Source organism: Ruditapes philippinarum, unplaced genomic scaffold (genome assembly GCF_026571515.1).
Source record: "Ruditapes philippinarum isolate M1 unplaced genomic scaffold, ASM2657151v2 ctg1386_1_1_1_1, whole genome shotgun sequence".
Lineage (NCBI taxonomy): Eukaryota > Metazoa > Mollusca > Bivalvia > Venerida > Veneridae > Ruditapes > Ruditapes philippinarum.
This window is the reverse complement of record NW_026862840.1, coordinates 156,803-227,225: the sequence shown is the minus strand read 5'-3', so window position 1 is coordinate 227,225 and position 70,423 is coordinate 156,803. Positions and strand designations below refer to the sequence as shown.

Genomic DNA, 70,423 nt, shown 5'->3' with positions numbered 1-70,423 from the left:
CAGCCACCATAGAAATCAACTTTATTTCTCAACGGGAATGATTTGGAGTGCGGGTAACTGATGCCTGCACTCCAGTTAACTTACTGTGCATGTATATGTATACGATTTAACTGTGACACTTTTTCAATGGCGCAAGTCTTTTGTAGAACATGGTCATATATTAGGTTCATAAAAGAATAACAAGTAAAACAAAGATGGCAATTACAATAAAAATAACTATGAGAATGTTTAAAAGTAATATAATACTACTTTAATCATGATTTTAACATGAATTTACATCTTGCGACATTTAACGGTAGTGTTGCGACATTTAACGGTAAGGGAAATTCTTGCGACATTTAGCGTTAACATTGCGACATTTAACGGCAAACGATTTTGCGACATTTAGCGGCGGTTGCGACATTTAGCGTCAATGGTGCGACATTTAGCGGCAAGTGCGACATTTAGCGACGTTGCGACATTTAACGGCGCCACACAGTGTCTTGCCTTTTTTACCTTACATTAATAAGTCGTTAAAAAAATCCTTTCATTCTTTCCGTTTTAAAGGTGTCATTCGGTATTACATGCACCGCTTCCGTTTTCACTCGGAACACTCGACGTTTATTATTTATCCGAAAAGTTGAGATTTGTTCCGTTATCGGAATACCCCGCCTATTATCATTTAGTTACATTGTAAATGGCGGCGCCCGACTAGAACTGACACTGAAAATTTCATTGATAGTTATAGAATTCTATTTATTTTCTAATTGTTTTTTATTTGATTTTCTTTTAAATATACACGTGTAGTCTATAGCCGGGCAAGCCAAAGCCCGGACCCGCTTCGCGGGCCCGGTCTCTGACTTCCCCGTATTAATTTATTTATTTATTTATCAATTAATTTAATTTTAATTCTATCACTCCACGTGATTTTCTCACTAAAAACAAAGAAGGAAAAAAAACGGTGTTAAACTGCCAATAAACACTGGTAAGGGACTACTTGTATATGCGGCTTTTATGTTTTCACCCTCGATTTTATAGTTAATTTAAAGCAACAATAAAAAGCATTTTTATTTATATTTTCAGTTCTTATAATGTTTTCTTTTCATACAATACCGAAATAATATCTCACATACACTAACGCCACATATTTGATCCATATCAGTTAATAAATATTTTGACAAAACGGCGCCAATCCGTAAGCAGCGTAGTGACGTCATCGTAAGTAAACAAGCTGACGTTATTTCATACATACACGAATGATAAATGGGGCACTGATGTAAACACAATACGAGGTAAATTTTTATTGTTGAAAACTTGATAAAATAACGTTTTTTCTTATTATTTATTTTGTTTAATATTTCTATATCTTTGCAACAGTAGGGTGCGAAAATCGAACAGCGTTATACGAAAATCGGCACCGGAAGTTATTTCCGCTTGAAAAAATAACGGCCTTCGTGGTCAATTCCTACGCATTAAAACTGCAAACCGGTGTTAAATAGCCGATATACACCTCTCAGACCGATGTTATTTCTTAATTAATTTATTTATTTATATTTATTTATTTATTTACTCCGTGCACACACAAATGTTATTACGCGCGTACGCGGTATAACGTGGCGACGCAATAGCTAAATGTATACGTGCGCTATTCTTGCATAACATCATATGTCTAATTCGGTAATTCTGCGTTTCGATTTAAGAAATAACATATCTGCTATTTAACACCGGTTTGGAGTTTTGATGCGTAGGAATTGACCACGAAGGCCGTAGGCCTGAGTGGTTAATTTTTTCGCATCGAAACGACAAAACCGGTGTTAAATAGCCGATATACACCTTTCAGGCCGATGTTATTTCGATTCTATCACGATAAAAAAGGAAGATTACTAATGTTATTTTTTCAAGCGGAAATAACTTCCGGTGCCGATTTTGGTATAACGCTGTTTGATTTTCGCACCCTACTGTTGCAAAGATATAGAAATTATTAAACAAAATAAATAATAAGAAAAAACGTTATTTTATCAAGTTTTCAACAATAAAAAACTTACGTCGTATTGTGTTTACATCAGTGCCCTATTTATCATTATTGTATGTATGAAATAACGTCAGCTTGTTTATGAATGAATTGATTACTTACGATGACGTCATTACGCTGCTTACGGATTGGCTCTGTTTTGTCAAAATATTTATTAACTGATGTGGATCAAATATGTGGCGTTAGTGTATGTGAGATATTATTTCGGTATTGTATGTAAATAAAACATTATAAGAACTGAAAATATAAATAAAAATGCTTTTTATTTAGGAAATAGATATCAATTCTGAGTGCATTATGCACGTTTTTCGTTCAAATGCTTTGTAATTAATCACTCAGGCCTATCGGCCTTCGTGATTATATTACTACGCATTTGAACTCAAACCGTGCATTATTCTACAACAATGCACGAAGAATTAATATCTATTTCCATTCTAACACGTCAAGACAAAATATAACTATTATTATAAAGTTGGACTTTATGTTTGGTGGTTTAATTCCTTCTTTGTCTATAGTGACAAAATCACGTGGAATGATAGAATAAGAAACCAGTGTCATCATCCTTTTCACGTGCTAAGACAGGTTATGCTTAGATAGGCCATCATTGCAGTAAGCTGTTTTTACTGGTGCCCCGAGTCACGCATATAAGAAAAAATGCATCAGCGGCGCGTGCTCGGGTAATGCTTGTTTTATTTTCGTTAAAGTATACCTGCATGTCTTGATTATGTTTTTAAGACACCAGTGCTAAAAGCGTATTCGTGAGTGCATATAAGCTTAAATCCTTCGTCAAAATCTTGTATTTTAAAATATATAGATTAATGTTATATATTGCTTAAACATATTCATTTGAAACGTAGCAACTTAGGCGATTCTTGAATGCTATCAGTCATCTATTCATTCATTCATACATTCCATTCATTCATTCATTCATTCATTCATTCATTCATATTTAAATCTCAATCATTTGTTTATAATTCTCAGGCCTTAACAAGAGGTAAATTTCCTTTACCCTGTCAGATTTCTTGTCGGAATATAGACAGTCCACAATGCAGTAAAAATGTTTGTTGAAATGAAAGATACAAATTTTTTTAAGCAAGTTTACAAGTTTATTTTTATTCAGACCAATGTGACAATACATACATGATAACAAATATGCCAACAAGTGGATGATACAAACATCATAAATACGAAGTACAAGCTTATCAGATGTTTTCATAAGTTTGGTAATTATGCAGTGAATAACTAAAAGCACAAGGCAGTCTGAAGGACAGCTAAATCCCCTTCCGCAGTGAACCTTTTACAGCCACGACCCTTGATGATATGCCATGCATATCATAAGCACAAAGTCTCATGATGGTGATTATTTGTGCCATGTTATTTAAAATCTTCCATAAAGTAAAAAAAGTTATGGAGAACATATAACCTTCAGAGCTGTGACTTGATTATTGTGCTCTGCCAATGGTGTCATAATGGTGATCATTTCTGCCAAGTTATCTTAACAAGGGGACCATGATGGCCCTGAAATCGCTCACCTGTATATAGGACCCTGGGCAAAGGCCAATTTTAAACCAGGGGCTTTTATTTGAAATTTAGTAGACACCAATAAGAAGATGTTTCATGATAACTATTTAAGCTGTAACTCTTTGGGGTTTTTATAAGAAGATTTTTTAACTTTTGACTATATACATATAGGGAAAAACAATGACACCCCCTCCTCCCTCGGCGGCCCGCCAATTTTAACCCCAGGGCTTTAATTTGAAAAAAAAAACTTGGTAGACACTCACTAGTAGATGTTTCATGCTTAGTATCTAAACTCTAGCTCTTTGGTTTTTTTTTTTTTAAGTTTTTACTATACATTGTACACATATAAGGAAATTCAATGACCCCTGGGGCGGGCCCAATTTTAACCCAAGGGCCCATTTGAACAAACTTGATAGACACCCATTAGAAAATGTTTCATGCTAAATATCTTAGCTCTAGCTCTTTGGGGTTTTAAAAGAAGATTTTTTAAGTTTTTACTATATACATAAAGGGAAAAACAATGATCCACTGGGGCGGGGCCAATTTTTACCCAAGAGCTTTTATTTAAACAAACTTGGTAGACACTGACTAGATGATGTATCATGCCAAATATTTAAGCTCTAGCTCTTTCGGTTTTCTAAAAGAAAGATATTTTAAGTTTTTTTTCTTTTGGTTGCCATGGCAACCAGAGTTCTGCTTGGAATTAAATTCTTTGAACAATTTTTAAAGTTGACTACCAAAGAAACATTCCTGTGAAGTTTGGATGAAATTGGCTAAGCGGTTTATGAGGAGATGTCATTTAAAGTAAAAGTTAGACTTTTTATTATGAAATGAAGAGTTTTTAACATTTGACCTTTAAGTGTGACCTTGACCTTGGGGGTAGCAACCCAATTATTGCGCTCTGCACATCGTCTCATTATGGTGATAACTTGTGCCAAGTTATTTAAAAAAAATCAGTAGTTTAAAAGTTATGGAGCGGACACGAAATGTAGACTTTTATTATGAAATGAAGAGCTTTTAACATTTGACCTTTAAGTGTGACCTTGACCTTGGGGGTAGCAACCCAATTATTGCGCTCTGCACATCGTCTCATTATGGTGATTACTTGTGCCAATTTATTTCAAAACATTTTCAGTGGTTTAAAAGTTATGGAGCGGACACAAAAGTGTTACGGACGGACAGACGGACGGACAGACGGGGCCATTCCTATCATCCCCTTTCCGCTATGCATTTAGTTCGAAGACCAAATTTAACATTATCTGTACATACTTTTCTTTCAAAGTACCAAAGATAAATAAAAACATAGGATAGTAACTGTTTGCATCTGTCTTTAAACAGCAGGAAATGATGAATGCCACATGTTGCATTAACAATGTTCATATATGTCAAATCATATATTATTTTTTACATATAAATCACATGATCTTAGTGTGATTTTTTAACCTTTTTCAATGTACATATATTCTGAAATTCTAATACCTAGGTCATATAATTATTAAACCGTCCGTCCGTGCCAACCTCCAATGGTTTATTTCCTTTATTCCGTCCAAAGTAAAAAAGAAGAATCTACATAAAACTTCTGTTTATATGCAGTGATTTTCATAACAGATAATATAATAAAAATATATTATTTACTGTTTAAAAAGCCATATACTGATCCAAGAAAATGCCGACAAGAATCTGTAACAGAGTTACCAATGCCCCCCGCCTTAGAGGAATTTTACATGAAACACCAAATTGTGCTTTTTCAAAGATTGAGGTATGAATCTGGACTTTCAGTGCAAAAGTATGATCAATTCTAAATCTGCACATGCCAGTAACAATGAATTCATTAAAGAAATATAATAAAATAACTCCTGTGTATGTGTCAACAGGAATACATTTGTATACTTGTTATCACTATTTCAAAGCCACACAAGAAGCACTGCAATGAGACGAAAATCAGGTTTTCAACCACCAAGTATTTATGTGACAGATATTAAGAATGAAATATGGCAGTGAAGAAAATATGATACTGTTATCTGTACCTACACAGAAAATTCGTTTCATTAGTTTAGTTTAAAATAAAAATATACTAGATACCTGAGTATCAATGCTAGGCTGTATTTTCATGTAAGCTACACACATGTCAAGTTAAGTATCAAAGGTCAAAGTGTACTGAAGTTATTGAGTAGAAGCTGAAAATTATATTGTAAACAAGTGACCTTGACCTTGCTCCCAAATATCTAAGTAGCAATCCCAAGCTGCATATTATTATAAGCTGCCCACACCGCAAGTTTGGTGTCAATAGGTCAAAACAAACTGAAGTTATTACGTGGAAACTTAACTTCTTTTTTTCTTTTTAAAGAAAAGTGACATTGACCTTGTTCACAGAGACCTGGGTAGCAATCCCAAGCTGCCTCTTGATATAAGCTACCCATACAACAAATTTGGTGTCAATAGGCCTAGGCAAACTAATGTTATTGAACAGAAACAGAATTTCTAATTTTAGCAACAGTGACCTTGACCTTGATCACAAACACCAGGGTAGCAATCCCAAGCTGCCTCTTGATATAGGCTACCCATATAACAAGTCAAGTGTCAATAGGCCTTAAAATCAAACTCATATATTGAGCAGAAACTGAATTTTTATTTTTAGCAACAGTGACCTTGACCTTGATTACAGTCACCTGGGTAGCGATTCCAAGCTGCGTCTTGATATAAGCTACCCATACACCAAGGTTGGTGTCAATACGCCTAAGCAAACTTGTAATTGAGCAGAAACTGAATTTCTATTTATAGCAACAGTGACTTTGACCTTGATCACAGACACCAGGATAGCAATCCCAAGCTGCATCTTGATATAGGCTACCCATACACCAAGTTTGGTGTTATTAGGCCTTAACAAACTAATGTTATTGAGCAGAAACTGAATTTCTATTTTTAATAACCCCGACCTTGACCTTGATCACAGACACCTGGGTAGAAATCCCAAGCTGCAATCTCATTAAAATCATATCCTAACTGTCGCTTCACTACTCTACGCTCGAAAAGTAACGGAGCGAAAACGATGATCTGATTTTAATGAGATTGGATCTTGACCTTGAGCAAAGTGACACAAAACTCCACCCAAACTTAAAATACCAACTGAGGTATGTTCAATATAGATATGGGACATAGGTAAAAAAAACAAAGGCTAAATAAGATTTTTTCTTAAATGGTGCCCTTGACTTTGTGACACTCAACACAGGACCATCCAAGGTAATGACCTTCCAACTATAAAAAATATCATCAATAAATAAAAGTTGTATAAACAAAAATTGAAATCTACTTCAGATACCCCTGAACTTTCACTGATCCTAAGGAAGAAGACCGAGCAAGCTATCTTCCTACCAAATATTAAAGACATCTATCAATAAATAAAGACTGTACGAACATAGCAATAAAAAAATCTAATTTTAGAAGTGCTGACATTGACCCAATTGACCGCTTACTCAATCCAAAGGAAGAAGACCATACAAATTGTTAACCTACCAAATATGAAAAACTCATATTAATAAATAAAAACGGTATGGGCAAAAGTGTAAAAATCCAGTTTTAGCAATGTTGACCCTGACCCAACTGACCTCTAACTCAATCAAAAGAAAGAAGACCACGCAAGTTATCATCCTACCTTATATGTAAAACACCAGTCATTGAATAAAGTTTGTATCAGCAAATTAGTGGAAATCTGTAATAAGCACTGTTGACCTTGACCCAATGACCCCTAACTCAATCCAAAGGAAGGAGACCATGCAAGTTATATTTTAATCAAATATAGAAGACATCTATCAATAAATAAAGGCTTTATTGGCAAACGTGTAAAAATCCATTTTTAACATTTGACCTTAGCCCAACTGACCCCAACTTAATCTAAAGGAAGAAGACTTCTCAATTTATGTTCTTAGCAAATATAAATGACACCTGCCAATAGAAAAAGGTTTTAAATGTAAAAGTGTTAAAATATATTTTGGCATTGGTAACTTTGACCCAAATGACCCCTAACTTAAAACGGAGGAAGAGGACCTCCTTAGGCTTGTCCAAATTAAACTTGGATTATTTACACCTGTAACCTTGACCCTAGTTATTGCTTTAAACTCATCAAAAAAAGCCATAGAACCATTGAATATATTCACCTTTCTAATATGAAAGTTATTATTTTTTTTAATTAAGTAATTAGGAGAAATTTAAGATAAATCCAACTTGCTGGCAAAGGCTGACAAATAAGGTCCTATTTTCAAAGTGGTAAGAAGGGAAATAACTTGGGAAAATGAATGACACATTTATATAACTTGATAATATCATGAAACTTTGTAAAGGTAAGTGCTGAAAATATGAAGCCATTATTATAGATAGAACTTCAGATATATCAAACTTGCCGTTTTAGGTTAACATGAATATCCATTTTCAGAATGCTTAAAAGGACAATAACTTGATAAAAAAAATGAAGCCATAGTTATGTAACTTGCCCGATCATGTATTTTGTATTGATTAGTAAGTGTGTAAATTGTGAAGCCATTGGTACAGGTAGAACTGAAAAAAAATCCAAATTGCCGTTTTAGGTTAGTTAACCTCATATGAACAGGCGGACGGACAGACAGACGTACGGTTAAATTACTATATGCCGCGGGGCAAAAAAAGGAATGAATAAGAAAATATCAATTTATAATTGTATCTATGGTTCACAATTTCTGACAATGTTATTATTACAGATCTTTTGTGATCTTTTAATAAAATACTGACTTTATATATACATATATTTTAAGAATTCAATTGTAGGATATAACATTCAATATTAAGTCTAAACAGCAAAAAAGTGTTTAAATTATGTTAGTTATAAAGTAAAAACCCGAAGCTTCATTTTTCTGATGCAAAATGAATTTCGGAAATTTGTAATGCATTTTATAATGCCGAAGCTGCACCTACGTTTTATAAAATGTCTAAACTGCTTTTGTTTGGCAAAAGAGAAGATATCACTTTTACATTGAGATCATACATTGAATAGTTACTATATAAGATGTTAATTAGCAACAAAAAGTTGTTTGTATTTTTCTGATTTATCATGAAAACCACTTTTCCTTCCTTTGAAAAGTTTACTTTTTGTACCTTTGGCATTAATATAGTGAGACACCATCGGTGTATAATGACAAATGACCCTGTGATATTAATAATATTTATTTTAAAAAATAATCATTATAATGATTTATACCTCATTTATTTGCATGATTTTCATATACAAGTTGAGATATCTTCCTTTCGCTCAGATTGAAAAACATACTATTGAAAAATACGAAACTGACTTATAAAATATTAAATAAAGTGAGCACAAGCAGCTCATTCAAGATTGATTAAGAAACATTTCTTTGACATTCTAAAGGTTATATAACATCGATCCGCGGTTAACAAAACTATATAGTACACAAATTTAAAAATAAAAAGAGTTCCTTTTTTATCATTGCAATCAATACTTTACTTTTAGTGTATTTTATCCAGAGGTCAGAGCCCGATAAATTTTATTACCGAGCATACTCATATATTTGCTTAAAAATGTATTCTTAAAAACTTGTTCACCTAAGTCGGTTTGTTGCTAATCCTATTGAACTATCTTTCTGCGTTTATAACAATACGCGTTTGAAGAAAGTCTTGCTCGTTACTATGAAATAAATGTATACTCGCGGCACGTACATTTCCATCTGAAATAATAAAAAAGTAGATTCTATTTAAAGCATCTGAAATATCTTCACTCATTAAACCAACTCATTATTTTAACATTTTCAAGTATCGTTTAGTATTTGAGTATTGTTTTGTATTTGGCTTAATTTCATTGTCATCATAATGTTATCTTGCTTTGCTCATAAAATTTATGGGTTTAGCTGGGTATCTAAAAAGAATAGAGCAAAGGGGAAATATGGCGCACAAAACTAGGGTCTTTGAATAAGCAGCTAGTACTAGGCCTAATTGCAGAAAATAACACATTTGCAACTTCTCGAAATTGATTTGAGCCTCGATATTACAGAGCTGAATTATTATAAGTCTGTGTCGATATTTATTGGGCCGAAATGATACGTACGACAATTTATGGTACGAGATATGCTTACATCAATTCATAAAACAATAAATTATTTATAAAAAAAGAATATTAACAACAATATCCTTATGCGGGTGCGAGAGATTTTCTTTGTATTATTTTTTTGTAATTTTTGAGTTAAAAATAGTTTATTTTTATTAATTCATTACTAAATTATTTTACAATGATGTAAGCATAAAATGCAAGTTTTTCTGCCACGTCGTGACAACTGACATATTTTGACATTTATTTGATATTTTTGTTTGATATAACTTTCATTTATGATATAGTTCTGTTCTGCTTCATTTTTTTGTACGTATAGTTTCATATGTTTGTTTACATCAGTACGTAAATCAGTTGTCAAGTGACTGACTGTGTTAGAACTGTCAATAAAAAGTTATGGAGGAAAAGTTATGACAGCTTTAGCGTTACCTAAGAACACAAAAACATAGTTATTTTCAGGGGAATTTTCATACCTAACCTTACACATGTATTAATTCAAAGTTTAATACTTTAACATTGTTGGTTTCAACAGTGTTCAAAAAAGCATTGTTTCAATAGTGTTCATAATAGTCCAATAGATTAGACGTTACAGGCTTGTTATAGTTTTATGTTGGTCAAGCCTTTACGTCTAATAGTTATTGCTCAAAAACGCGTAGCATTTTGAAAAATTAAAAAAATGTCTGTTGACTTGCCTTTCAAGCTTTATTCAAAAGCTTATCTTCTGTTCTTTCAATTGCATGGTCTATCATTAACAAAAACTTTAAAACAATGTACTTATCAATTAAAAATAAAATATAAATATCAGTCTATTTCGCTCATCGGCCATACTGGTTAAGTAAAGCGTTTTACAGATTGATTCCAATTTTTTGAACGGAAAAATATATTTGAACACACTGACGGTGCATGGTCAATTATTTCGTTGAAAAAATATTCCGTTAGAAACTTCTGGACTCATTTAAACGCTTGCATTTAAATTAGCCAATCAGATTTCGCGCACTGTATGGCGGCCATTTGTTTATCAGCTGTACAAAGAATTTAATTAAATGAGAGGATTTAATCATGACTTTTCGGTTGTGACAGTTCAATTATTTTGTTTAAAGGTATTTATTTTTTAGTTTTGTTCATAAATAGGTCAAAATTAATGTAAATACACGCTGTTTTAATTGTTTAAATTCATTAGATCTAAATCGATGTCTAATGTCAATTTTTTTGCTACACGATTTTGCAAAGATCTGTTAAGACCTAACGTAACATGGAAAATGAAAAATGTAAAATATCAGATTAATGAATGATAAATATGAAATAGGTTACGTATAGGTCTTATGATTAGGACTAGTGTTCATAAAAGAATAGCAAAATTTTTATATGATCAGGCAGAATGGGAAAATAATTAAGATAAAAAAAACTGAAAATGGTGTTGCAAATTAAGGTGATTCCAGATTGTCACCCAAAAATTTTAGGAGACATAATTACACATGTTTCCTAAAATTTTTGGGAGACATATTGTTTTTGCCTTTGCCGTCTGTCTGGCCGTCCGCTCTAACACAACAGTAATAATATGGCTAGAGTGACAATAGGTAACTCTTCTTTCTCTTTGATGTCATTCATTCCGTAATGCTTTTATGTGGCTATTTTCTTATGTGTGGCTAAAAAGAACAATAGAGTAGCCGCATTATTACTGGTTGTCCGTTCATCAGCATTAAGCTTGTCCAGCCTTCACAGGCAAACTAAAGGTTGGATTTCAACCAAATTTTACAGGAATGATCAGTACCATCCCTAGTTGTGCATATCACTGGCATGTTCGGCTTTGCTGCACAAAATGGCTGCCAGAGCTAAAATAAATAGAAAAATCCTGTCCGGCTAACACGGGTCAAACTGCTGGCGGCATTTCCACCAAAATTCACAGGAATTCAATGAAACTTCACATGAGTGACCATACATAGTTTTGAGAGACATATGTTTTTGTGACAAAAACCCTTCTAGTTAACAGTGCTCTCAGTCTGGGGATTAAAGATGTAAATTGTTCCAATTAACTTATTGACACTTCCATCTTGACATGTTCCCGAAGTGTCACAAAATTGATGATAACAGTTTGATAAACAAATTAATCATTTGTGACCTTTCACATCTGGGCCACTTAAGTAATTAAAACGGCGGCTTCTTGACTTTTAAGTGTTCTAGTTGTCGGATATTTTTATCTTACGTTGACGCCAGTAAAATTAAATTATAATAAAATTAAATTTTAAATTAAAATCAATTAAAGATTTTATGTGCCAGAATTGATATGTTGTCGCCTTTGGTGCCATTTGCGAACGACAGCGGTAAACCTGCAGGGCCAAAACACCATTTTTGGGGAAGGAGCCTCAGCCTTTTTCTTGGGGAAAATATGGGTGATTTTGTAAGGGTGTAACGGTTTACCGGTATACCGATATATTGCAATATATAAAAATAAATTTCGTACCGTGGTACGATTTTTGGAAAACCGGTATTTTACTATGATTTTGGCATACTTTGGGGAAAAGGGGTCTCAAATTTAACACAAACTTTTAACAAGTTCTTCAAAATAGAAAAGCAAAAAAGCACTGGGAAATACTAATAAGGCAATAAAAGACCTTAATTCATCACCAACATTTAATTTTGTTCTAAATTCTATGGGAAATTTCAAAAGCCTGGGGAATTTTGAGGACCAAACTGGGGAAAAAAAGAGAGTAGTTTGGTTGGGGAAGCAGCCTATATTCGGCCACTACAAAGAAGAATTTTTTGGCCCTGCCCTGATAGAGACAGACATGCCTATTTATGCTGTAGAAGATTTATTATATCATCTGTTAACAAAAGTAACTAGTTTTAAAGTCTGAGAAGTAAAAGCCTAGTTTTAAATTTTAAATGCTTAATTCAATTTTGACATTATTTAGCATAAATCTAATTTTTTATTGAAAGTTTGTTTGTTTTAATTTCAGTGTTCCTTTTACAAGATGCAGGATCTTAAACTAATGTCAGCACATGTATTAATCTAGATTGGCAAAATGTTGAATAAACCATCTCATACATTATGGCTGTGTTCAATGGCAAACTTCATCAATGCTGCCGACAGAGTTATCATGCCTATAGCCATTGTCCCCATGACAGATGAGTTTAATTGGGACATGCATGGTCAGGGATGGGTGCTCAGTTCTTTTGCTGTTGGATATATAAGCAGTCAGGTAACTACTGGATTGGGGGGAAAAACTTTGTCAGATTGGTTAGTCGATCTGTCTTAAGTTTAAAAGAAAGTTTAATATATGAAATATTATTGAAACTCAAAGGCAATTTAGCTGGTTCTGATTTGCTCTGGGGTTTTTTTTTCCATTGGATGGTTAAAATAAGCATCTAAATGCTTTTTGCATAATTATTTTATCTTTTGGGCTCAGATAATTTGGTTGGGAGTATATTGTAGGCGGTTTGTTCCTTTTTTTCATCCATCATTCCTTTGTTTTTTTTTCTTTTCATCACACGAAACATTTCTCTTAGAGCCCCTATTTATTAATTAATATCTTAAGACATTTGATAAAAAAACAATGCTATTTTTGCAGTGCAACCTTCTGTAGAACAATTACCTCTTTAAAACAACAGTATCATGTCTTGTTAAAGTAACAATTCATCGTAAATTTTACCTCTTTACAGCAACATCTAAATTCTTTGTCTCCTAAAACATGTACCATTAAAGAGGTTGCACTATATGTACCTTATAGATATGAGCCGCGTCACAACAAAACCAACATAATGCGTTTGCGACCAGCATCGATCCAGACCAGCCTGCCCATCCGCACAGTCTGATCAGGATCCATGCTGTTCGCTTACAAACCCTATTACATGTAGAGAAACTGATAGCGAACAGCATGGATCCTGATCAGACTGCACGGATGCGCAGGCTGGTCAGGATCCATGCTGTTTGCAAACACATAACATGGCTCATATGTTGTCTTCTGCTGTTTTAAGTTTCTCTGGTGAAGTTTTAAGGTCAATGGTGTCAAGGTCAATGAAGCTAAAAATATTTGTTTCCACATCTTTTTTGTTCTTTGACAATGTGTATATTTTGTCAGAAATGTTCCATAGGCATCCCTCTGTGACATCATTATACTTTCTTTTTGGTCAAGAAATCAAAAGTTAATTAAATTACTCATCGTGAAAAGTAGCAATCTAATTATATTTTCCTTTTCTTTATCACAGGAAAAAATATACTAAAATGACTTCAGTTACATTTTCCTTGCAGGTGATTGGTGCCAGTGCAACAAAAAAATATGGAGGGAAAAACGTTTTAACAATTTCAGTGTTACTTTGGTCCCTGTCAACATTTCTTGTGCCATTGTTTGCTCACTCAATATACTCTCTGACTTTGGCTCGAGTAATACTTGGTCTAGGAGAAGGATTAGGTAATTTCTTTCGTTATCCAAAAATGTGTTTACACTCAATTTTTCAGAAAGTTCCACACATAAGTTAGAAGATAATGTTTAGGTTCAACTGACGCCTAAAATGTTAAAAAAATATAATTGTCTAGTTTTCTTGCATGAAAAGTTTTCTTTAGCATGAAAAGAGTGCAAATTTTAGATCATTTGCTCAATAAGTTTTTACCAGAATAAACAATTTTATTGTGTTAAATTACTCTAGAACAGAAAGCCCTGAAACGCATTTAACTCAAATCATGCAAAAAGTCACGCTTATGTATCAATGTTCAATTGAATTGAGTTTTCTTTATAATCTGTTATTTTTCCATTTCATTGCCCCAGTTGAAGGTTGCAAGTTACTTTACATTTTATTTTATTAGGCTTTCGGACCTCAGTGGAGTTCTTTTAAAATTTGATGGTAATCAAAAATTGTAAATATACTGTTTAAATTGCTCTTTTTTCCAGGTTTACCAACAGTGTTTCATATATTTTCTCATGGCATTCCGAGTGAAGAACGATCAAGAGCGTTTGGTTATTTGGTGGCCTTTGGTTCCATTGGTCAGACTGTAGCATCTGTGGTAAGTTGAGATTATATTTTGGTGACCTTGCAAGATAATACACGGTTATTGTAACTGCATAAGCATATGATTAGACACTATAAAACAATCTGCCAAAGATATGAGTAAAGACAATCTTTATATTGAAAAAATACAATGCAATCGAACTAGAACACATAAATGATAAGATATGAATTGTAATGTTAGATAAGATTAGAATTGTTGAAAATCAAAACGTACTGTCAAACTAGTTAGGTGAGTGGTGGCTTAGTGGTTAAGGTGTCTGACTCTCAACCTAGAGATTATGGATTCGAGCCCTACTAGGGGTCACGGCCATGTTACTTCATATGACACCAGTACTGGTTAGTTCCAGGAAGCGGACTCGAAAGTGCAAGAATTAGTTGCAAGAATTAGTTTTTCAATCAATGTTAAAACCAAACTAGTATTACAGGCCACTTCCAAACAAAGAACACCCATCAAAAGAAAATCTATCTTGATACTCATTAATTCATACATGACAGGCATGACTTCTTATTAGTATTGTAAATTTTTTATCTGAAACACAAGAGAAGTTTTAATGGATTATACATCCATTTATTATTTAAAATAATGTATCTACATGTACCTGTGTCCTGTTGCAGTTTTCATGTATAAAAGTTAGAAAGACTGAAATTTGGCATAGAGTTATTGAGTGCATTAAAGATCCTGTATGTTGTAATTGAGGTTGTATACCACACTTAGGTGAAATTATATTATATATGTATATAATTATGCTGATAAAACAATTTTCAAACATCGAAGAGTATGTTAAATATGTCCTGCAAATATATGTACATATTATATGTAATCATTAAAATATATGCATTCATTTCTTATTGAAAAATTTGACTTCGACTTCATAGAAAATAAATTTTTCATTACCTCCCTTTATTTACATGAAATGTTAAATTCGGTAATATCTTTATAAATAATGCTTTTTGGAACATACAAATTGATAAATCTTAATTTGAGCATCATATTTATGATAAAAACCATAAAAAAATTTGTGTTACAAGATCTTTAAATGTTTGTATGAAACATAATGAAAGAAATAAAAAATTTAATGAACAAAAAAAAAATTTTTTTTCATTGATATCATTGAAAATATTAGATTAAGATTTGTTTTCATGTAAGATGCATGTTTATATTTGTAGATATGTCCTCATCTTAGTTGGAGATGGATGTTTTATTCATTTGGCTCTATTGGTTTTATTTGGGTGTTTTTCTGGTTGTATATTTATAAAGAGCCGAGGGGGTCCATTGATGAGGAATTTGTAGAGCCACCTAAAGTAAGTACTGTTTTTGTGTACATATCAATACGTTAATAGAAAGAGGGACTATATACATTGATATGACTGCATTTGCTGTCAATCTGATATGGAATTATTCCAGGATGAAAGCTAGACACAATTTTGAAATGAAAATACACCAATTAAACTTTTAAGTGTAGATACATTTAAGAAAATAAACAGACAATGCTAACAAATGTCTCAAATGGAATTATTACCACTTTTTATTTGTTTGACTTGAATGTTCTGTAGTATTATGAATGAAGAATTTTGAAGTTTGTATTTGAGGTTACAGTGCCTAGGTATAAATCCACGGTCAATAATAAATGTTCAAAAAATAATTAATATAGAAAATGTTATTTCTTTTACATATCCTAGGCAGCAATAAAGCATCGAATTTAATTACATCTCAATTTTTATATCGTTATTTTACATTACTGGCATCTAGTACTTACATGCTCTTGAAAATGCCCTAAACGAGCCAGAAATTCACTTTCAGGGGCAGATAACTAAGAAAAGTAGGAAAGTTACCCCCAGGGTTTTTTTCATCAATTTGTTTCAGTTATGATTCCCTTTAATCATGCTAAGTTTAACTTAAAGTTCCCTGCACTATAGTTAAGATATTCCTTCTTTGCCTTTGTAAAAAGTTACACTTCTGTATGTCTTTAACTGTTCGTAATACAAATATATATGAAATGTACAGTGAAAACAACGTCATGTGATGAATTCTTTTATTATTGTTTCAGGTAAATAATAACAATGTTAACTGGAGAGAATTCATCAGTCACTGGCCACTATGGTCTATTTATATTGCACATTTTTCCATGAATTGGTCTAACTACATCATCATGCATTGGTTACCGACGTACCTTACTCGGTCGCTGGGAGCCGGTAAAACACATATCATGTTAACTGCAGTGCCTTATCTAATGAATTCTTTAGTGGGAGTAGGTAAGTTGTGTCATTTTGTATAGGATGTACACTCAGAGGCACTTATAACCCAACACTGACATTTTTCTGTATAAATAGGTTATTTGTGAACGGATTTTGTTCAAATTTAGACTAAACAAAATTCAACATCATTCTTCCTACTTGGAATTATATTTACAATTCATCGATAAGAACATAGAAATAGAACCAAAACAAATAGGCTACTGTAAAATGAAAAATCACAGAATGACTGTAAAAATCATAACACAATGAACGGTCTCTGAATCCCATTAAATCTGTATGTTTACCAGTTCTTACACTTTGTATGTCCTCCCAATTGGCTATAACAAAGAACACAGCTCTGCCACACAGTTCCCTATTCCTAAATAAGGGCTTGCTAGTGTTTCAGCAAATTGCAAGAAGCTTTTGCCCGCTTTCTCACACACCTGTTCAATTCAGCCGACAAGTGTGATGTTTAGACCCGGCAACTTGGAATGCAGGAGTTGCTGGAACTCGAGGAAGCCCTAATTCAGGAATGGAGAATATTCCCCAAAACATCACTACGTCACAACCATGAGACAGGTTTTTACACTTTGCTATAGCCATGGGATGACACAGGAAGTATTAGAACTGGTTATTATACAGAATCAGTTGGACTTAGAGACTTTTCATTGTGTTACGATATTTACAGTCATTTTGTGATTTTTCATTTTGCAGTAACATATTTGTTTTGTTACTTTTCTATTTTCATGTTAATGAATTGGAAATAAAATTCTAGGAAATAAGTATGATATGTTGAATTTTGTATGCTCAAAAACTGAACAAAATCCGTTCACAAATAACCAAGTTATACCGAAAAAATGTAAGTGTCGGGTTATAAATGCCTCTGAGTGTAATACCATACTTGATCAATCTAACATCTAAAATAAATCATTCTGCTATGGTTTGATAAAATTCTATGTATTTACAACAAAGTTAAGGTTTTTGTTTTTTAAGAATGCCAACTACAACAAGCAGCCTTAAAATCATTTTGATGAAAAAAAGTGTGAGGTATTGTCATGACCTGTCGGCACCAGTAATGAATAATCTTTTATGATTAAGTCTTCAGTTACGGTCATTAACTTCAACACTAATAAAGCTATAACATTGAAACTTCATATGTGGATACACTTTGGCGAGTTTTACTTGTCAGGCTCATTTTGAAGTCAAAAGGTCAAAGGTTTTTGTGAGCTTTAAATAGGTAATCAATGTCAATTTTTCAGAAACTATTAAAGCTATTTACTTTAAAATAGTTAACTTGTTCCCTAAGCATCACGTGATGCAATATCTAAAAGGCAGATAGTCTTTAAGATTTTGGAATCTCATTTGTTGTTTTAAATTTGGTGCAAGTTTATGCCAGTCATGAGTTAAAGATAAGAAAATTTCTATATAACCCTCAGCCCTGGTTTGAATGTATTGGTGTAATATTGAAGCGTGAAAGCTTGTTTTAATAGATAAGTAATATTGTAATTTTCAGTTGCGGGACATTGGGCTGATTCTCTCATCACCACACAGAAGTGGACAGTATTATCTGTGCGACGGTTGATGACAAGTATTGGACTGATGGGTCCCGGAATATTTATTCTCTTCTTTAGTGCTGTCAATAATTTACCTTTAGCTGTGTTGTAAGTTAACCAAAAAATAAAAATTTGACCACGTCAGATTAAAACACAATCGTGTGCAGTCTATCAAAGTTCCTGCTTGTTTTCCGCTTACAAAACCTGTTTTTAAAGTACTGTATAACAGTATGGATCTTGTTCAGATTGCGATAGGTTTTGCGCAGGCTGGTCTGGATCCATGCTGGTCGCAAACCCACTATGTTGGTTTTGTCATGACATGGCTCATTTGTATCAACAGATTTGGAATACTTGACACAATAGAGTGACATGCTACGCAAAGTTTACTTAATCACATGTATGTACATGTATGTCAGTGTATACATACATAACCTGTTTCAGTCAAGTACTATAAGAGTTAATATAATTTTGTTCTGATTGTATAGGATGTAAGCCAAAATCTTGTCTCATTTACATTCATGAAGACTTAATCTTGTTTTTAACATCATCTATTCAAAGAAGTTTGCATCTGTATCACACTTTGGTTAAGTTTTTGCATGCAAATTGGTAACTCCAAAAACTATTGAAGAGAACTTCACACACTTCACACATATGAGAACATAATAGGAGGTCACTATAGAATTTTCAATGAATTTTCATAGGTACCCTTCAAAGTTTTAAATTTTGCATGGAGGGGCATTTAGGTCTTCCTAAAGCACTATGAAAAGAAATTATGACTTTCACAGTTTTTGTATGACTTGTAACCAAATAGAAAGAGAAAAATTAAAACAAATGTTATAGAAAAATTAAATAGTTTATTGAATGTGATTAGTTTTACATATATTAAGATTATGACTGTGGTTTATTTATTTCAGATTTGTTACAATATGCCTTGGGCTGAGTGCCTGTAATTCTTCAGGACATCTCAGTAATCACGCGGAGGTTGCCCCGAGCCATGCTGGCATCACCTTCGCTATCTCCAATACTCTAGTATGTACACTTGTAGTTTTCTATGTCAGATTATCATTGTAGATTGGTGGTGGTGTTGGTGTGTTGGTAGTTTTCACTTTGAATCGTTGAGTAAGCCACATTGAATTTGCCAGAGCACTGTTAAGTTTCGGCATTGTTCCAGGGCGGGCTGTCAAACAGTTAACCAGTACTAGTTGCCTTTATTTTTGCAAAGAACTGATTACTTTTGTACATGCCAGAGCATAGGTAGAGTGTGAATGACCATAGAAAGGATTTTATGATCCATTACAACAAAAATGATCTGCACTGTCCGTGAATCGAACCCAGGACAACCGATTCACAGTCCAACGCTCTACCTATTGAGCTATCCAGACGGTTACAATGTAGATAAAAACTTATCTACACAAGCATGACTAAGATGCCCTGTTTCATTATTATACCTGCTATGGTTTAAAAAAAAATTCAATGATTCAGGTCATTTTGGAAAGCCAACCGTTTTTTTCAAGTTTAATAATTATGTGTAGCCCTTATCCTGCTGGTGTTAACAGATTCTTCCTAGATTACCAGGATTAGCCAGCAAGTCCATGCAGTCTGATAATGTTCTTCAGTCAGTACATATAATATTAAAGTTTGTTCTTAAGTTTTGTCCAGATTGAGGGATGGACAAGTCCATTGAAGTGTGGTAAGGTGTCATATATCAACACAATTGACTTACCATTTATCAACAGTAACATTTTCTCTTATTGAATCACTTTCAAGTTCGCTTCTTGATATTATATGTAAAGCTTGAATCAACTATCTATAGGTTAAGAGGCAACCACCTTAACAACTAGGCCACAGCTCCCGATAATCAGTGGTTTCAACTCTTGTTTAGTGGACGGAAGTTACCATAATTGAAAAGAATGAGGGCTATGATGAATACATGTACATAACTTTAACCTGTCAGTTAACTTGATACATGTATTTAAACTTATTGATGCTATTAAGTGCAATTTACTTGACAGGTGAATAAAATGAAATTAATGCCAGTGAAAGTAACAATGTATTTACACTATTCTGTATTTATTTTTCAGGCAACTATTCCAGGAATTTTATGCGGGCCTTTAACGGCTGAACTTGTTACTCAAAGTCACGGCAGATGGTTTCCAGTGTTTGTTATTGCGGCTGGCGTTAACTTTGTCGGAGGAATGGTGTATTTGAGCCAGAGTGCGGCCAGTCAGTTGTTATAGCTGCGACGGGAGTTCTACTTGTGACTTTAGTTACCAGAAGTCTTTCATTGTTTATCTATAGGTGATAAAAGGATGGTTTTTAAAATGCTTTTTAATGGCCTCACCCTTTCTATTAAAGGGTATATTATTTTCACAATGCTCATTCTGTCTGTTAATAAATTTATGCAACAGTCCCTCCACATTTATGTTTTACAATAACAAAATTCTAACTCGTATTATAATATAAGACCCAAAAACGTTGAAGTTTTACTCTTTTGATTAGAAAATATTTTTATAGAGTTAAAACCTTTTTATCAATATAAAACGTAGACCTTAGTTGTTGTTTTTGTCTTCTAAAAAGATAAACTTCCTTAAAGAAGCAGTATTTATTTAAGTTCTTTATAAAGTGTGATTTCTGTGATAGTGTGATCTGATTGAAACACTCGTTGAAGACACGGCCAGGGATGACTTGTTTGATTCCCTGCTGCTTCCCCCGAGTCTGTCACTAGACTTTAAACTGATATCCTGGGAATATCATTCATGTACTTTGTACGTTACAATAAATCATATATTTTCTTATCATCATTTGTTCTGGCGCCATATTACTTAAATTGTGTTAGTGAGCCGTAAAATCTAACAAAATAAAAATATATTTTCTAAATAAAATAGTGTTAAGTTGAAAAAAATCTACATAAAATACATATATCTAAGTTTTCTTGAGGAGACCCATCCGTTGACTAGAGATATGTGTACAATGTATTTAAATATCAATTCAGTAAGAATTATTTAATCTTACGAAAGTTGTTTAAGCAGTAAAGTGAATATAATTTCAGTTATTATTGTCACTGCAGCATTTTTAAAAAATCATGTTTTAGACTGATTCTGTTTCATTTTACACATCCCTTTTGTTGCCAGTATATTTTAAAAATGGCAAATATTGAGGGAATTTTAGTTTATAATACATTTGTAATTTACAATTTTTGATGAGCAAAAGAACTTAATTGATCAAAATGAACAAATTTTTATGTGTTGAAATTATGAACTTTGAATATTCATGATTTAATAGGTGTAAAGATTGTATGAAATCTTTGAATATTCATGATTTAAAAGGGGTTTTACAGAGGTTTTATGAATATTTATTAAGGGAAAAGATTCCACAAAGTATAGGAAAATATAAATTAAGTCTTAAAATATTGACTGTTCAATATGGCATAGCTTTTTAACACTTTTATAGAATAGCTTGATATATGAAACGATTTCTGACGTTACAAAAATTTATAGTCTCCAAATTTTTTATAGGATTTAATGAAGTTTTTTATTTTAGTTTTTGCTGGCACTAATTTTTGAAGGCACTGTTTTACAATTTATTATGCTTGATGTAATGATCTAACATTATCTTGCTTAATTTCATAAATTGACTGTCCAGTTTCTATTTCTAGAAATTTTAGGCATATCAAGATGAAAATTGGAAGTTGATCAGCTAACATAGAGCCTGGTCAGACTGAACTTAATGCCAGTAATAACTTGAACTCAGCTTGACTCATTCATATATATATTGTTGAGAATCCTAGATCCGATCTTGTCTTTCATTCAACACCATATTCTTTTATGTCCCAAAATCCCTCAAGATGCCTGTTATGCATGGGATCATATTTTCACATTAAGTTATCAATGTGTTGGCAAATTTCTTGTCAGCAAAGATGTTTGAACAAGTAGAAATTTTGTGCAAAAAGAAATTATATAGAATTCTTTGGGTGTTGGAATTGTGGTTACGCCCAGAGGGGTAAAAATAAACTTTCCAGGAATGCTTGCATGGAAAAAAATGGAATTTTTTATATATATAATTTTATAAACAGAGATTACTTAACAATTTATGATCTAAATATAATGAGATTGGAAAAAAATAAAAGAGAACTTTTTTATGAATTTTAAGATTAACTTCAGTATCTTGTATAGAAATATAGTTGTGCCAAAAATGTTGTAAATATGCTAAATTTTAAGCTTTCTAAATTATGCTGTAAACAGTGCTATACGTTTGTAATGATTTTACTTTTTTGAATCCAAAGAACCACATTTTTAAATTTCACATGTATGAACTACATTGTGTTTTTTGTTAAGATGACATTGTTTCCAAATACATGTATATTTACTCCTATATTGGAATTTTTTACCCCCATCCCCCAATTTGTAATCAGTACCTCAAGTATCTCTTAAGGAGTGTGTATAAAAGAAAACATTTTATTTCCCATATAAATGGCCAGGGAACCCTAAATACAATTGGACTCTTTAACCCTTTATTTCCTTAATGTCTTAAATGGACTAGTCCAACTTTCATAAATGGAACTGTCTATTATTAATTTTTGGGGATGTCAAGATGAAACTTTAATGTCAGCCAAGGGAAGAACCCCTTGTTAGACTTCACAGAGGTGCAGGCTTGTCTGGCTATATACAGGTGGCAAAGGCTTATCATTTAGACTTTAGAAGCATAGGGGTTATTACCTTTAAAGTGATGGAGGTTATAAAATTTCAGAATTTAATATTTTCTAAAAGCTTGGCAGATGTTCTGTGATATACCATTTGCAAATGAAAAAAAAAATGTTATTTTCAACAGATATTATATGCTCATTCAAATATTTAATAGATATAGGTTACAGTTACTAGTATATGACACAGGGTTTATTAATATTATGACATATATAAAACATGTGAATTAATGTGGTTGTTTTTTATGCCTTCATATGTTCATGGTGCAAACACTGTATATAGATACTTTTAAATTATGAGATTAAAAGTTTAAATGCCATTGTAGTTGTTTACATGTATAAATTATATGTATTTATTAGAAAATAAAATCTGTATGTGAAATTGAAACAATTGAATTTTGAAGCTACCTTTCTCCCAGCAGTGTCAAATTGTCCCTATAGAAAATACTCCCTTGATCTAGATTACAGGGATTGTGGGATTGAAATTCACAATAGACTAACTCCGGAATTAAGAATATTTGGGTTTTCCCCAGCTAATCAGTAGTTACGAACTTTTACGGTTACAGCTTCGAAAATTAGTGCAACAGGTTGACTTATCTATTGTGACTCATGGTTGTGCACTGTGAAGCTATAACGTTAAAAGTGTCTTTGTACCTACAGATTAGCTTGGAAAAACCCACATTTGCTGAGTTCCGGATAGCATCTTTTATCTGCTCGCAATCAACACAGCTACGTGAACCAATGAGCCATAGAATTGATTCTCTAGTGCAGGCATCGCAGTTGTATTTTATAGGGTTGGCAGTTTTAAGTCACACTGACACAGTTACAGTCATATGATGACTTTAGGAAAACCTCAGATTTCCTGTCAGGCTTTATGTCAGGTTACAGCCAGCACCATATTAGAACCACCCTCTGTGAGCAATCTGTATACTTACAAAATAATCAAAAGTCGTTGACAGAGTAATTAATATATCCCACACTGTGAAGTGCAGGTCATTACCTTGATTACTCAGCCATAGAGGCTACATTTATATTTAGTGTGATTGGTTAGTGGTACAATAGGGGCCTCCTTGGCCGAGTGGTTAAGGTTGCTGACTTGAGATCACAGGTCCCTCACCGCTGTAGGTTCGATCCTCACTGGGGTCGAAATCTTTCATGTGAGGAAGCCATCCAGCTGGCTTACAGAAGGTCGGTGGTTCTACCCAGGTGCCCGCTCGTGCCTGAAATAATGCACGAAGGGGCACCTGGGGTCTTCCTCCACCAATAGCTGAAAAAAAATCGATGAAAAAATCTCGACGGGACGCTCTAGGATGGCCCGACTTGAGTGTACGGTCGCCCATATGGGCTTTCCGGCGGCGACCTTAAATAAACACATTAAAAAAAAGTGGTACACTCACTTTTCTCTTCCCCTTGGTATTTGCATATCGTTGTGAAAGCACAGGGCACCGGCAGATGATCCACTGTAACGTAAAACAGCAAGTTCCCATGCTCTCTACAGCTTGGAGTTACAACTTTATGTTTGTATTAAGCTTGCTGCCAGTGTTGTGACTGCGGAGGGGAGTGAAAGGATAATGAGAAAAGTAAGCTAGGGTGAGTGAGCCCCTAACACAGAGTGACGGTGCAAAAGCCTGGCCTTTTGCTTGTATAACAGCCCTTTTCAGGGCTACCCCTTTTCATATTGTGTCAGAATACTGTACATTATGGTTCTCATTGACCGCCATACATTTGCCTATTTTGGCTCAATATTCATACCTTTGGCCAATACTCCATGATACTGAATAAATGTATATTATCACCATTTTGTGCTTCAACATTAAACCTGTAAGGTCTTGAATGGTAACATGTCCTGGGTCCGTATCCAACGGTGACAGCTGCTTTTTGTGGCTCACGGGACCCTCATTACGCATGGAATGCATACATAGTGTTGCACTCATTTTTATCACATAGAAGACAAAAGTACTATAAATATTACAATTATTCTTTAATTCAACAGACTAGTTCAACCACATTACAAATAATGGTGGCATTTCTTTACTTACTAATCTACAAAGAATGTGTATAATATATAAGTTTTACATTTTCATTCATTAAAACAGAAAATTTTTATATATTAGTGTTTTATATTAATTATAGTATAGGTTAGTGTTTAATAATATGTATTAACAAGAGCTGTCCGTAAGACAGCGCGCTCGACTTTTTTATTGCTTGCCAATAAAAAAAGTTTTTGCAGTAAAAGGCAATACAAGAATCTCTGTATTTTTAAAGTGAACTAGTTGTTTGATACCCTTGAATATTACAGCAATGTTTATATGACATAATTTATGGTAAAGTGAACAAGTGGATAGGAATGAATTTTTTTAGATTTTTTAAGTTTTTTAGTGCTTGCCTATAATACAAAACATTGACAGTTAAGGGCCATAATTCAAATAAAATCTTTGACAGAATTACCTTCTCCTGGACATGTTTGGGAATCATGATTGTAAACAAGTATTCCAACTTTCAAATTAATATCTCAAACAGTTCAGTCAAAAAGTGGACTGGTACTAAAAACTTAACCAAGATTCTAAGTCGATAAAAGGCCTTAATTTTTAAAAACAAATCCTTGACAGAGTTACCTTCTCTTGCGTACAGATGGGGGTAATGATGTGAAATAGCATTAAAAGTTTCAAAGCAATATCTCAAAGGGTTAAGGCAATAAGTGGATTTTACCCATATTCAATGTATTTTCTAAGTCAAAAAGGGGCATAATTCTGTCAAAAACCTTGACAGAGTTATGTCCTCTTGTCTGTTGATGAAGGTCGTGATGGTAAACAAGTATGGTCAGTTTCAAAGCAATACCTCCAATGGTTTTGAAATAAAGTGAGGTGGTACAAAAAACTTAACCAAGCTCAATACACTTTCTAAGTCAAAAAAGGGCCATAATTCTGTCAAAAACCTTGACAGAGTTATGTACTCTTGTCTGTAGATGGAGGTTATGATGGTGAACAAGTATGGTAAGTTTCAAAGCCATACTTGTAATACTTCTGAAATAAAGTGGGGTGGTACGAAAAACTTAACCAAGGTGTGACGCCAACGCCGACGCCGAGGCGAGTAGGATAGCTCCCCTTTTCATAGAAAAGTCGAGCTAACAAAAATAATTGGTCAAGCCTGCCGCAGGCAGGCGACCAATTATTTTTGTTAATGCATATTATTAAACATTAACCTATTTAATGATCAACATTATTTTTTCAACCAAAAACAATGCATTTCACCAAATCACTGATAGCTCCGCCCTTTCGCTCTACTAGATGTCTACACCTTGTCAAGTTTCTAACATATCACATTTAGATAAGCTAATAAATGGCCCTTTCAACAAATAATCAGGCACATTTTTTACTGAAATGTCACAGAATTTATACCTTTATCTACAGTAAGACTGTCATGTCTCTATAGAATATCTCGAGGATGCAATTAGATAAAAACAATGGAGTTAATGAAATGTGTACATTCTTTATAAATTAATGGAAAATATGAGAAAAATACATTAGATTAATAATTTATACAAATTCGTTATTAGCTTTAAGTTATTCACTAACATTTAAAATCCCTATTGATTTGGTCATTTGAAAAACAGTTTTTCCATGTGTTAATCTAGGTTTACAGGTGGAGGTGGTCCCTTTACAATGAGTTTTGCAGCCAAAAAATGTTATCATTGTATTCTTAATATCAATGATTGTTAATGCAGTTCATTCCTATTAAGTGAAAAAAAAAATAATGTTTTGGAAAATATAAAGTTTAAAACACTCAGCAATTTATAACAGACATTTTTCTTAGAGTTAAAAGGATATAAAAAAGTTAATATGCAATCATTTGTCTCTGCGTACCCAACATGTATTATCTATGTAATAAATCAATTGATTGTATCCTCACATTTAGAAACACCTGACCTCGACTAATTTTTTTATGTTGGCATTGTTTTGCTAACCTTCACATTTTACAAATCAGAGTGTAAACCACAGCTCTAACTCCTCCCTTATATAATACATTATTGAAATTTGTTAGACTGGTTAGACGACAGATTAAGTGAATTTTATTTAGTTAGTACGGATTAACCAAAGTTAGACTAAGCAGAAATTTGAAAAATACTACAATGTGATTGGACAAAAAATAATGTTGATCATTAATATGTATAGCAAGTTACCTGTAGTATGAAAATAATATTGTTACACTTTCTACTTGGTGCAATTAATTTGTTTTTAAGTAACACCTTTGCTTTCACCAGCCTCCCAAAGTGAAAATCAGCTATCAGAATGTATATTATCAGACAAGAATCAGGATAGAACAGTTTTGCTTTTTAATCACCCCATAAGCATGGATGAACATTTTATGTATTGATACAGAATTCAGTACTGATTTTTGGCCTTCTTAGAGGTAATTTCTTTGAATCATGTAAATCAGGTGGGATATTAGAAGAAGGTATGGTGAAGGCCTCGAAAGCCAGCAAATTGCCCTTGAGAAGTGATTCTTCTAGTTTAAAGCTCTCTACAGTCTCCACAAATTCACTGGTGTTTCGCCCTTATGACAGTGCAACAGAAAGATACCATATGCGGAGACCTTAAAACCAGGGGAAAAGATACAACTCAACAACTAACAGATACTTAACTAACCAAAACTTCAAGGTCAGAATTGAACACACACTCAAAATCCACAAATGGAGTTGCGAAAATCTTTAAAGAACAGTTGTCAGAAAAATTAAAAGGAAAAGCAATGTCGCGAAATACAAACCAATCAACAAACAATAGCAATGACAAGATACTAAATGTCCTTGCCGAATACCGTAAAGACTGACTTAGTGACCCCTGTATATAGCGACATTCTGTCTTTAATGACCATAGTGAGGTGCGTCGAACCGTATTTACTATACAAATGGTCTATAAGTAGCGACTTCCTGTCTAGTCCTTACAATAACCATGATGGTATGGTATATAAGCCATGCAAAGGGACTTTTGCAAGGTGCGTAACTCAAATGAATCTTTATTCGTTCTATGTGAATTGCATTGTGGGTTACAATGGCGATGAAAAGAAAGTTTCTTTCGATAAAAGTGAAATGTTATGCCATAAAATTACTTGATAAGGACATGGCGACATATAAAATTGCTGAACAGCTTGGCGTTGGCCAAACGCAGATTCAAAACCTATGTAAAAGAAAAGCTGAGATCATGAGTGATGTTGAAAACAATGTACCTTTGTCAACTAAAATATAAATAAACCCTATATATGGTTACTTTCCTGCTTTTCAACAAAATATTGGCAAAATATGTTCATATATCCAAATTCTGTAGAGACTGTTCACAGTGACTCCCTGTCTATAATGACCTTTTTTCTTTTCTCCCATCGAAGGTCACTGTAAACAGTTTTTACTGTATTATGATGAAGTGACAGAGAAAAAACAACTGGCAAATCTTGGTTCCCACAAACAGACCTTTACTACGGCAGACAATATCCAGGACTCCATTTAAAACATCCTTCAAGAATAAGACTCAAGTTGTCGGTGTTTTAATGGATAATTGTTCTACAATGAGAGGTGTGCACATATCTCTTGGATGTAAAGTGGATTTACATTGCACATGTTAAACAATGTGACAAAAACCTTCATGAGTCAAGTTGACCAGAATATCCCAGCTTTCTTTTCTAATCTTTTTTATGACAAAAGTTCAAGAGATTTTTGCTGACAGAAGTTCAGAAATTAATGAATGTTCCTCACTTCAAACAAATGTTGTAGCAACAGGACTAATGAAATGTTTAGATTCCATAACTCTGTATCACTATAGCTTCATGATTGAGGCAGAATTGGCAAAATGTACTATTTTGTTCCAGATTGATAATTTGTACAACATGTAGACTTTTTAATACTGACCTTTAAGTGTGACCTTGACCTTGGGTGTAGAAACCCAATTATAATGCTCTGCACATCGTCTCATAATGGTGAACACTTGTGCCAAGTTATTTCAAAAGATTTTCAGCGGTTTAAAAGTTATAGAGTGGGCACAAAATGTAGACTTTCTAACACTTGACCTTTTGGTGTAACCTTGACCTTTTGGGTAGAAACCCAATTATTGCGCTCTGCACATCATCTCATAATGTTGATCACTTTTCAGCATTTTAAAGTTATAAAGCAGACATGAAAGTGTGATGGACAGACGGAGGCCATTCCTATAATCCCCTCCCCACTATATGGAAGGGGATTAAAAAGTGAACAAAATGACAACCTCTAGCATCAATCCACCAAACATGAACTGGGACAGTGTATATTTACCATCAACATGGGAAAAATTTGAAAGAAATGTAAAGTTAATGCTCATTGAACCTCTAAAAGAGGAATCAGAGGAAGAGAGAATATCATATATACTTATAATGGGTAGGAGAAAAGGATCAAGATATTATGCAATCCTGGAATTTAAACACAGATGAAAGAAAAAAGATCACATAATTCACCAAATTCCAAAGTCATGTCCAACCAAAACCAAACCCAATTTTCGCAAGATATCAATTTAACAACGAAAGGAAGGGTGATGAAAACATGGAACAATTGTCACAAGATTAAAACTTTAAGCAAATGCAGATACCAAGATGAGATAAAGGATGAAATGATCAGAGATCGCATTGTTTTCGAGGTGAACAACCAAACTAAGGAAAGAATTAATAAACGAAGGAGAATCGTTATCATTGGACAAAGCAATTCAAATATCTCAAAATTTCCATAATGGTAAGAAACGGATGGACAGTCTAAACCCAAAACAAGATGTTAACTACGTAAAACATCGACCAAGGCATGGTCGTGCAAACCCAGAACTGCCAACATCAGAACAAAATGGAAATCTACAATTAATAGCTGTGGAGATTGCGGAACACACCATGATGCATTCTCTTCCTGGTTATATATAGTGCTGTTTTGCCTGGACATCTCATTTGACATGTTTTATTCTTAATAATAAACTTGTCACCAAAAAAAAAAACAACAAATTGTACAACATATTTATGCATCTAGTTTAATCTGAGGATAAGGAATAATTTTGATACTTATAAGTCATGAAACAAGAGCTGTCGGTAGGACAGCAACGCTCGACTATTTTTAGTGCTTGATAGTAAAAAAAAAATGCTTGATACAGTTACCTCCTCCTGTTTACAGGTTGGGGTAATGATGGTGAACAAGTGTGCAAAGTTTCAAGCCATATGTCAATGAACTTTGAAAATATTTGAGGTATTACAAAAACTTTAACATAAATTCTAAGTCGAAAAAGGGGCATAATTCTGTCAAAATGCCTGATAGAGTTACCTCCTCCTGTCTACAGGTTGGGGTCATGATGGTGAACAAGTGTGCAAAGTTTCAAAGCCATATGTCAATGGACTTTGAAAATATTTGAACTATTACAAAAACTTTAACATAAATTCTAAGTCGAAAAAGGGGCATAATTCTGTCAAAATGCTTGATAGAGTTACCTCCTCCTGTCTACAGGTTTGGGTCATGATGGTGAACAAGTGTGCAAAGTTTCAAAGCCATATGTCAATGGACTATGAAAATATTCGAACTATTACAAAAACTTTAACATAAGTGGTTACGACGACTCAGACGCCGACGCTCGGGTGACTGCAAAAGCTCTACTTATTCTTATCGAATAGTCGAGCTAAAAAATAATAAAAATTATATTTTTTATCGTGATAGCCCTTGTTTCAGATTTAGAGTTTAACACTTTAGGACTTCATTATTTCATTATCATAACTGTTTGATTATCAAGTTATCTTTGTTTCCCCTCCTGCTACCCCATACCAGTTTGGCAAGGGAAGGTGGAAAAAATATTTTTTTAACCCAAAGTAGTGTTTTTTTCTATCTGAAATTACATGGAATTCAAAACTGATTGTGAATGTTTAGCATCTTTTAAAAGTTCAGCACCATAGTTGTATACATATTGTAATATGAAACTGATTATATAAATGTATACATCCGCATTCTTAGAAATTGGTGCAACAGTTCTTCCAGTATTAAAATTGTAGTCATAAAACACACTTGTGTCTCTTTTTTTCCCATTAGTGTTATACGTTCTCTACTTTTGATATACTCACATACAAAACCACATAATATTACATGGTGTAAGAAATATTGCTGAATGTTTTAGATATTGGATAAAAAGTTTAATATTATACTGTTATATTTAATATAGTTATCATTGATTTAAATGGAAAAAAAATACAATGAATCTTACAGTTATGAACTGGCAAAGCTCAAATTTAATTGAACAGTGGCAAAAATTTAAATTAAACGTTGAACTTATATTTTCTGGACCACTAAAATCTTAATCAGAGGAAGAAAAATATGTCATATTTATTGCTATGGTGACTCACAGATTTTTATTGTAATTAAGATCTGTGGGTGACTTAGACATAGAAGCTCAACACTTATTATGGAAAGTTCAAAGATCACATGCAACTAAAACTAAATCAGATATTTGCTAGATAATAGTTCATGAACAAGGTACAAAGAAGTGACTCAATTGACATTTTTGTGATGAGGGTAAGAAATAAAGCCACATTCACAGACAAAAATGACAGAATGACAGAATTTTTGAACATTGCCTTGAAAAGAAGTCATTTTCTGCTACCAGTGGTTGAAGATGTGTTGTCTGAACTTAATTCTGCTAAAGTTTTTTCAAAGTAATACATAATCATTTATGGAAAGGGTAAAACTTACGAAGAAGCATTGCACGATCATGACAACAACGTAGTGAAACTACTAGAAAGACGCCAAGAGAGAAATATTAAGCTAAATAAAGAAAAATTTCAGTTGCACAAAACCAAGATGTCGTTTGTAGGACATTTGCTGACAGACACAGGGGTGAAACCTGACCCGTCTAAAGTAGATGCAATTATCAACATGCCAAGACCCACAGACAAGAAAGCTGTACAACATTTTTAAGGCCTCGTTAACTACTTAACAAAGTTCTTAGATAAACTAAGTGAACTGTGTGAGCCATTAAGACAATTGACGCATAAAGATGCAGTATTTCAGTGGACAGAAGTCCATGATGAAGCGTTTGACACGCTAAAACAGGCAGTGTGCGATGCTCCTGTACTATGATATTTTTACCCAGAGTCTGAAGTTACTCTACGGATTCCTCAGAAGCCGGTCTTGGTTGTGTATTGTTACAAAAAGGGCAGCCTGTAGCATATGCAAGCCGTAGTTTAACAAATGCAGAAAGGAATTATGCAATGATAGAAAAGGAACTATTAAGTATCCTATACAGAATGACCAAATTTCATCAATTAACATATGGAAGAAAGGTTATTGTTGAAAATGACCATAAAGCATTGGAAATTATTAGTAAGAAAAGTTCATACAAGAAACCAAAACGATTACATTGTTAAATCTGATAAAGATTTAGGTCTTGGAAAATTTGCATGTGTAGACTTAAAGTGACATTATGCTCATTTGTTTGTTGTCAAGTTGACTTGAATTAGATATTTATTTCAAAAGCTTGACCATTTTAATGGATTGATAATTAGAATATGTTTAGGATAAGAATTGAAAAACTGCTTCAAATACTCTTTTTTTTATCAACTGAGCAATATACTCTGAAGGATATTTATAGAAATTTCCTTGCAACATGTGGGTTATTGAATATTCATTAAAAGTTTTTGAAACTGGAAGCAAGTATTGGAAAATGTAAACTCATTTTGACTTTTACCTGAACTCTCAACATTAGATGAGCATAATTTCACTTTAAAAAAGGCCCATCTGGACAAGACTTGCAGGCATTCAATCACCCGGCAGCACATTTACATTAGAACTGGCTACACTACGGCTGCTAAGGGAAAGCTGAAAATGCCACTTGAAGGAGGATCTCTGCTCTTGACCAAGAATAAGCAAACAAGAGCCGGACTAATGCTGCACTGAAGAATTTGGCTCAAACATGCAACAACACTCCATAGATAAAGAAAGAGGACAACATGCTTTTTTTTTTTTTTTACGTCACATCGACACAGAATACGGTAGGTCATATCGCGACGTTCCAGCTTTACTGGTGGAGGAAGACCTCAGGTGCCCTTCTGTGCATTATTTCAGGCACGAACGGGCACCTGAGTAGAACCACCGACGTTCCGTAAGCTAGCTGGATAGCTTCCTACCATGAAAAAATCCAAAGTCCCTGTCGGGGATTCGAACCCACAGCGGTGAAGGGCAAGTGGTTTGAAGTCAACGACCTTAACCACTCGGCCACGGACGCCCCAGACAACATGCTGAGATAGGTAAAAATTGTGTGGACCAGCAAGTCAAGGATATCAACCAAAGGCTTGACAAGGACAGAATTGATACTGATTTCTGGCAGAAAGTCTTCAACTTTAAAACCTTCACAGAGATATAGTATGCAACATATGGTCCTGGCATTGACTTTATCTTTTAATATAATGGATGACATTTAATGAGAAAGGCAGAACAAACTTACTGTATAAAACTATGAGGCTGTGGCCATAGTGAACTAAAGAGGAGATATGTATAAAGCACACAAATGACCCATCTGGACACATGACAAAACAAGAGGGCCATGATGGCCCTGAAATCGCTCACCTGTATATAGGCCCCCAGGGTGGGCCAATTTTAACCCAGGGGCTTTTATTTGAGCAAACTTGGTAGACACCCATTTGAAGAGGTTTCATGATAAATATCTAAGCTCTAGCTCTAAGAAGATATTTTTTAGTTTTTACTATGCACACATAGGGAAAAACAATGACAATGTCCCCAGGGCTTGGACAAACTTGGTAGACACTCACTAGAAGATAATTCATGCTTAATATCTAAACTCTGGCTCTTTGGGTTTTTAACAGAAGATTTTTTTAAGTTTTATAAGGAAAAATCAATGATCCCCGGGGCGGGGCCAATTTTAACCCCAAGGCCCTTATTTGAACAAAAAAGGTAGACACCAATTAGAAGATGTTTCATGCTAAATATCTTAGCTCTAGCTCTAAAAGTTTTTAAAAGAAGAATTTTTAAGTTTTTACTATATACATAAAGGGAAAAACAATGACCCCCCGGGGTGGGGCCAATTTTGACCCCAGGGCTTTTATTTGAGCAAACTTGGTAGATACCCACTAGAAGATGTATTCAATGCTTAATAGCTAAGCTACTAGCATTTTGGTTTTTTAAAGAAAGAATTTTTACATGTTATTATATTTTACTATAATACAAATAAGGAAAAATCCAATGACCTCCCTCCTCTCCGGCGGATCCGAGCCAATTTACCCCAGAGGCCATTTATATTGAACAACTTGGTAGACACTGATTAGATAATGTTTTGCCAAATAATTTAATCTCTAGATTTTACGGATTTTCTAAAGAGAAGATATTTTAAGTTTTTTTCTTTTGGTTGCTCATGGCAATCACTTTTGGCTGACATCGGGCAACCAGGTTCTGCTTGAGAATTAAAATCTAAAATATGAACAATATTTTAAAGTTGATACCAAAGGAACATTCCTGTTGAGATTAATTGGATGAAATTGGCTTAGGTGGTTATGATGAAGAGAGAGATGTCATTTAAAGTAAAAATTTACGGACGGACGGAAGCCGGACGAAAAGCGATCACAAAAGCTCACCATGTCAATTTGTGACAGGTGAGCTAAAAACTAAATAAATCCTTATGCAACATACCAAACTTGCCTAAAGAAACTAAAGGACATTGAATTGAAGCAGTTTAACTTTTCTATTTAAGAACTTAAAGAATGAAAAGGCAAGAGGTATGCCAAGTTTGTTAAGTTACAAAATAAAGCAAGACACACAAAAAACAAAAAGGACAATATTCCCTAAAGATGGTTAAGAATATAATTAAATAAAATGTTTAAGGTTGTGAGGACTTTAACAATTATGTAAAAAGATGTTTAAAAAGCATAATTTTAGACTTGTAATAAATAACTTGTAAATGTATAGATCTCTTGGTCACAATATCTTTTGAAACATTTTAACATGAGTTTTGATATTTTTCTTTCATTCCTTAATGCCAGAAATTGGCTTCAAGAACTTGCCAAAAATATATATCACAATATTCTCTTCACAGATTCTTTATCAAGAAAAAGCAGATTCACAACTGACTAAAACTTAAATATTGCATATCCATCTCTTTTAAAGACAAATGTTAAGATTCTTTTCCAAAGAACATTTTTTCTGTATTTTCAAAAACAATATTCGCGAGGTCTGAGATTTCTTCTTTCCTTGCTGCTGCCAGCACTTCTAGAACTTGACTGAAAATATACAGGTAAAATCTTGTTTAATATGTCACCATAGCAACTGAGATATAAATGTTAGTGCATAATTGTAAATAGATAGTTTCTAATTTTCACAATAATTACCTCTCTTTACAAAAGTAGCAGCCATTTTGGAAATTGGTTGGGAGCATGTGTGTTATTACTCGATATAAATTATACTAAAACTAAAATTCTAACACTATCGGAAATTTTTCTATATAAACAAAGAAGGCCCGAAGCGTGCATTATTCTGCAACAATGCACTCGCCGTTTCTTATTATCTCCCTGTGTATTTTCACTTAGAGGCGCATTTTTGTTTGAAAAATCTGATAAATAAAAACAATTTTTGTCGAATTATTTATTGTGTGAAAATATTATTAATGATAGAAAAGGTCAACTAAAGAAAAATAGATTAACCCGAACACCAATATCTTAATTCCAGTCAGTACTCGGACCAGTAACGCTGTACAAGATGTTTTAAAGTGTGTTGTACGTGACGTCCAATGGTAGCGCCAAACAGCACGTGCAAAACAATCAAAAATTCAAGTACGCTATGTTTAACGTCGCAGACGAGTTAAGTTTTACATTTATTCACTTTTAATAATTTGTATTTCGCTCTGGAAAATTATAGAATGAAACTAAAAATAAGCAACAAAGTTTTATCACGTTTTCAAAATCGTATATTCTCAAAATGTTTCTACACGCGGATAGATATTAACGACAGTTTTTTTCAATCCACTATCTGGAATCGGCCTTTAAAAACGTTTCTTTGGAAACTTCTGAGGCGAAATACAAATTTAACCGCCAAACATAAAGTCCAACTTTATAATAATAATTATATTTTTTCTTGACGTGTCGAATGGAAAATAGATATTAATTCTTCGTGCAATTATTGTATAATAATGCACGTTTTTTCGCTTCAAATGCTATTGTTAATTAATCACTCAGGACCTATCGGCCTTCGTGATTATATTACTACGCATTTGAACTCAAACCGTGCATTATTCTACAACAATGCACTCAGAATTGATATCTATTTCCTAATTATACTTATTATAAAACTATAATCAACTTATTCTGAATATTTCATAATGTGCAGTTATGTAAACTTTGAGCTTAAACATCTTTGACCAAGTTCTTCAAAAAAATAGACAATGTTTTCTTACATTAAATTTGTCTTTCAACAAAAAATATAAATGATTAAGTTCACTACTTTAATTAAAAGCAGCACGCCTCCAGATTAAATCTTATTTTCATGAAAATTTTGAAAACGTATCTAAAAAGAAAAATGTTATGAAGATAACAAGAAAAGTAATTAACAAATTGCAAACAACACCTAAAATCTACATAAATTACCGAAAAGAAGTCAAATTATGCAAAATTAGCCCTTACTGCGTTAGTAACGCAGTAGAAATATGGTAATACATTCTGCAAAATCAGCCATTTAAAGCACATAAAATGTACATTATTACTTGATTCTTGAATATTTCTAATGTTCTTAAAATCTTAGAACGTTTTTCTCAATTTTATTTGTCTTGAAATATTTTGGCTCATCTGGAGGCATACAGCTTTAATGTGGACACATGTTAGGTAAATGGTCAACAATATAAATTAACTTAAATATTGTTATACTTGTCCTAAAAAATCATAAAAAAACAGTTTCCAAGAGTGATTAATGAAGTACCTTCAACATAGCCTAAAATAATATGAAAACTTACATAATAGTTGCGGTTCATTTCGACTTTTCACCATAAACCTTTCGTCCATTTTTCTTTCTTTTTTGTAGGAATTCGTGTCTGTACAAACTTGAGGCTAGCATGTGTATTTCGGAAATCACCACCATGTTAGCATCGTGTATTATTAATACACCCACCCAATTGTGTGTCTGCTTTAAACTCTTCATTTAATCATTTGAATATGAGTTTGGCTTTTGTTTTGTTGAAATTAAAAAAAATAAGAATCCGTTCGAATTCCATGTGTCAAAAATGCATTTTAAGAACAGTGCAGCAGTGTCACTTTTTTTTGACTTGACTCCTAAATTTTTACCTTGAACCTTCAAAATAATGATTTGTACATGTGACACGTGTGTTCAACTACTTTAAAATCCCTCGCTTCGAAAGTTATGGAAAATTTTGTCCAAAACAAAGTCAACTATGTGGTATGTAAAACCTATTACCATACCTGTTTCCACATTATTCTATCACTTTGCGGACGTGTACACATGGACATTATATTGTTCCTGAGTCTTCACAAAGAACTGAAAAATAATAGATTTTAAGTAGCTATGTTCTTGATCCATCAAAACGCTTGAAAAAAAATTAATAGTGTATAATAGTTTTACAAATCTTATTTATTATATATTTTCCGCACATTAAAAATGCTATAGATAGCTTGGAATAAATGGGTTTTGGCCATGTTTCCTAGTATCACACCAGCAATGGTTACTTCATTACTTCATGATTGCATACTTCAGAATGGTTTAGATAAGCTTCAAGTTTTCATCACAATCAAGCTAAAGTACACATAAATATGTTTGTTTATACAATTATAAGAAACATTTATATTTGATTTTTTCTTAATCAAATTGGCATAACACTACACAAAGTGTATGACCGCTAGTGCCTTTCATGCATTATTTCAGGCTTGAGAAGGCACCAAAGTAAAACCACCAAATTTCTCTAAGCAAGCTGGTCAAAAGTCCATGAAGGGATTAAAGCCCACCATAGAGAGGTTAAATATTTCAGGTCAGTGAACCACTCAGCCATAAAGGACCCACAAAAATGGGGACTCTATACAAAAGTTAAAGGTCTTGGATTGCCGGTGATTAACAAATATTATTGTAAAGACACATTTGAGCCGCGTCACGACAAAACCAACATAGTGCGTTTGCGACCAGCATGGATCCATGCTGTTCGCTATCAGTTTCTCTACTTGTTATAGGGTTTGTAAGCAAACAGCATGGATCCTGATCAGACTGCGCGGATGCGCACGCTGGTCTGGATCCATGCTGGTCGCAAACGCACTATGTTGGTTTTGTTGTGACACGGCTCATTTGAAGTTTCAAGCTTTTGCTTCCAGTGTTTATTAAAACAAGAAGTTGCAAGCAAAATCTTTACTTAATCTCTCCCAAAGTTTAATGCTGACACAAGGGTAAGTAGAATAGTCTCAATATTCTTCCAAAGTGAAGCTATAAATTCTTTCCTTATAAAAATAAATAAATAACTAATGAAATGGAGTTTCATTCATAAATACAAAATGTACTAGAAGTCAAAATGCAAGAACTAAGCATTCATTAAATGTTGTCACCCAAATTTTTTTACCCAAAAAAAACTTAGGGATTTTTATTGGGGGCCCAAAAGGAAATTTTCTACAAGTATGTTGACCAACAAGTTTTGAAATTTTGAAATAGGGATATTACCATCCATTAATTCCAATAAATAGTCCCTGATCAGATCCTCAGCAGCTTCCTCTTTTTGTCCCTTTGTAATGAATGTACCTGTAATAAAATAAGATTGTATATCACTCAAACACACCTGTATACAATGTTTAGAGTGAATACATCTGTTGTAAATGCTAAACTGTACAGTCAAATATGTTATCAGTATGATAATCTCAATCAGGGTCTTTCTTTTTGGAAATTTGTTTTTGTTTTTTTCATTTTACGCCTTTTTCAAACAGTATTTCAGTCATATAGGCGGGTAGTTTCTAACCATCGTTCCTGAGAGAGTTACACCAGACTAGACAAACCTTCCTCCGCTTGCTTAAACTACCAAAAGCATTCTCCCGGGATCGAACCCACGCCAGAGAGGTAACTGAATTAGAAGTCATCGACTCTAACCCCTTTCTTTTTGAAAGACCCTGTTTGAAGACCCTGTCTCAATTTAGCCATTAATCAAACAAAAGTTGACTGGTTATACATTATATATCATTTACTCATAGTTTGATGAATATGACATACATCATGCACCTGGCAATCATAACTTCTGTTCCTAAAATCCTGGAGTAGACATGCTTTGACTTTTGAATTTACCAACTTCACCCTACAGGTACAGTCAGATGGTGAAATCCCCACCAAATGCACCCATACCACCAGTTGGTCACATCCCCTGCTATTTTGATGTGAATACTAAACAAACACAATGCACAGTGTGGGGAAAGACATAAGTTACAAACTCATGACCCCCCCCCCACTGTTCCTTTAAAAACAACTCTTGACACATCAAATAAAGTATTTTGTTGTGCTACTGCCTTGTTTCTATTACCTTAAATTAAATTCAATCAAACATATCAATTTAAGTTATCCAGCTATCAGTATTACTATGACATTTAAATATTTGATAATTACAATTAAGCAATATAACTATGGTAACAGCATGTTTTTAACTCACCAACGACACGCCTTTTATTCTTTGTTCTCTATTGACGTTTTATAATAATGCATGGCAAAATCATGCTCCTGCCGGGCTCTGTGAGTGAATGAAATTAATGGAAGCTGTTTAATTGTTTCCACCATTCAAACTGTTTTCAAAAATAAAAACGCTGAAAATACACTCAAGTCATTATTTGTTTATAAATTTTTACAATTAGAATTGAGACTTAGCATTGACTAGGAGTTTAATAGGCAGTTAAAGTAGACATGATATAATGAGATATTTTAGTGTCAGTGGGAATATTAAAAGACTTATGCCAACAGTTAAGTTGGAACAAACCATGCAACATACCAAGACCCTATACTACTGGCTGGTCTTTTTTTTCTTTGGCCGAGTTAAAGTTTCCAACCAACTTTTCAGCTTTCCCAGTGAGTGGAAGACTTAAAAGTGCCCTCATTGCATTACTTCAGGCACAAGGAAGAATCTGAGTAGCACCCCAATTCATTTTCCATACTTTGCCATTAAAATCCCTTATTATCATAAATGACTGTCCAAAACTCAAAGTAGAACATATTCATTCTGAAATGTCAGAAGGGCAAAGGCTAAACTAAGACAAATTTGATATACTTATAAAAATATTTTTCATTTTATTATATACTGATTATCATATCAAAGTTTCAATTTCATAATTCAGTTTTTTTCTCATGCACAAGGGCAAATTTCCTGCATAATACAAATATTTTTGGTTCCTTCTTAATTCAACTTTAATTCTAAAACCATCAATTTTCAAAATCTTATTATATTTTCACTTTGAACAATTATCAAGCAGCCTTTTAAAGTATTACATTTGTATATTTAGATGTAATACAAATATTCAAACTGTATTTAAATTTAATATTTGGTTTTTACATTCAATAATAGCAAAGAAACTTACTTCAGCTGCGTTTCTTTTGGACAAAATTGCAGACGGTCATAATCTGGAAATGATATAAAATAATCTGTCCTAGAGACAAAATTTAATAGAATCTATTTCATTGGATATTTAGGTTTTAAAAATGGCAAAAAAATAAGTATTATTAAATAGATTCAAAATCACATCTCTTATTTTATTTCTTTAAAAACAACTCCTAAGTCCTATGCTTACTAGTACATACTTTATGAGCATAATGTGACATTTGCCACCCATATGATACATTTACTCACAGTTAGGAGACCGTCATTTCTAGCAAAAGGCCCCTTGTTGAAATGCAATTGATAAATTCCTTCTCTGACCATTCATTTGAATAACAATGCATTTAGCCACAAACTTTGACATGTGTTCTTTTGTTAACAAATACTTTGTGAAGAATTTCTCATTGTAACCCACTAATCTGATAATTTAAATAATTGAATGAATGAAAGGTTATGAAGAGATCTATGCATGGACAATGGGTAATAACTTGGTTTTGGAAAAATTTACAAACCAAGTCCAAATTCTCCTACTGCTACAATCTTGTCTTTATTCTGTGCAGCTATATCTAGTAATTTATTCATGTAACCATCTGGGTCACCTGACTTCTCAAACTCTCCACATCTTGTTGGGTGACACCCTATTGTTGTATATAAATTCTCTGAAAAATGAATGGCATGAAAATTCTTATCCATTATACAGCATTATTAGTCTAAAATTTAGACTAGTCTTATAAGTGGCCAGTCTTGTAACTGAGTAAATACATTAACTCATTGGTTAATCCATAACCAGCTGAATTTGTTAAATGGACTTGTTTACATTCCATTGTCATCACTGCCCATTATCAAATATAGGGTTATCAAGATGAATTTAAAGTTGGTCAGCCAGCAGTAGGGAATCTGGTCACACTGTATGGATGTGCAGAGGGGCGTGGCTCCATACTGGTGGCAAAGGCTAATTACTTTTGGTTCCAGACAGTTATGAGTTAAATTTAAGTTTTTGAAATATCAAGTGTAATATAAACCACACTAATATTAAACAGTATTCAAGGTAGTGGGTAAAAGTATTGCGACTACATTTGAATGACGAAAACTGTTTAGTTTTAAGACAAAAATCTTAATTGAACTTAAAAAAGTGATGACCAAAATACAAAATTTTGACTCTTTATTCTGAAAAGACCTCTCAGTCAAAGAGAAACTTGATTATACCAAGGCTTGTCACTGATCATTAATCATACTATGCTACATATCTCAAATGGACTTGTCCATCTTTCAATGTGAACACAACCATTCATCATGTTTAAGGAAAACTTCAAAATATATACTGACTGGAAAGCGGACAGTAAGGACCATGATCAGATAGCACAAATGTGCTGGCTAATTTTGATCTGCATTGGTTGCACATGTTAAGATTCAGTCATCAAGGTTAAAGGTTAAGATCTTGGCTTTACCATGTTCCTGCACTAGTTTTGTAGCTTCTTCTGCATCTCTTAAACATCCTGCAGTTACCATAATCTGAAATATTTAAACATTGTACACCAAATTTTGACATAAAACTCAATTTTCACTGAAAGGTCACAGTTATATAACCGGGACATTTTTAAATGTTATTTAATTAGAACCTTGACAATCTTTAAATGTATTTTATTCCTGTCGTCTTTAAATGTTAATATAACCTTGACATCAAAATAGCTCACATAATCTTTTCGCAACCCCATTCAAATTATATATTGAAAAAGAATATACTAATCTCAAATTAAATATTTAAAAAAATATGAAAACCTTACATACTTTTTCCATACCAACATCTTTTGCCCGTATAAGCATATCAACAAAGTCATCTGAAACAAAAGAACTGAAAATCAAAATCAACTTTCAGATACAATGTACATTGTATTACATGTACCTGAAAAATTAGAGCTAAATAATGAAAGAATTAATAAAATGTTTTATAATTCATTACAAGGACATACAGGCACATATTCAATGGATGTAAACATGTATTTAAAAGGAGCTTAAAAATGCCACACATATCACAGCATAGAATATCTGAGTTTTATAATCTCCATTATATCAAGAAGGCTCAGGCTTTACACTTTGCTCCAATCTGGTGACTAGAAAGGCTTCAAATACACACAAAAAGAAATACTTATTAAAAAGAGGTGTCAATTACATGCCATTTAAAACAACTGACCTAAGAAACTTCTCGTATAATAACTCAAGAATACAGATAAAAAATTAATTCCCACAACATTATTCATGCACAATAGACTACCTAGAGTAAAAACTCCCAACATTTCTTTAAGGTTCGTCACATCTTTCTCACAAACAAATGGTGAGTAAAAGTATGGTCTGCATGAAGCCATCTTTATAAAATAGATTAAGAGGCTACATGTATAATAATTAGACTTTTAGAGAATAAAACGAATAATTACTTCAAACAACTACTATACCTTCATGATGTCTCTTTCCTCTGTAAATACCCCGAAATACTGGATCTGAATTTAGAAACAAAAATGTGATAAACCATCGTCTATTCTAAGATTCGAAAAACAGGGAGAATTTTGATCGAAAATTAAGAATTTATTACATTTGTTGATCTTTTTTCTTCTTTCTCTATATGTAAAAAATTTTTCCCTCTGAAAAAATATAGGGGAATTCTTAAAAATATGAGTGAATCCCCCAATCTCCCCTCCTAGAATAGACACTGTTAACCTTTTGCCCAAGAATATTATGGGAAGCAGTGAACACTTTTCATGACACCCAAAGATTTAACAAGCATTATTATGTTCCATGAGTTTCAGCAATCAGACACGGAATCTATTCTGAGCATTTTCTATAAAAATCATCTCTAACTATAAAGATTTTGATGAATTCCAATTGCTGGCTAAGAATTAGAGTCAGAAAATTGTCAAATTTCCCTTGATCACTCCTGGACAAAATATTGATGTTACAGTTTTAGTCGTAATATTGATATGACAAAATGGCAAAATTGATATGGCAATTAAGCCTCCATTTCATAATCATCATAGCACTACATGTACTTTAACATTGAATTTGTCTGAGTGCATACATTTGTACATGAATTTATGAGGGTTGGTGGTCTAACTTCACCAACACATCCAAAGACAACTATTTAGTTATCATAATATCACAGATATTAAATTTATAGTAAGTAATTAAAAGATGTATTCTTTACTGATAACTGATGTTACTGATAACATACATGCCATAACGTCCCGGATGCCCGGGACAGTCCCGGAAATAAGGTGTCTGTCCCGGAGGTGTCCCGGAGATGATTTATGTCCCGGTAAAATAAAAATCTAAAATAATCTACTTTGAAGCAAGAAATTTTACATTTTCATATAATTTTATTGTCAAGTTTTTATAAACTAGTCTAGAACGCTAATAACGAACGATCATCCCCTAACAGCATTGCAATGGTGACACTAATCCTCTGATTGGTATATCTACGTGCCCCTTCCAACAAACACAATTATCGGCAATAATTTTGATCAATTAAAAGATTAATTGTTTACCCCATGCGGCTTCCTGAGCGAAGGTGTCATACATTGTAATTAACAACTGGCCAGTATAAATTTAATCCGCCTGGAGGCAGTTATTAGTGGTCAAACACCGTGAAAATTACCGCTAAATTTGAGGTGATAAAATCTACAAGATTCAGCGAATTTTTCAGGTAAACGACATAGCTAACATAGCTTTATTCTATTCTGTGACTGATTGAATTAACGATGTCTTAATACTTAAAAAAGATAGAAAAACTATTAATAATTATTGACATTCTGTCTTTTGTTCATGGTGTCATTAAATTTGCAAGTTGTACCGGTAATATAGGTTGAATGCCACTATGTAAATTTTAAAAAAATACGTTTGCTGATCAAAGCTCCACCTCCAAATGGAAAGTGTCCCGGAAATGAGTGTAAAAATTATGGCATGTATGCTGATAACTTTTATATTTTTCCAGCTCAGAGATAATCTAATCAGAGTAACTATGCCCAAACTATAACATTATTAAGTTAGTCAGGCAATTGTAGCTATTGAGTCTTGTTAAGATTATACAGATGTGCAAAGACTAATCTCTTTTGGTTTCGGCAGGTTAAGGGTTAGAATTTTGCATTTTTTTCCACTAGAATAATTTTTGAGTGACTTTCTAATGAATTCTCAACAGAAATTAACTCACGAAATTGGATTTACAGGGCTGGAATTTCTGCTTGCTTTGCCCATGAACTTGTTTGTCATATTATTATGTGCAAAATCATGTACTATTGTAAAAGACATTCAATGTGATATCATTTTCATAAAAATATCACAGAATTTATGATTTTACCAGTTATCTGTGATGTAGTTTTCAAACATTATTTGCAGTTTAAGAATATGCATTGAAGCTGGAGTTAAATAACTCACCTGTCAAGTTGGCACCAATATCTGAAAATTACAGAAAATAATAATTATAATCTAGTATAATTTTTATGCAATCAGTATTAATATCAGTACATGTCAAATCAAAATTAAACAAAACAAATCTTTGAAAGACGCTCCATAAAATGTACATCAAGTATCTTTCAATTTTGAATAATATAAGCATGCCTTTTCCCTGTGTCACCATAGGTCTTTTTTACAAATTTCTCTTCTAGACCACAGGTGTTTGGTGCGTTGATTGGTCACAACCCGACCCTGTACCCACTCCACAACCCTCCTACCTCTCCAAAACCATGTAAATTGCAGTTTAAAAAATAAAAAAACAATACATATATCCACGGATTTATATTACCAAATATCATGTATCAATTTTGTATTAACATTGGGAAATGACGGAAATGAATAAAAAAACATATATTTAATATCAAAACATATTTTAAATGGAAAAAAAATGCAGTTTACTGTACATGGTTTTGGAGAGGTACATGTAGTATCTCCGGGGGGTGGGGTAGTGACCAATCAACGCACACATGTATTCTAGACTATTCCTTCACATTGACATGACTTAATTTTCTTTTGAAATACAAAAAACAAATCAAAAAAATTAAATGTGGACGAAAATTATTTAAAATAAACTTATAACTTGATAAATAAAGCAAGATACCGATAAATTTGAACACTTTTTTCATGGGCGCAGCCATATTGGATCTGTGTTGATAGACGCTGTAAATTGAAATCTGCTGCCACCAAAGCATCCATCCAAAATTCCTTTTTTTTTTTTCAAAACAAGCGGTGTGATAGATATACTTTTCGTCCGTCTGTCCATCTGTCTGGCGTCCATCACGTCGTTGTCCGTCACAGAATTGAATGGAGCATAAAACTTTAAAACTTTTATAAGTTTGGAAACTAAATGTGGTCGGTAGCAAGACACTTCCAACCCCCCCCCCCCCCCGATACTTCACCCGTCAAATTTTGAAGCCACTCCACCCCTAAAGACCCCTCAAAATCAGTAAGACACTTCACCCCATATCCATTTTTTTTCTATAAAGTAAATAAGCCAACAACATAATGCTTTTATATTATTTGATTTATAATTTTTCAATTAAAGGATAATCTACAGACATTTCTAAGAGTTAATATTTGTTTAGTAAATAATTTAGAAACAAATAAAACCTGTAATAATATATTTAACTCATATACATAAAACATGCAATAACACACATTATTATTCAACAGTTACCTCATAATTGATTAGATAATTGGATTGAAAAGGTATTATTGTATGAAAAATAAGTAAAATATTTAATATTTAACAGTAATAAATAAATAAATAAATATTGTTTATAAAGACATAAAGGAAGTGTGAAACAGATTATATACACTGCACTTAATATATATCAAAGGTAGATAGATAAATAGATTGTTTTATTTCCTCCAGTTATGAAGAGCAGAAGGGTTCACACACTTCAATAAAAAGATTATTTAATTTGTTATATCACTTTCGCAAGAAATTAGTATATAATATATAAAAATGGAATAAAAAATAAAGAATTTACTTACTAATAACTTTGTGATATGAGTGTAGAGCAAAACAACAATATATACATTGTCTTTTGTCAGTTACATGATAAAATAATAAAATATTTTAAAACAATAAACATACTCGATCACTATTGAATACATTTAACATTTTCTACATAAATAATTGTTTAACACAAAATAAAAAATGGGGGAGGGGGGTGTGAAGTGTCTCAATCAAATTTCTTAAAATAAGGGTGAACTGTCTGAGGGGTGAAGTGTCTGCAAAAAAGGGCCTAGGGTGAAGTGCCTGGGGTGAAGTGTCTGTAAACCATGTGGTCATATACTGTGGTTACATCTCGTTGAGAAGAAGTGCACTGCCCTTTTCAATTAATCATACTTAAGTATAACTGAAAACTGTAACATTTTATAGATTAATGTATCATTTATATGGGAATAGGGCAATGTATATACGAGTATTAGGACCATGCCCTACATCTACAATGTATCTTGCACACAGAATATACTTTGAGGGTATATTTGAATGAATGAATGAATGAATGAATGAATGAATGAATGAATGAATGAATGAATGAATGAATGAATGAATGAATGAATGAATGAACACAGTAGGAAAAGCACTGACAATATACTAATTTCAATGAAAAATAATGCACCGTCATTAAAGATCATCTCCCGCCCAATTGTCTGGACATCATGCATTCGATCTACACTATGTATATCGTCTGCTTTTTCTCTATATCTATAATGTCAATGCTTCCTTATATTGTCCACAAAATACGAAATTAAGTAGCATGTTGTTTACGCTTAATTGCTGTGCTCACTTTTTTCGGTACTCTAAATTTTGAATTTATTTTCTTTACACTTAAAAACTAAATATACAGATATATGGAATATAGAATATGAAGAAAATATAATATTCAAACCAAATTTATAATGCATAAATGTACAATTTTCATAATATCCGCACTTTTCATGTATAGAGATCTATGTCGTCAGCATGTATACTCTAGATAGGCTTCATGGGGGTCCATCCACTCTTTAAAGTTACATTTAATAAATTTCATAAAAAACTAAATAGCGACATTTCATTAATAAATTGGGTTTTATATCGACTCCAGGTCTTATCTTTGTGTCCAAACAACCAAAATGAGTTTTATTAGCATAACAATAGGTAACCTCATTGTGGCGAAATGGGAAATACAATTTCTGTTTGCATGAGAAACTCCGCCTTCGGATCATCCGTACATCAATATTAAATCAACAAACATGACTATAAGTGGCAGTCCTAATTTAACGGTATATTTCCGCATTGTAACGGATGTTTTCATACAAATTTAATCTTTTTACGAGATTATTACTTTTACTGAACCCCAGGTTTAGTGCACCGTGAAGCTTAAACGGTTAAAGTGTGTTTGCACAAGAAAATATCACATTTGCTGTGTTCCGGATAGCAACTATAAAACTGTGACGTAGTGCATACACGAGCTCATTATAGTCTTCATTTGCATGTTAAAATTCGTATACGAACTTTAGTGGTACCGTGGGGTTTCCCGTTTAAAATCCTAATTTATGAACAATATTTGATGAGATTTACAACAATACTATTAAACAGGTTAATGAAACTGTAGAATGTTTGATTTTTAGGCCGACGGCAAAATATTTTTACATATTTATTTAATGTAACTTTAAGAACTGAGATCGAGTTTGGACCCCGGACATGTCACCATTCATCTCCTTCAAGGTTATAATTTGCAAAATTGTGACCTATTAATTTTGAATTCTGTAATTCACTGAATTATTTTAAATATGTATGTCAGCTGAGTTTTGTAAATCGTCAGTGTTTTCCTCCAATGTTTAAATTGTTCCCAAAATGCGGGGTTTTTTTTCTATCCGAAGACTTGACATATTTAATCAGGTTGGCAAAGTTGTTCACACTTATTGGTAATGTCTTTAGATAATTTACGGCACGTATTCATTGCATCATTAGAGACATTTTATTATTAAAATATAGCTTTAATAATTTTATGTTAGCAAAATATTTTTGTTCTAATTACTCCAAAAGCTGGAGTTTCTATGAATGCGTATGCTTTTATTGTTCGTGATTTGTACAATCATGCCCCTAATGAAATAAATTACTTTTTCTATGACTTTATTTTTCTTTTTTTTTTCCACTAAATTAACAATTACCAAGTTCATTAAATTTTAGCAAACTGGACCTAAAATTAAAAAATAGCATTAAAAAAATGTATTGAATCATACTCGTGGTTTTTTAAACATGAATTAACGTAAAGATTTTAATTATTTAGGAAAAAGTGGTACGACAGGATCTATATACATGTATATGTTTAAAATTATATTATTATTACGTATTACTACAAGTAATTTTGAAACGAAATTCATGTAAAGAGTTGTTGTATTTGAAAGATTTTTTTTCTGTCTATATACTTATAATACATGTTTATACAAGGTATCACTAAACATAATAGAATGACAATGAAATGAAATTCAATAATTTTTTATTATTATTCCAAATTACAATTAAATATAACTTAATTTATGAAATATGAATCACAGATATATAGCTCTATGTATGAATGAACAAATCCAATTAATACACAACTTTTTATAACTTTTTCAACGCCCGCTTGCCATCCGTTAACGTATAAATATATATTATTTTTAAACATTTATTATCTAACCGTCCACTTTTTTCCTTTTTAATTGTCGCTTCCGCTAAAGAGGAGTCCGCGTTTTAGACTGTGCCCGATATTATTTTGTATTCGTCAAGGGATTTAGCTCAATACAGGATTGGAGCAGTACCTCTAGACGCTTGCAGAAATCATGATCACAAAATAGACAAATATCGTTTTTTTCGCTGATTTTAACATTTTTCATGCATTATCATACATAAATCAGTGTGAAAAGATGAATTAGACCTATTAAAGTTCATTCCGTTGCGTAAAAAAGCAAGATTTTGGCATTTTACGATTCAAGCGCCTTGTCCGGTATTTACCGGAATACGGTATTTAGTGTGGTGCTCCAATCCTTTATTTAGTCTCACTCTTCGTCAAGGGTTTTGTCCTTTTCTTCAAGATCACTAGAAGCTTACAGCGGCGGCCTATTCAAGAAAGAAATTTGATGAATAATAATTATTTCCTGAAGATCGTTGTATAGAACTAAAAAAATTGTTTATATTGCTTCGGAAAGAAAACATTTGTTTTCTACAAGTAAACTATCTCTTATGTTTGTAGTATATAATGAAGCCAAAGTCCTCTGGATTGCGTGCACGAAGAAGTTTATCTTTTGAAGAGCGACCGTATGCTGGAAAAACATTTTACCTTGATGTTAAATCAGCCTCAGCGAAATCAAAAATATCTCAACGTATTCAAAATCTAGGAGGACAAATTGAAGATTTTCTTTCAAAAGATTTGACATTATTGATAACTGATAAAAGTTCAACAAAACATTCTAAAGATGATTATTCACAGAAACAGACAACCAAAAATGTTCCATTGAGTAGAGGTTTGTATATATTTTTTACCAAATACAGTGGACTAAAAAAGCGCAACTATGACTTCCTTTGGAAGTTCCGATGTGTTCATGCATTCGCCACATTTCTGTACATATTTCCACAAGTACAACTTGTGTGAAATGTTATTTAAAGCAATTTTTTTTTCTAATACTGTCGAGCATTAAATACTTTCTAAAAACATTATTTTATTACTAAAAGGGCATTTATGCAATAATGTAAACATCTACATCTATCTACATACTAAGCACTTCAAAATCGTTTACAATTACACTATGCAAGTGCGTTGTCTTGGAAATTGGCGTTGTCTGGGAAATTGGGATAGCTGTTAAACTTAAAACAAATTTATGTGTTAAGCACAAATTTATACTATAGGTATAAGATGAAAAGCAAGTTAAAAGAAGACTACAAGACTGAGGTAAAAAGATAAAAGCAAAAAACTTACTTAAAACTGGTAGAAAGCTTGCAGCTGCCCAGTAAAGAGATACTGGGACTAGCTTGTAAGGACATGGGTAGGCCATTCCACAGGCAAAATGAATAAGTGATATTGTGTCCTTGAGTATGGTATAAGGTAGTTCCATACATGTGACAAATGAAATGGGCCAAATCTGGATTTTCAGCTGGATTTTGAGGCTCAAAACTGGATTTTTTTATCGACTCGAATTTCAGTGCGTGTTTGGCACATTTGGTTCAAAGAATCTATATTACCCTCAAAATCATTAAATGATAATACTTTTTATGATTTTTTTGTTGATCAATATTAATTTATTTCTCCAAAAAAATAAATAAATAGATAAATAAATAAGTGTAGTCATACTGGCTATTTCTAAAACAGTCACACTTTCACATTTCATGATTTTCAGTTTGAAGAATTATAATGTCTTTTCAGTCATTCAATAATTAAACACAAGCTATTTGAAAACGTGCAACAACTATTCATAAACATAAGACTCTGACAGTTAAATAACGTAACATAAGTAAAAGACTCAAAATAAATGCAAGAATCCTTCTGTTATTAAATCCACATTTTTGCCTCGGTGATTGCGTAATTTCTAAACAAAACAAAAAATTACCCACTCACTAAAAATAGGTTAATTAGACATCTCAAACAGGTTTTGAATGATCCACTAAAAATGATTCTGCTCCCCTTTTATCTTCATCAGTGCGGCACTAATCAAAGAAAATCAAAGGTTGAGCCGAATTCATACATGTGAATTTACAGGGTAGTTTTGATGACGTAGCGTGTAATAACTTCTGCCAAATTACAAAAGAGGTCAATTGACTGACACACGACACGTGATAAGTTAAACATGTGAGAATAACTTTGGGTATTGGAACTGTTTATTACGTCACCTTGCTGTCAATTAGCGACTCAACATTTAATCCGCTATAACTTAGGATATGGACAGATAACAATCAATGCCCGGAGGCACGGTTTACATTTTAGATACAGGTGCTGTGTTTGATTTTTTTTATGTTGATTTTTTTTTAAATATCGGGAATTCAAGCTGTAATATCGGGAATCGGGATCAGTGTTGAAATATCGGGATTTTTTAAAATCCCGCCGGGATGTCACATGTATGTAGTTCAGGTTTCTGGGTGTTAGATGGTGATAGTTGACCCTCACAAGATTGTATTGGATATTGTAGACAGGGCTTTTTTTCCTTCTATAACAGGGGCCGATATAAGGCCCCTTCACAATTCAAAATTGCACTTTTTTTTCACAAAATGGCAGAAAAAGAATCACAATTTTAAAAGAAATTTCACAAAATAGTGTGACTTTGTCTTTGAAATACATTGTTAACCCTCCAGTTAATCATGATTTACGCCAATTTTAAGCACATGTTAAGCGGGTTAAAGTACCGACTTGAAGACATTTTCTGGTTTCGTTATGTCGCTAAATGCCAAATAATATGAAATAAATTTTTTTCACAATTTTATGACAAATCACGCTTTTTTTCACAAAATGAACAGGTCCAGGCCCCTTCACAATTTTGACAAAAAATGCCCTGGTAGAGTAAGGTAACAGAGCTGATGTTGCACCTCTGCTCTAGAGTTTGCCAATTAAGAATAAAGATGCTCTAGAGTTTGCCAATTAAGATTACTCAGCATTTTAGATACACTGCTGGTGTAATTGTAGTCATTGTATACATATCTGACAGCTGACCTTTGAACTTGTTCTATTTTGTAAACCAGATATTTCTGCTAAGAATGCCAAATTGGGAACAGCATTTTAACTGGGGCCTTGCATAAGTTTTGTAGGCAGTTTCTTTGACCTTTTTGTTGGAAGTTTTGACATTTCTTTTTATAAATCTGAGTGAGATATTTGCTTTTGCTGTTATGTTATTCATATGATTGGTCCAAGATATATCTTTACTAATTGTTACACCTAAATATTGTGCAGCCTCAGTAGATTTAAGATTTTGACCATGTAAATTATAATGGAATGTTACTGAATGTTTTTTGCGGCTTCACATTTCTCTGGATTAAATTCCATTGACCAATCCGAATTTCAGATTCCCAGTTTTCAAGACTGTGGAGATCTTTTTGGAGGGTTTGGGCATCTTGGGTGGATTTAATTGTAAGATATACTATTGTGTTGTCTGCAAATCGTCTAACCTTGCCCATAACACAACATTTTGCACATGTGCAAAGTGTACTGACCACCCTATTTTTGAAGGGCAATTCATGACAAGCCAACATCATGTAAAACAGTAAAGGGTCAACTTGGCCCTATACCAACTCAGCACTAGTCAACTCTGCCCTCTTTTAAAAACGTACATGTATAAGGATATAGATTGTTTAGTTAATAAACTTTTTAAAGAGTAAGGGAGTAATGCAAAATTCAAGTACATGTACTTAAAAAAGTTGAGCACACTGTCTTACAGACAGCTCTTGTTTATTTGAGATGTTTTATATAAAATTTCAAATCGCAAAGTTTACATTAATTTCAATAATACTCAAAAAATATTTCCTCTCCAAGATTGGCTCATTGCAAAAATTATACTTGATGATGTGTGTAAAACATTTTATGTACATGAATGTATATGTATTAAAAATAGAAAATATGATACAGTTTGCAAAATATGGCACTCATCTGATGTCTGAGGTGTGCAGTGTCTATTCTAGGATTCGAAAAACAGGGGGAATTTTTATCAAAAAAATTTCAAATAAAAGAATTTATTACATTTGTTGATCTTTTTCCTTCTTTCTTTATGTAAAATTTTCCCCCTTCCTCTCAAAAAATAGGTGAATGGTGTATCCCCCCATCGCCCCTCTTAGAATAGACTCTGGGTGTGTAAAATCTAATCAGACCTGCAAAATTCCAAAGATTGTAAGCCTGACAGGGGTTTGAATTCAAAATGACTGTGTTTTTGTACAAAGCCAGTTTCAGTGCTTCAGATATTGGTGTGTAATGCATCATCAGTAAATGTACATCCAGTAGATTTGGGTAATATGTTATGCAATTAATGAATTATGCATGATCTGTATTTATCATCTTTATTGATTGCTTAGCATAAATACATTGTATATTGAAAATATTTAATATAGCAGTCGGCAAATTTAGCACTGGCCCGGTGGCCTATGGCCAGTGTAAGTTAGTTCGGGCAAGTGTAAATTTTAAGAAAATTTAGTTAAATATATGGTAGAATAAATTCAAAACTGGAATTCTGGCCATTAAATTCAAAATCTTAAATTCATTGACTGTTCTAGTATTATCATAAATGTTTGAAATAATTGTAAGATACCGGTAAGAATAATCACCCTTTTGAAATTGCAATTTTGATTAGATTTGTTATCATTTACTATAAATTTTCTTTATTACTTGAGTGATTTTCTACCAACTTTAAATATTTTCACTCACATTCAAGGCTGGTGAAAATCTGATTTTGACAATGTCCATTTTATCTTTACTCATCAGTATATTTATAAAATGAATTCTAGATAACGTCGCCCTAATTCCATAATGATGTAAGTCGTATTTTTACCATTTTGAGAAAATCTACTTCAAAGTTTTAACAGGCTATATCTTCACACTTACTCAACCAATTTTAATATAAAATACATCATAGTGTGCAGAATTATTTTAACTTTTACACTTGAAATTACGAAGAAGTTCCTGTAGATAGTTTTTAAAAAAAATCAAAATAAAAGAAATGAAAAATCACTGAAAAATATATTTTATTGACAAAAATACAAGAACCAGAATGCTGTAATAAGTTACAGAAATGTGACCCTAAAATATCATTACATTTAGGAGTTAAAACAGTGTGAAATAATGACTATTTTACTGTTTTATACTGAAATTATATTAAATTTAGACGTAACTAGAAATTGAATGCTTTAACGACTAGTCTTGATCCACATTTATTTAGGCACCACAGAGCATGTAATGTGATCAGGATCAAAACAGTAAATTTAGTCTTAAAAGTTAATAATAGAAATCCAGACAATGCGGTGAAGTGTGAATAGCCACGAACAGGCATTTTAAGGTTGAAATTGAACTCGGGCTTCATTATCTTATGACCATTTACATGAAATAGTGAGCCTTGCAAATGAACAAAAAAAATATTACTGATTTTGTAAATGTATCACATTGAGTTAAACAAAACGAAATCAAAATTTAGAAACATCGTCATTGTATTGATATTTACCACATTAAATAGCAAAACTTTTATCATATGATATGCTATTTTCACATTAACACTGCACTATAAAATATTTGGAATTCAGATTTACTTTTGGTTTCGTTTATTATATCATTAATTCATTCCAAATTCAATTTTGAATACCTGTTACTTGCATACAAACAGCATGTTGAACACAATTTGACTTACAAAATACACAAAAATGTTTGAAAGATGTAACTGCTTCAACTTTGAAAAACAACATTAACAATGAGTTCCTTTCTCTGTAACATGAAAAAGAATAAACCTATGTATTTTACTTTTCTAAGAACAGCATTACTTAATGTTTTGTTTAAAAAAAAGAGAAAAATATGAAACACAACTTAAAGCTCACAAATTTTCAAAGATGCTACAGATCTGGATATGGTGTTTCAATGAACTACTGTACTTCAATTACTACATGTATTTATATATCAAGTGGCATACAACTTCTTTACATACAATAACAATTAAGTATACGTTTGCTTTTAATGTTTTTAACTGAACTGTTTACATCAATAACTCATTCGTATAAAAGCAATGCTCAATATCTAAGAGTTTCAGTCAAATATTAATTCTATTTTACTTCAACAAACGTTTGATGAAACAAATATGACAATTTAAAGATTCCTTAATGTTTTATATCTTAAGACTTTGTAACATTTTTTCACAAAATCATTTTTTCTACGTTTCAATCGAATGACAATTTTTAACTAAGCATATTTTTTTTCTTTTTAAAAATAGTTTTGGTAATGGATAATTTTCAGTTCAAAGGTTCAAATCACTTGATAATTAATTACAGGTAGTATTACATTACGAGTTGGAAGTAGATGTACAAGAATTATTTTTAACTTAGAAACTTAGATTAATTTTGCTTTGCATGTTCCAATTACATAAGAAATTTTAGCATAAGATTATGTTGACTAAAAGGTATAGACTGACACCCTGTTGATTTATGCAAAATAGCTGAGTAGGTCAACAGGGTGGCATTCTGTTTAATAAGTATTTGTTGTGCAAATGACGTCTCTTATTCAACGCTAAATGGTGCATCTGAGGCAACTCGGTCTCAGCTTTTAAACTTTTGTTATAGGGATATTATCAACTTTAACCCACCATATAGGCTTTGACGTTTGGACGTACTGTTTTAAGAACACAAACGAGTGATGTAGGACTGAACACTTATGCCATTTTAAAAGTGTTTTGTCTTTCTTTCTATATGACAGTTGGTATTGTTAACCACTCTGGATTGCATAATGCCTTGCACAGCAAAACTTTTGATATTTTTGTGATCGTTATATGAAAGTGCAGCATTTTGAAATTATGAAAATTATGAAATTATGAATTATGAAATAAACATGATTAACCTAATTTAACATCAGTTATGAGTGGTAAAGTTATATGTGTAAATTTTATTAGAATCACTTAGCACCAGTACGGTAATTTGTCTTATATAGTTAAAGAAAAACATTGTACAAAATGTAACAATGGCAGTAGTATGTTTCTATTTGGTGAGTTTTTTTGTAAGTTAAAAGTATAAACAATCTTATGCAAAACCTGATTGTCCGTATTTAATGGTAACATTGATCAATCAATCATATAATCAATCACATATCAAGTTATCAACAGCTGATACTTGTGAATATTGAAAGTTTGTATCAATTTATCCGATTTCCATGCTATCCGAATTTCATAACACAGCATGGTGCTTTGAATTTAGCTTAAGGGTTAAGAGTAGTTATTATTTCTTTTTAAGGTTTGAAACAGTTCAATAAAATATTAATCTATAGATAATTAGATAACATCTAAAGCAAAACACTTACATGTTATCAAGAAATAAAAAACGTAAAATGTAATTCCTGATACCTTGAAAAATCTGCCATTTTGTCAAAACAGCATCACGTGACTAGAACATTAACAAACTATTGGTTCAGAAGTTACGATATTATGGACTGTATTTTTATCACAATTTTTGGACTTACAGCACTCTGACCCATTCAATATATTGTTACAGGCAAGAACCAGAGTGATGTTGTTCTTACCATTAGATAGAGAAAAAAATTACGAACATTTTGATACCAAACACTCATTTTTTTCAAAATTGGAGTTACGACACTCTGGAATTAGGGCGACGATAAGTATAGGCTTTGGGACAACCTGTGCAATATGGACAATTGATTTTGCCAGCTCTGCACGTCAGTCATATCATTTTCTTACGTGACAATGTTCATAAGTGTAGCATAATTGTCTTGCGAATTATCTATTGATAGATTAGATATTTTATATGTTATATATTTGTTGTGATGGAAAAAGAACGGGGATGAAAATAGCTACAATTGTAATATATGATATTTTGTTTCAATTTTGTATTTTAAATTTCAGGACAAGCTTTATTGCTAAAAGCATCGGCGAATCAGAATTGTGATGCCAACAATAACAGCAATGGATTATTACAGAGTGCTGCCAAACTTGGTTTGCGGATTGAAACACCAGCTGCATTCCTGCGGGACAGCGCAAAACATCTGCAGAAACTCAAAGCAGAAACTAGTAGAATGGATACCTCCATGAGTGGCATGTCCCCAATAACTTGGGATTCTGAAAAAGAAAACGGTCCTGTAATTAAAGTAGAAGATGAAGATGGTTTGTATAGACCTCTTTTTAAACAGTTTGAAACATTTCCAAAGATATTTTACAATGAGACTGGATCTCCATTTGATGCTGGTGTAGTATTGACTAAAGCAAAAGAAAGTAATAACCAGTCAAAAAAGAAATCAGCTGCAGGAGTACTCAGGGGAGGCTACTGTGAATCATGTGACCATTGGTACAAATGTAGTCTAAGAGAACATTTGAATAGTGAAAAACATAAGGAATTTGTCTCAATTGCTGAGAATTTCAAGACCTTAAATCATACGTCTTCTCATTTACCAAATCTACAAAACTTTGTAGGGAAATACGGGCTGAAAGGATGTAAAGATAGCCAAGAAATGTCCTCAAAAATCACAGACTTCAGCACATTTCCTGAATTTGATTCTCACCATGAACATGTGGCAGACAGTGAACTTAATCTAGATTTTAATGACAAACAAGGCTATGTAGGCCAAGAGAGTTTACTAGGTAATGGTGATAAAAGTCAAGATTCTGAAAATAAAATAAAGTGTAGGCATGCATCAAAAACTGAGCCAATATCAAAAAGAAACATAACCCAGGATCCTTTAGATATTCCACATTCCCAACCTTTGGAAACAGTTGGGAAAAGTATCCCCTTGCAGCCAATAGATATATTTAAAAAGAAATCTTTGAATGAGTTTAAAAGTAACAATAGTGAATTAAAAAGTGAAAACAGCTTTAGTAGGCGTTCATCACAAAGAATAGGAAGAAAATTCTCTATTAATGACGTAATTCAAAGTGTTACAGATAATGAGGACTATTTCTCATCTGGTGATGATGATGATGTAAGAATTCAGGATCCAATGTCAAAAACTTCATGTATAATAACAAAACATTTAAATTCTGAGATATCGGCAAATGTCAGTTCTCTTCACAGTTTATCTGGTTCCAGTCATAGAAATGTTGCTCTCGGTAATTCTGAGATATCGGCAAATGTCAGTTCTCTTCACAGTTTATCTGGTTCCAGTCATAGAAATGTTGCTCTTGGTAATTCTGAGATATCGGCAAATGTCAGTTCTCTTCACAGTTTATCTGGTTCCAGTCATAGAAATGTTGCTCTCGGTAATTCTGAGATATCGGCAAATGTCAGTTCTCTTCACAGTTTATCTGGTTCCAGTCATAGAAATGTTGCTCTCGGTAGTTGTAACTCAAATAGGGAAGCCATGCCTTATGATATAGCTGATGAAAAGTCAAAGCAAGCCTCTGAATTGAATCCAACAAGGCTCCAAAATATACCTATGATGTACTTCTCATCTTCATCGTTTGGTGACAATGGTGTGAATAATGTTTTGTCATTCTTAAACAGCCAGCATTCCAAGAAGAGTTGTGATAAGGAAGATGAAGGGAGTGGAAAGAGATTATTTGATGATTACAGTTCAAATGTAGAATGTAGTGGGAATTCTTCATGGGCTTTGGATAAATTAAGTGAAGTGACAGATAGTAAGGACAATGTCCCTGGTAGTGGTATTAGTATCATGGCACAGTGTGCAGATAATGGCAATGTATTAGAGCACCTTATAGATGACATAAGTTGTGATGATAATGAAATGCCTGTTCTTCAAGTCGAAGTTGATTCAGATAAGATGGAAGTGGAGCTTGACCTGATGCCTGTTTTACAAACTTATGATTCTGAAGATGGTAGTAGATTCTCTGAAACATTTCTAAGTGAGAACAAAGTCCAAAAACCTCCAGCTGTGGCCAGTATTCCTCTTCCAGAATATAGTAACATCACTGAAGAATCACTCCAAGACAAGCCACAACTTGAAACAAAGCATGTTCCTGATCAAAATTTACAATCTAGCTATGATATTCCAATGTTTAATTTAAGAAATAATATCATAAAAGATGGAGCTAATGTGACTCCAGATAAGAACTTGATGAATAATTTGAAGTCAAAAATTTATGAGTGTCAGACAAATTCAGGATCGACAATCAGGAATTGGTTGTTACCAAATGATGATACTGGGAGTATTAGGTCTGTTCAATCACCTGGAAATCTAAATGCTACCTTAGTTAATACCAGCTGTAACGTTTTGGAAACATCCCAGCTAGAAAACAGAAAAGACATTGATAAGGCTAACAGTGGTGATGCTGCAAGCTTGAATGACTGTAGTTTAAATGATATCAAGGAGACAGGTGAAAGTTCAAAAGTTGCTGATTGGATACAAAGACAAGACTTTGTTGTAGCACAAAATGCTGATGACAATTCTAGACACGGATTTGAAGCTAATATTTTGGAAGCAGGATTTTCATGTAGTGTTGATGAAAAAGAGCTGGACACCAATGAAAATGATCTGAAATCTTGTAGTGAAAAAAGGTATGGCAGTGACAAGGCAGACATTGATGAAGGAAGTTATGTTTGGTCAGACTCTGGAACAAGTATCTCTGACTGTACATTAGACAATTTTAGATATAGGGCTGGTGTGGAGGACAATCTTCATGCAGATGTTGAAAATTCACATTCGGACGTCAAAGATAAAACTGAAGTATTAATGTTAGATGAAATGTCTCAGGATTCAAATGTAAGTGCTAAAACTGGTCTCACTTCAATTGTGACAGCTAGAGGAATAAAGATAACTGGTCTTTCATCTTTGTCATCACATTTCTTTAATGCTGTCGACAGTGATGTGTTCACAGAAACTGAAAGTAGTACTGTTGCCTATGGTATTAGTAGAAAGAACTCAGATTGTTCTTTTGCAGATAGTGTAAACAAAATCGGATCAAGTGCGCATAATAAGACATCAGATTGTCAGCCAAATAATGACCAACTGAATCCAACATTTAACAATAGCATGCAGGCAAGTCGAGGTCATCAACAGATGGCAAGTCAAGGTCACCAACAAATGGCAAGCCAAGGTCACCAACAAAAGAATGGTTCCGTAAGCTATGACAATTCATCAGAATTTAATTATTCATCAGATACGAAGTCAAAAGTTGGTGATGACATACAAGCTAGTCAGAAAAAGACAAATCTTAAAGGTAAAAGCAGTACAAAAAAGCAAAGTCAAACAAAAAAGCCGAGAGCTGCAAAGACAACAAAATCAAAGAAGCAAGCACAGTCTCATAACTTGTTAAATCAGGTATTAACAGCAAACATGTATAGCCCTGTCTCATCATTTACAGAAAACAGTCCTTGTAGGAATAGTTATACTGACCAGACATACACTCAGTATCTACAGACTAGTCCATATTCTCAGCATTCAGGTCGGGAACATTTATCTAGCCCAGGTTTTCAACAGGAACAAGGTAATGGTAACTGTCAACAGAATCAGTTTGTGATGAATGGGCAGCTTCATGGTACAAATTTACAGCATGATAATCTGTATCATCAAGGCAATGGTGAATTTAGAATGATGGACCTACTTCTATCTCCAGGAGATCATGTAGGTAAATTTAATGAGCGAAAGTTTCAACAAAATGTGCCGAATCAGCAACAAAGTGTTTGTCCACAGGGTTATGTGTCTGAGTCAAACAATGTTAGCTTTAACGGGGGATATGCAGCAAACTTTCTAACACAACAAAATATTCAACATCAGTTTGGTATTCTGCCATTCACAGGGCATTATCAAAATCAGGGAAATGTTCATGCCAACAAAGAAAATAACCTTCATTTCTTGTCCTCAAATTCAAATTTCTTCGTGCACAATTGGAATACTAGTACCAGTGCTCAACAGCAAAATCATTCTGCACAACAGGAACCAGTTAAACATTTGAACTTCCCAGCATCCCCTGGTAACATGTCACATGATCAATCAAGGTCAAATGGAAGCTTGCAGACTATAGAAATGTCTCATATAGCAGACAGTAATGGAGGGTGTGACAATAATTTTAACTTCAAGATAGCAGATACCCAGAAGTTGAAAAGCAATTGTAATGTTAAAAAGAAACCAAAAGAAAAGAAACCAGCAGCTCAAAGGAAGAAAGGAAGAGCAGTTTCTCAGAACATTACTGAACAGCCAGTGTCTCAAGTAAATAATCAGTGCGTTAGCTCAGATAATTCAAGACCAGTTGAAAATGGTCAATTCATACCATCATCTTATACACAACAAAATCAGTTTCCAAATGTTTATATATCAAGCCATGCCTCTCAACCTGTAACAGTTTCACAAAGCCCGTGTACTTTCAATCCAGGTTACTCTGGTGCAGTTTATCAAACCTATTCCGGTATGTCTGTAAATGCGTATAGCAATTCTCAGCCAGTAAACGTGTTCGGAAACAGCTATACTGGCAATGTGTACAGTAATTATAACCCTGTAAATATGTATAGTAACACTCCGTCTGTAAACATGTACAACACCACTCAGACTGGTGACACAAAACTGAAAATCAGTAGAGCAGCCACGGCACACTCTGCCAGTAAACAGACTAAACATGATCTAATGCAGTACTGGAATGTCCGTAAGGCGGGTGACTGTAGACTGGTGTTCAGTGCTAATATGCTAGGCAACGGAAAACGAAAAGCAGAAGCCGAGACGCCCACCAAAATGTATTTATCCCCTGTAAATGACGGTCAAAATGTAAATCCTGCTGTGAAAAGAAGGAAATGCCTTGTGTACTAAAGATACAGTGCAATTTGTCTGTTCAGTACTCAAAAATTGTGAATGCTTTTATTTGTATGCAATTTTAATTTTACTGAAATATGCAGGTAAAATGTCTATATTTTGTTTGTATTAAAATTTAATGATTGTTATGTGAGAAATGACATAGTGTGTTAAAAAAAGATATTTTCAAGGGTTATAAATTGATTTTATATAAAAAGGAAAGCTCAATAAAGTTACAGGGTACCCAAGATTTTAGGTTGTGGAGTATCTTAAGTTAAAATGATTTAAATATATGTATTTTTTGCAAATTAGTTTCAATGCTGAAATATTTGTTATACATGTGTATATGTGTCATAAATTTGCAATACAATGGTGCTGTCAATTGAATTTAGCATTTTGCGACATTTTTACAATTTGTTTGATACATGATCTTGTGTCTTATTGTTTATAATATTGCCATATTCTTGTTATGTGTTTCTGGTGAAAGTACAAACAATTCTTGTTTTAAATATAATTATAATACATGTACATGAATTTTCTGTGTGAAAAATAATTTGCTTGTTAAAACAAAAATCTGCTGTAACTGTTACAACCCAATTTTTGTAATAATTTATCTTTTTTTACAATTCATATCAATTTACAAACATTATAATTATACATATACATGTATGAGAGCATATTAGGTCACTGTTTAGGGCCAATAACTCTAACATGGATTTTGACATAAGCAAGTCATGTTTTTCATGCAGCATCAGTTTTCAAAACTGCTAAAGGTATTCATTTGAATCTACAGAAGGACTTGAAACTTAATACATGTCATAATCATAATTGGAGGTCACTATCCAAGACCTTTAATTCTTACTTGGAATTTAACTGAATTATGTTCCTTTTTTAATGTAGAAAATTCTTTGTGTAAGTGTTGCTTGGCAACATCAGTATTAAAAGTGCTAAAGGTATTCATTTTAAACTTCTTAATTCTAGTGTGTGGAATCATTATTCAATTGGCAGGTCACTATCCAAGGCCCATAACTCTAGCATGGATTTAGAATGAATTATGGCCCTTTGTTAACTCAAAAAAATTCTTGCATAAAACATCAATCTTCAAAATTACTGAAGGTATTTGTTTGGAACTTAATTAATACTGGTCTTTGTGACTATACCCAGAGTTTACTAGCCAAGGCTCATAACTCTTGGCTTGAAAGCATGCAACATCAATCTTTCAAATTAATAAAGGTACATGTATTCTCATGAAACTTAAACCATAATTGGAGTTCACTTTACAAGGTCCATAACTCTGACATGCAGACTGTCATGGATGGACTTTGACAGTTTTTGAACATGAAAAATTCTTTTACAAGACTCAAATGTTTTTTGTTGTAGTTTTTTGCATGAAATATCCCAGCTCTTGTTTTACTACCAAGCACTGAGAATAGTTGAGGGCAATGACAAACTAACAGCTCTAGTTTATTTTATTTTTGTTGTCTAATCAAATTCTTGTGACTGAGTCATACTCAATATTTATTTTGAATTTTTATTTTGGTTTTTTCTTCTTTTGCAATTGTTAAAAAACTTTGTGTGACATTTTTGTCTACTGCAAAATTTGTTTGCCATGTATTTATGTGCCATTGTAGCATTAACTTAATCTATTTTTCATATTTTTCTTTTTAAAATTTGTCATCAATTATAGGTAATAAAAATGTTTATGTTGAATATTTATGTAGAATTAATAATCTCTAGTATTTCCTATGTTTTCAGACAGTCTTTTGTGCAATAATTTTTGGGGAAAATCCAGAATTTTTAATACCAAAAAAATTATCAGCAGAATTACTTAGAATAGCTTCAATTAACAATGATTCTTTTTCACTTTAAACAGTCTTCATTTTGGGTATGTGATAAATAGAATATTATATCTGTGTCATTCATTACTGAATTTATTGAACTCATTGAAAAAAATTATATCCTCAACAGTGGCTCGCATATCTATTAACTTTATTTGTTCAATAAATTCAGTATTGAACTTTCACTCATTCAATATCCCTTATTTCTTATCTAAAGTATCTTAAATGTCCCATAGACTGGGAATTTATTATCCATGCATTTCTTAAACTCTTTTTTTCATTTTGCGTTAGTTTGAAAATTTGGTTTACTCACCTGGAGGTATGTACAAGAAGCTATAAGTTTGATGAACTGAAGTAATGTGGCATTAATTGTTTAAAGATATTCTATGATAATAATGCTCATCTTGGTCATTTAATTTTATTGCAGAAATTTATTGAAATATAGGAAATTCTTATTGTATTTGGCTTATTTGACTACGCGAATGCATAAAATATGTCTGGAAGCTACATTGCCCTATTTCTGGTCAAGTTTATTTGGTCTTTTTTTAATAACATGATATATTCATTCTATGTTGACCTACAGCGTGTACTGTTTGAAATGTAACAAATCTCCTTGCGTGTACTCAAAAATGTTTATTTTATATCTTATTGTTTTCATTGAAAAGCCTCCTGTTACAAGTTCAAACTGCTATGAAACTATGACAAATACTTCAATACTGTTGACTGGAACATAGCCTCTGTAACAGCATGCTCAATCTTAAATTTCCTGTAACATTGGCAATGGGGGGACGTCTCAAAATTGCCAAAAATCACTTTTTTGCATTGTTTTTTTTTCCATCAAAAAAAGTGCTGCAACTTCTCAATGGATTGAGAAAGAGTAAAAGGTTTTTCAGCCTTGGTTACACGTTACCTTATGATCGACCTGAGGCCATTTTAGCCTGTCACATGTCCAAAATTTTCTTGGCGATGAGGGGGGCTGCTGCCCCCCTTCAAACCCCGAAACAAAAGGGGGCATTTTTATACTGTTTGAGGCCTTAAAAAGTGTGGGGGGGGGGTAGAAAAGTCGTCAAAACACGTCTATATGAAGTAAAAGGTTAAAAAGAGACAGAGTAACAATTATCAGTATTTTAAAATGAAAAATTTGAGCATAATATAACTGCATTATTTTAAGATACATTTTTACATTAATACCATGCACTTTCAGAATTGACAATTTTGTCTTTCAAGAATTAGAATCTAATAATTTTATGATGCTTTTGTATATTTTTGTATTTTTTGGGTAACTTTTGTTTTTTTAATTATTGAATTCACACATTGGATATGTTTTGGACATAATTGTGTCATTCTATATTCCAAGATATGTCCATGTGTAAATAATTGAATATGTAAATATTTGGATCTTGTATATTTGCATAATTTTTAGTTTCTACATTTTGTAATTTATTAAATGGGAGGAAATTTTTTTTCATTTTATACCATACAACGTACATGTTAATTGCTCATTGTCACATGACTTATATACTTATAAATTGTTTTTGATTCTGTAACAAACTATCAGGTATTAATGATTAAAACTTTTCTTGGGAAAAATAAAAGCTTTTACCATTTAGAACTTAAATTATATAATAAAAGTCTCAAATAATTTTTATTCCCTAAAAGATGAAGCAATTTTTTTTTCTGAAATTTTTTTATTTACACAAGCATTTTTCACTTCCGGAAGACAATCATTATTGAACTGTCTTGATATTTGACCAACCAAAAGAAAGGTTGGTGTTGTTTTTATAATGTATAATTTATTGTTTTTGGGTTTTTTTTTTCTGAATTTTTAGCTAATCTGTCACAAAGTGACATGGTGAGCTTTTGTGATCGCTTTTCGTCCGGCCGTCTGTAAACTTTTACTTTAAACGACATCTCAAACCGCAAAGCCAATTTCATCCAAACTTCACAGGAATGTTCCTTTGGTAGTCAACTTTAAAAATTATTCAAAGAATTTAATTCCAGATAGAACTCTGGTTGCCATGGCAACCAACAGAAAAAAAACTTTAAATATCTTATTTTAAAAAAACCCTAAGAGCTAGAGCTTAAATATTTGACATGAAACATCATCTAGTCAGTTTCTACCAAGTTTGTTCAAATAAAAGCCCTGGGGTCAAAATTGGCCCCGCCCTGGGGGTCATAGATTTTCCTTATTTGTATATAGTAAAAACTTAAAAAATCTTTTAAAAAACCCAACTAGCTAGAGCTTAGATATTAAGCATGAAACATCTTCTAGTGAGTGTCTACCAAGTTTGTTCAAATAAAAGCCCTGGGATCAAAATTTGCCCCCAGGGGTCATTGTTTTTCCCTTGATGAATATTGTAAACACTTCAAAAATCTTCATTTAAAAAACCCTAAGAGCTAGAGCTAAGATAAATAGCATGAAACATCTTCTAATGAGTGTCTACCAAGTTTGTTCAAATAAGGGCCCCCGGGTAAAAATTGGCCCAGCCCCTGGGTCATTGATTTTCCTTATATGTGTATAGTAAAAACTTAAAAAAATTTCTTTAAAAAAAACCCCAAAGAGCTAGAGTTAAGATACTAAGCATGAAATATCTTCTAGTGAGTGTCTACCAAGTTTGTTCAAATAAAAGCCCTTGGGTCAAATTGGCCCCTGCCGGGTGGGAGGTCATTATTTTGCCCTATATTTGTATAGTAAAAACTTAAAAAAATTCTTGTAAAAACCCCATGAGCTAGATCTTAGATATTTATTATGTAACACATTCTAATAGGTGTTTACCAAGTTTGTTCAAATAAAAGCCCCTGGGTCAAAATTGGCCCCGCCCTGGGGCCTATATACAGGTGAGCGATCTCAGGGCCATCATGTTTTTTTAATGTTTTTCATTGTAAAATATTACTTAAGAATATTAAATTTTTGTTAACCTGCATTAATCATTTATTGTCATTCACAAATCATTCTCAAAATGCTGTAGAATAGATATTTTTGTGTTGTAATTTTTGTTGTCAGCTATGTTACATCAAATAATGATACCTTTTTAGGTGCTATTTTATCATTTTAAATGAATAAACTTTAAATTTTATCAGTTTTTATCTTGTTTTCTTTTAAAGATACTTTTTATACGTCCGTTTGAAAAACTGGTCGTATTATAGTTTCCCCCCTGGCAGCATCCAATTTTGTCCGAAGCATATCTCCTACACGCATAAAGGAATTTTAATTAAACTTCATAGAAATATTCACCACTATGTATAATGAGAAGCAGTGTCACATGCATGAACCAGGTCTCTTGGTCAAAGTCACTAAAGATGATAAAATATAGAGATTTTTTCAGAGCATATCTCCTACACACATGGTGTGATTCTAATGAAACTTCATAGAAATGTTCAACACTATGAGAAGCAGTGTCACATGCAGGAACCAGGTCTCTAGGTTAAAATCACACTTCGAGGTCATTGAAAAATGTTTGTTTGGAGCAAAACTTATACATTCTTTGGGGGATTTTAATGTAATTTAGCACAAATGTTCACCATTGTGAGGCTAAGTTTTGCATGCATAATCCAGGGTCTTGCTTCCAAAGTCTATTCACATAGAGGTCAAAGTTAAGATAAAACAGATGTGTACAGGGACCATTTAGTCATTATTTATTGATGAATTGTAACACAAATGATAACTATTCATTTCTGAAGAAAATCTGGGACTTCAAGAAGTATTTTAAGTTCCAGAGAAATGTAGATATCTTCATGTGACATCTGTTGAAAAGAGATTTGATGGAAGATGCTACCTGGACAGATTCCCTGTGTTTACTAGCATGAGAATGATTATAGAACTATTCTGGTATGACTAAATAACAACAAGACCATTTAAAGTAACACAATGTTTCTTTTTATTATTTCATGCCTGCAGGTTAAAACTATATATATGTACAGCTGTATGTGAAATGTGGGAAACAATGTCTGATTATTTAACTTAACTAGAAGATAACTGATATGTTTTACCTATTCTAAACAAATACAATACAGGATGTGTCTAAAGTTTACCAACACTGAATCTTTCATTTCTTTATGGTATACATTATTCATTGAAATGAGGAATAAATGTTCTTCCATTTTTTTTTCATTTGCCAAAATATAATAAAAATCTTTATTCCTGAAGGGTATTTTAATGTTGTAATTAAAATGAATTTCATTATCAATTATGGCCAATCAATTAAGGCCAATAAGGTGCTTATTTTTTCATGCCTCTCTTCTAGATAAAACTTATTTGCTACACTTCTAATACATTACAGTAAAGATTTTTACACACATCCTGTACCTTATAACCTGTAAATAAAAGTTATTTTTTATGTATCAGAAAATAAAGAAAAATCTACCAAATAAACATTTTTTCTTCCTTAATTGGTTTTAACAAATATCAAAGAAAAAACAAGATTATTGTAGAGGTTTTTCTATATTTCTAAGAGTCAGGTGTATACATCGATGCTTATTTTCACGGTAAGTATAACCACTAGAACAAACTGTAAGTATAACCACTAGAACAAACCACTAGAACAAACTATCTCCAGATTATTTGTAAGAATGTAAAAAAAATCCTGCTTACGTACCACTATTAAAACCTTTTAAAATAAACCTACAATTTTTATGACAATGTCTAATAACTACTGGCAATAAAGATTCATACATAAATAAACATATTACTATTACAAAGAAAAAACTGTTGCTTTTCTTTTTAAAACAATTGTATATAATTTCTATTGTAAGCCATTATGGTCAGAGCACTATTTATGTTATTTAGTTAGACCAGAAATAAGCCGACAATATACTGATTATGTTTGTATGTTATTACATTAATTCACTGCTAGATTTCAAAATTCTTGCCCACTTTAATGTATGTTCACTTTCAGATTATTATTAATTCTTTCAAAATGTTAACTTTAGAAAACAGCTTCGTACTTAAAAATTGTAGCATGGTTATTAACTGTATAATTCACTGAATAAAAAAAACTTATTCATAAAACTGAGTGATACTAACAACAGTTTAATATATATTTGTAAATAGGAATAATGATGATTCAAAGTTTTTCAATTTGTTTACTGAATTATAACTATTACATGTCCTTAAATTTTGAACATTTATTTTGTTTTACCTGTAAAAAGATACAGTCCATATTTACTATTGTTTTACTATGAATCAATATACCTGTAAATGTGAACATTTTAAAATCTAGAAAATAAACTGTAATCTAATATTGTATAATTATAAGAACTGAGAAATCCCTTCATTACCTACATCCCTCAAATTAAAATTCCAAGTCTTACAAAAGAAAAACTATTGATAAAAACATAACAACATTGGTGTGTACGTAGAAAAAAAAAAACAATGCAAAAACAAGAAATATGACATGTGTACATATACCATTTACTGGGTCAGAATCCCAGCAACATTAAAATTGTTGAAATAAGCACGAGTCCAACAGGGGGAACAAAACCTATAAAAAATTTACAGAGGTCGTAAAAATTCCAGATTTCCAGTGAAAACTGCTAAATTACTAGCCTAGCTTGCTTACAAGTTTTAATCCTTATAATTATGACTTAACAGTCATTTTTAATTAATTTTTTTAATCCCCCCAAAAAAATGTTGCCTACATGAACGTTGAAAGTATCAGTATGTTGTATTTAAATAATAATTTTGTTACGTTTTGCAATCACACTAGGTGATATGGAAACATTCCAGCTTTACTGGTGGAGGAAGACTTCAGATGCCTCTCAGAGCATTATTTCTGGCAGGAGATGGCGCACTTAGGTAGAATTAAAATAACAATTAGTCCCTCCTGACATCAGTTTAAACAAGTTGTTTTATAGTAAGTTTGGGTAATATAGCACTAAATTTCAAAGAGGAAATAGATAAAATTCAAAATAGACAAAGTTCTCTGATTAGAACATCTTTCAATGGACCTTTCAATGAAGAAAGAGCTCTTTCGGACTAGTAGTAAATGGTATAGTTCACAAATTCACAATAATAAATCACACTAGAATTAATCACAGCTTCAACAATATCCCTATGTATCACAACAAACAACATTTAACATTATCTGTGTGGCCTTTATCTGCTAAAAAAAAAGTTTACTACCATTTTTTTTCTATATAGCAATCTATGTCTTCTTTTAGTCATCTTTTTCTTGATATAGACAGTATTCCTATCTTTCACTGTTCTTTCCCATTTAAATTATGCTAGAAATATCACACAATTGGTACTTAACAGTTTTATTTCCTATAAGGTCCCAATGTTTTGCCCCCAGTAAAGTCCTGAAACCCTAATTAAAGTCAAATCCCCCCCCCCCCCATTAAAAAATAGTCTAAACTAAAAACTAAATTCGGATGAAGATTACACTTGTCAAAACAAAATTAAACCAACCCCTCTGTTTATTATTCCACTTATGTATATCGCTTCCATCCCTTTTCTTGAAAGTAAAACATATATGAATATCAAATATTACTGGGAAAATAATTTTGTGTAG

At 32.7% G+C, this 70,423-nt stretch overlaps 3 protein-coding genes across 5 annotated transcripts; 2 read left to right on the top strand and 1 right to left on the bottom strand.

Moving 5' to 3' along the window:
- The first annotated feature begins 9,792 nt into the window (after positions 1-9,792).
- On the top strand, positions 9,793-23,502 carry LOC132720372 (uncharacterized). Of its 3 annotated transcripts, none has more exons than XM_060704500.1 (9): positions 9,793-9,929; positions 12,578-12,820; positions 13,870-14,029; positions 14,507-14,619; positions 15,792-15,926; positions 16,673-16,877; positions 18,373-18,520; positions 19,327-19,441; positions 20,494-23,502. In XM_060704500.1, exons 2-9 carry the CDS (start codon positions 12,644-12,646, stop codon positions 20,647-20,649), a joined length of 1,209 nt encoding a protein of 402 aa, XP_060560483.1. In that variant the 5' UTR covers positions 9,793-9,929; positions 12,578-12,643; the 3' UTR covers positions 20,650-23,502. The 3 variants fall into 3 exon arrangements, with proteins under 3 accessions (XP_060560483.1, XP_060560484.1, XP_060560485.1); XM_060704501.1 differs by lacking the exon at positions 9,793-9,929 and adding an exon at positions 10,080-10,720; XM_060704502.1 differs by lacking the exon at positions 9,793-9,929 and adding an exon at positions 11,012-11,197.
- A 17,173-nt stretch (positions 23,503-40,675) lies between these two features.
- On the bottom strand, positions 40,676-45,894 carry LOC132720365 (deoxyribonuclease TATDN1-like). The gene is made up of 7 exons (XM_060704487.1): positions 45,798-45,894; positions 45,119-45,139; positions 43,147-43,191; positions 42,485-42,534; positions 42,145-42,208; positions 41,209-41,355; positions 40,676-40,722 (listed from the first exon to the last, which is right to left on the bottom strand). The coding sequence occupies exons 1-7, from the start codon at positions 45,886-45,888 to the stop codon at positions 40,676-40,678; spliced, it is 465 nt and encodes a 154-aa protein (XP_060560470.1). The 5' UTR covers positions 45,889-45,894.
- A 3,992-nt stretch (positions 45,895-49,886) lies between these two features.
- LOC132720371 (uncharacterized) lies at positions 49,887-63,037 on the top strand. Its single transcript, XM_060704499.1, has 2 exons — positions 49,887-50,197; positions 57,251-63,037. Exons 1-2 carry the CDS (start codon positions 49,933-49,935, stop codon positions 62,092-62,094), a joined length of 5,109 nt encoding a protein of 1,702 aa, XP_060560482.1. The 5' UTR covers positions 49,887-49,932; the 3' UTR covers positions 62,095-63,037.
- Positions 63,038-70,423: the final 7,386 nt, after the last annotated feature.

Bases quoted from the DNA above. Each gene is read 5' to 3' on its own strand.
- LOC132720371 (XM_060704499.1), top strand. From the start codon at position 49,933: ATGAAGCCAAAGTCCTCTGGATTGCGTGCACGAAGAAGTTTATCTTTT. The intron at 50,198-57,250 runs GTTTGTATATAT...TTTAAATTTCAG, and splicing joins AAATGTTCCATTGAGTAGAG to GACAAGCTTTATTGCTAAAA.
- LOC132720365 (XM_060704487.1), bottom strand. From the start codon at position 45,888: ATGCTTTGGTGGCAGCAGATTTCAATTTACAGCGTCTATCAACACAGA. The intron at 45,140-45,797 runs GTATCTTGCTTT...TGTAATTTTCAG, and splicing joins AAAAGTGTTCAAATTTATCG to ATATTGGTGCCAACTTGACA. The intron at 41,356-42,144 runs GTAAAGCCAAGA...TTCATTTTTCAG, and splicing joins AAAACTAGTGCAGGAACATG to AGAATTTATATACAACAATA.
- LOC132720372 (XM_060704500.1), top strand. From the start codon at position 12,644: ATGTTGAATAAACCATCTCATACATTATGGCTGTGTTCAATGGCAAAC. The intron at 12,821-13,869 runs GTAACTACTGGA...TTTTCCTTGCAG, and splicing joins TTGGATATATAAGCAGTCAG to GTGATTGGTGCCAGTGCAAC. The intron at 14,030-14,506 runs GTAATTTCTTTC...TCTTTTTTCCAG, and splicing joins TGGTCTAGGAGAAGGATTAG to GTTTACCAACAGTGTTTCAT.